The 72,089-nt window shown below is 46.5% G+C and overlaps 1 protein-coding gene and 1 long non-coding RNA gene across 7 annotated transcripts in view; one reads left to right on the top strand and one right to left on the bottom strand.

Moving 5' to 3' along the window:
• The window catches only part of ATP2B3 (ATPase plasma membrane Ca2+ transporting 3), a 241,887-nt gene extending 213,503 nt beyond the window's left edge, over positions 1-28,384 (bottom strand). The window contains exons 1-2 of one of the 6 annotated variants that reach the window (XM_083158701.1): positions 28,119-28,379; positions 13,846-14,038 (exon numbers count right to left, since the gene is read on the bottom strand). The gene's annotated coding sequence lies outside the window, so the exon portion shown is untranslated. Of the gene's footprint in view, positions 1-13,845; positions 14,039-28,118 lie in introns of all 6 variants that reach the window. The other 5 variants (XM_083158705.1, XM_083158700.1, XM_083158703.1 and 2 more) reach the window with 5 other exon arrangements.
• A 3,620-nt stretch (positions 28,385-32,004) lies between these two features.
• LOC146035331 (uncharacterized) lies at positions 32,005-71,307 on the top strand. Its single transcript, XR_014460620.1, has 3 exons — positions 32,005-32,126; positions 54,330-54,422; positions 71,182-71,307. It is a non-coding gene; the product is annotated as an uncharacterized LOC146035331 (long non-coding RNA).
• Positions 71,308-72,089: the final 782 nt, after the last annotated feature.

Raw genomic sequence — 72,089 nt, 5'->3', positions numbered from 1 at the left:
ACGGCTCCTACGACTTTAAAAGGTCTGCAGAGATTCCTCGGATTCTCTAATTATTATCGCCGATTCATTCATAACTTTTCTACCATCGCAGCACCCCTTACTGCTCTTACCACCAAGGAAGCTGATCCAGCCAAGTGGTCCCCTGAAGCCTTTGCTGCCTTTCAACAATTAAAGTTAGCCTTCATGACTGCTCCTATCCTCCTTCAGCCGGATGCAGACAAGCCATTCTTTCTAGAGGTTGACGCCTCATCCGAGGGAGTAGGGGCTATCCTCCTTCAGCGAGACGAGGATAATAAACTTCTGCCCTGCGCTTATTTCTCCAAAAAATTCCTTCCACCAGAGAGAAACTATCCTATTGGCGAACAAGAACTTTTAGCCATAAAGCTAGCATTCGAAGAATGGAGGTATCTGTTAGAAGGAGCACGACACAGAATCACGGTCTATTCTGATCATAAAAACCTTTCATTCCTGCGCAATGTTCATTGTCTCACTGCCCGCCAAGCACGATGGTCCACCTTCTTTGAACGTTTCCATTTCCAAATTCTCTTCCGTCCCGGCTCAGAGAATAGTAAGGCGGATGCCCTGTCCCGGTCCTTTGACTCTTCCGCTGAGGAAAACATCCAACCTCAACCCATACTGAACCCGCTTGTTTTCGCACTTACGTCAACTACTCCTGTGCCACCTCCAGGGAAGACATACGTTCCTAAGGAACTCCGCACCAAGATATTAAGATGGGCCCATGCTTCACGTTTCGCTGGTCATCCAGGGGTGCAAAAGACTCTAATATTCTTACAACGCTCCTATTGGTGGCCGTCTATGTCCACAGACGTCAAAAGTTTTATATCCTCCTGCGTTCCTTGCGCGCAACACAAGACATCCCGTATGTCGCCAGCTGGTCCTCTCCATCCTCTCCCCATTCCGAGTCGTCCCTGGACACATCTCTCGATGGACTTCATCACCGACCTCCCAGTCTCTAACGGAAACATGGTGGTCTGGGTCGTCGTAGACAGATTTTCGAAAATGGCACACTTCTTCCCTCTCAAAGGGCTTCCCAGTGCACCTGTGTTGGCCAAACTCTTTGTTTCTTCCATCTTCAAATTACACGGACTTCCATCTGAAATCGTCTCCGACCGAGGGGTACAATTCACAGCTCGTTTCTGGAAATCCTTGTGTTCAGCCATGCAAATCAAGCTTCAGTTTTCTTCAGCATACCACCCACAGTCCAATGGTCAAACCGAACGCATCAATCAGGATTTGGAGACCTTTCTACGATTCTTTATTTCCTCTTCTCAAGATGACTGGTCAGATCTTCTTCCATGGGCCGAATTCGCTCACAACAATTCCTACCACTCTTCTTCTGGTCATACCCCATTTTTTACTGTTTATGGAAAACATCCTCGTTCCCCTGAATTTGCCAATCTTCCGGCATCGGAGGTTCCTGCAGTCGATTCTTCCTTACAGCACTTCTCACATATCTGGTCCAAAGTTCAAGAGGCTTTGTCAAATTCTGCACTTCGATATAAAAGATTCGCAGATCGCCGACGAAGAGCTGCACCTAACTTCAAGATCGGAGATCGCGTATGGCTGTCCACCCGTCATCTTCGTTTACGCCTACCCTCGATGAAATTTGCACCTCGCTTCATAGGCCCATATCAGATTTCCCAAATCATCAACCCAGTTGCTGTTAAGTTAAAACTTCCGGCTTCTATGAAAATTGCAAATTCGTTCCATGTCTCATTGCTCAAGCCTTTAAAGCTAAGTCCTTTCCGACAAAAGCCCCCCAGAGCTCCTGTTGTCTGTACAGATGCCGAATTTGAAGTCAAGAGAGTCTTGGACTGCCGTCGACATCACTCGCACCTCCAATACTTGGTGGAATGGTCGGGCTACGGTCCCGAGGAGAACTCTTGGGTGAATGCCTCTGACCTTCATGCTCCAGTCCTTGTTAAACAATTCTTCCGCAGGAATCCCCACAAAATACCCAGAAAACAGAGGGTCACTCCGAAAGGAGGGGGTACTGTCAGGAGAGCCGCCGGCGGCACGCAGCGTGTCTCCTACTCACCGCTCCGTGCGCGTCGGCGACTCTCCTGTCTGGCGCTGGGTCCTGGGCGGCAGAGGGGGAACGCAGCGGGGAGCCTGTAGCTGGGACTCTCTCAGTGCGGGCGGCGCCGGTCTGATGGACGTCAGCAGCGTCCAGAGGCTGGCGGCGCCATCTTGGTTGAGGGCTATGCAGGATTGTGCCAGGGAATGGTGTTCAGCCCACTGCACCGCTGTGGCCAATGGCAGCATCTCCCTGGGGATTTAGGGAGGCTGTCAGGAGCTATCTGGTGTCAGTGCAAAAGAGTCTTCAGCCTGTCTGTTACTCTCCTGCCTTCTCTCGGTCCTAACCATCGGTTAACCCTGTGAAACCTGTGCTCTGGCTCAGCTACCCCGTCGGCAGTTTCTTCATCCAGCCTGCTCATTCTCCGTCTACCTGTGCCCAGTTACCTTCATCGTCTTCTGGCTACCGTCCCAAACCTCCATTCCATACCAGCGGTATTGTACAGCACCGTATTGCCGTTATTCCCCAGTCTTTCACCGGACTTTTCCAAGTTATAGCAAGTTGCTTATTTTGTTCCCGAATTGCCTCAAAGAAGTATTTGAGTGCCCGTTGTACAAGAGAAGTATCTATGTACATACATGAAACCATCTTTTATTAAACCGGCTCGATTTAACCCTACGCCTGCTGCCTCCAGTGTGGTACCTGACACTCACACGAACCCATCCAATCCCATTCCCGTGACATCATTGATGTCTTCGTGTGGTGGAGTTCATTTATCTTGCAGCAGCAGCAGCAGCAGCAACGTTCAGATCAACCTACTGTAATCCATAGTTCATCTATGACTGACTGACAGTGACTGACTGGCAGAGCAGCACATGCAGAGCGTGGGTGATGGCAGGTGGTTTCTTGCTACTGGGATGCACTGAGAAATGTTCTACTGCAGACTGATGAGTGTCAGGCGAACTGAAGCGCTTCCTTGTTTAATCCATATTCGGATTGTCTGCAAAACTTCTAAAAAGGGAACTGGTGTGTGGAGAGGCACGAGGGTGCTGGCTGTGACTCCAGTGCATTATCTCGCTCTTCGTGGTTACCTATATAATGCCTCTGTGTCTGCGGTTGCAAATGATATTGTTGAAATCGATTGCAATGGATATAAATGTTAAAGCTGTATATACTACTCTCAGGTTGCCTAGAACACTGAGGGGTAGATTTATTAAGCTCGGTGAAGTGATAAACTGTCTGGTTTTTATCACCGGCCAATCAGCTCCTAACTGCGAAGTCACAGGCTTGGTTTGAAAAATGACCGATAGGAGCTGATTGGCCGGTGATAAAAACCAGACACTTATCACTTCACGAGCTTAATAAATCTACCCCTCAATGACTGACTTTGGATGGGATTCAGAGTTGGCTGCAATGGCGATGCCAATTTTGACATAAGTAGACATTTACGTGTATCAGTGTACTGCGTCCCCTCGCATGGCTCGCTGCGCTCTGCACACAACTATATTCTCCCTCCACGCTGGAGTGGATGGTAGGATATGAAAGACCGCCTGTCCGCACATGTCGGCTAAAAAAAACAACATGAAAAACTCATGTCGACCTTTTGCCTGTCGACCTTCCCATTGTTGACCTAATGCTTGTGTCAACCTTAGCCATGTCGACCTATTTCATGTAGCGACCTTTAGTAGTCGACCTAATGTATGTCGACTTTCATAGTGTCGACCTAGTGACCGTATCCACTTGATGCATCCATCAGTTTGTAAAAATGGTCTGATTGGCAGACCTGAATGCAACCTACTGATAAATCAGTGGCGTAACTATAATTTTTCCGCCCCCCCCCCCCCCAGTAAATTTAGCAACCCTCCCCCCGCCCGCCCATGCCCCCCCTCGTGCCGCCTTACCCCTCCGCTCAGCAGGAACCCGCAGATCTACTCTGCGGTGCGGTCCCGGCTCCCCTCATGCTTCTGCTATGAAAATGGTCCATCACAAAATGTCCGCCCCCATACAGCAGACCGTTTCACAGAACTGTCTGCTGTATGGGAGGCGGACATTTTATGATGCTCCATTTCGCTCCCCCCCCGCCATCGCTGGGGCTGCGGAGCGATACTTACGCCACTGTGATAAATAGAACATTCTTTAATTAAGAAATAAAGATGAATCTCATCCATGCCAGAGACTGACAAAGATAAAATACTTCCTCTGTCATATCATCAGCTATGTACAGTATGATCAATACTTCGTACTACTCTACTACATTCACATTTCCGCTATTGATCACCTTAGTCCCACAAGCCTCTGCACAAACTATCACCCCTGTGCTGAACCTATCACAGACTCCCGGTCATTGAGTAAATACGAGGTCATTGATAGGCTTAATATACTGTCCCTTTAAACCAGGGATGGGGAACCTTCGGCCCTCCAACTGTTGTTGAACTTCACATCCCAGCATGCTCTGCAACAGTTTTTCTATTTGGCCATACTAAAGGCATGCTGGGATGTGTAGTTTAACAACATCTGGAGGGCCGAAGGTTCCCCATCCCTGCTTTAAACCAAAACACACATGGATATGTGGAACCCCAAACTCATTTTCTTCACACTGTTTTGTACCACGTTGGTACGAGATAAGATTTAGGAGTATAAGGGCACTAAAGGGTGCCCTGTACCTAGAGAGGGGGTATCCCAAGCCTAAATGTTCTTTGCATTGGTAAGGATAGTGTTAGGTGGTAGTGAAACCTTTAACTTGTCTATGACATGGAAATGTAACTAAACAATCCCTTATACCCCTTTCACACCAGCCTAAATTCCCGGGTTGAGTCCTGGAACAACCCGGGACTAGCTCTGGTGTGAAAGGTCCCAGGGACAAATTCCCTAGCAGGGCAACTTCCTGTTGTGGTGGACACTCACAGACATGCCCAGAGACAGCATATAGCGTGCAGGGAGACACTGTGCATGTTCTGTGGCACCACAGACCCCAGAAGTGCATTTTAACCCCTTAAAGCCTGCAATGTGTGCCATGTCTTGGACAAATGAGGAGGTAAGAGAGCTATTAATCATTAGAGGGGAAGATGCTTTCATATGCCTTTTAATTTGTTTTATACAAGTAAACAAAGGCTGAAACACTACAAATGTTTTGTGTCTTAATTATTAATAATCAATAATCTAATGTGAGCCTAAAAAAGGCCATTTTCAGTGCTATTCTCATAGAAATGCAGGGTCATCCCGGGTTCAGTGTCAAAGGTGCCGACCCGGGTTGTCCCTGCTTCAAAAGCATGTGTGAATGAGTCCCAACCTGGGAATGTCCCTGCTTGTCCCAGGAATGTAATTCCCGGGTTTGTCTCTGCATTTCTGGTGTGAAAGGGGTATAACTCTCCCCTGCAGGGAAAGCAAATGAGTATCTGGATTGTTCAGTAGGTTGGCAATAGTAAAAGGGGAGGGGGGGGGGGGGGGTATTAATTGAACTGACATTTCTGCAACTGGTCAAAAAAGTAAATTTTTTACCGTTTTTAGGTCAAATATTAGAGTCAACCTATTGGGGAAAATTTACTAAGATGTGTATTCTACTTCACATGTGATTTTGCTATGGGCAACCAATCAGATCTTGTTTACTATCTTGAGGGCGCTAAATAAATAAGTAGTAGATTCTAATTGCCCATAGCAACATCACATGTGAGGTAGAATACACATCTTTGTAAATTTCCCCCATTAAATCAAAGTGCCGATTTTCCAACTCTAGTGGAAAAAATGGTACAGTCAATTCGCACACATTTTTATCTGATTTTTTTAGTCAGTTTTTGCCAATTTGGGCCCATAAATATTTTGAATAGACAAAAGAAGACTAGAAGAGTGGGCAAAAATGTCAGCATTTGAAAAGTAAAGTCTTAAGGTGCTTACACACGGGGGCAATTTTGTATAATATCGCGGGAAATATGGTCGCTAAGCGACCATATTGCCCACGATGGGAGTGTGCACCGGCAATATATATCGCCGGGTGCGCGCTCCCGTTTTTACCCCTGTAGTGATTGCTGGTCCCCCCGGCAGATTCTTTTTCATCAGCGACCATCTCTGGTTGCTGATGAAAAGAAGAAACTGAGCCATATATTGCTCAGCCATATATTGCTCAGCCATATATGGCTGAGCAATATATCTCCCCCGTGCGTACGGGGCTTTAGACTTAACTGACCCCCCCAGTCAATGCTGTAAACTTAGATATACTTACTAAATGTGGGCTCAATGTAAAAGATGTGAGATGATGGATTTTTTTTATGTTTTTTTTTTTTATAACTTAAGTGGTATTAAAATAACAAAAAAGTTACTGCCAAGGATAAAAAAAAAATGTAAAACAGGAAGAAATTTTACAGATAGAAAAAGGAAAGTAATAAAATACTTACAAACATCAACTACTAACACGCAGCCATAAAATCAAGTAAACCAGTAAAATATATATTTTTAAAGTATTTAAAATACAGAAAAAAAATAGATTTAAAATGAAAGATAATAGAAATAGAGTTGTAGGCTGGTCCGCATTTCGCCTCACCTGGCCGCTTCTTCCCTATTGCCCATGGAAGCGGCCAGTACATGTGACACTTTCATTCGGGACAAATCAAAGCTCGATCTGCCCAAACAGTGCCACTACTGTACCCACAAATGGCCAATTATATTCTTGAGACGTTAGCAGCCCGCCCCCCCGGCAGGCATCGGCACACCTCCGTTTCCATAAAATGCTCGGCATTCCCATTAGCGACCCCGTTTTCTCAGAAGCCATTCGTTGCTGGGTCTTGCCCATGTGCCTCAACCATTGGAACAGGGCTGAATGTTAATGAATCAGGCCCACAGTCTCAATCAATTACCTTTTGTACTGATGTGTATATATATGTGTGTGTGTGTGTGTGTGTGTGTGTGTGTGTGTGTATGTAGGGTAGTAGCCGTGTTCTTAAGTTGACACTATTTTTTTTTTTTTTAGATTTGGTTTTCCTATAAGTTAATGACTACCGCGGATGTGTTAAGAAGCTACATAATAGCATAAGCCATGGATTAATTGGACGTTTGATGGACTTTGTTAGTAGAGGACAAGTTTACAGTAATACTAAACTCATCATGACACTGGAGGATTATCCCCAAACATTGGCAGCCAGTCAGAGCACACAGGGATCCAGCCGCATTCACAACAAGCTTTAGAATGCAGAAAAATAAAAATGAATAATGGGCCTGATGCAGCAAACTTAAAAAAAACAACAATAAAGAGCAAGCAAAACAGCTCCTAACTGTCATATTACAGTCTGGGTTAGAAAAATGACAGGTAGGAGCTGATTGTTTATCACTCTCCATGTGATCACTTTTTGATACATCTGGCCCAATATTCCTAAAAGGCTCTAAACCTTACATGCAAGTTATTTAAGATAAAAAGGCAACCAACAATTGTAAATGTGCCAGCACAAATGGAATACAATGCCCCTTTCATGTCATAAAACCAGGGTCCAATCTGAGTTATTGAACATCGGGGCAGATGTAGTAAGCCTAGTAAAGTGATAAAGTGGAAGGTGAAAGGGGGGGGGAGACGCCTGCCGGGTCCAGTGATGCGGCGCACGCAGGGCCGGTGTAAGGCTTCTCAGCACCTTAGGCAAAACTTTAACCTTCTGCCCCCCCCCCCTCCCAAAAATGGTTTGGTCCTCCCAGTCCTTCCCGGGAAGATGGACAAGTCTTGGCACCTAAATCCACCTTATTCTAAATGAAGTCATAATGTGAATATGAAATTTGAAGGTGACTTTGTGCGCCGATACCTATATTTATATGGTGTATATCACACTTCACCTTCCCAAATCTTGTGTAAGTGGAGATAGCTGTAGGATCGAGATTAGAGAAAAGGAATAACACTTCTCTTATCTTTTCACTTCTTTGCCCAGGATGGCCCTTCGTTTTAAAATATAAGTTCAGGAGGTACTTGTTTCCTAGCACGGCCACACCGATTTGCATCGGGGTGGTCGTGTTGGAAAAATCGCGCCCATCGCATGCAACCAAATCGCATGCGATGCGACCGACCCAATTTTTTAATTGAATCAAATGTGAATAGGGTCCCTGGGACCCGATTTTACATTGGATTCAATGTAAAATATTCCCTAGACCCCCAATTTTACACCCTCAACCCCACCCCACGATTGACGCGAACCCGAAGCGTGGCGAGCGCAGCGAGCCCGCGAGGGGTGGCGGTGCGCGTCCTCCGACCTTTTCATACCCCTACTATCCACGTCGGCGTGGAGTTGAGAATAAAAAGTGTGGCGAGCGCAGCGAGCCCCGCGAGGGGACGCGTATAACTTCACAGGTATACGCGTACGCTCGCCACGCTTCGGGCTCGGTGGCTCGCTCCGCTCGCCACACTTTATATTCTCAACTCCACGCCGACGTGGATAGTAGGGGTATGAAAAGGTCGGAGGACGCGCACCGCCGCCCCTCGCGGGCTCGCTGCGCTTGCCACGCTTCGGGTTCGCGTCAATCGTGGGGTGACGACGGGGCCATATACAATGTGAAATGGGTCATATTGGCCCATTTCACATTGTTTCCTATGTGAGATGGACTTAATCAAGTCCATCTCATCTTGTGCCATTATAATGGCACAAGACCGACGCGATGCTCCCGATTTCAATGTTAAAAAATATTTTAACATTGAAGAATATGGCAAAATCGCGGGCATCGCGGCGGTCGCGTCGGGGGCAATGTCAATGGCCGCGACCGACGCGATGCCCGCTATTTTGCCTTTGCCGGCAAAATGGACCATATTTCAAAGGAAATCGGGTCCATCGCGGGCATCGTGTACCTTAACTTTAAGGTACACAATGCCCGCGATTGTGGCCGTGGTAGGAAACAAGTACCGTTCAGGACATACTTGCCTACTTTTGAAAACTAGTTTCAGGGAGATTATAGTTGGTAGTAGAATTTTGCACAGCGCCCCATTGAGGGCGCCTGTCATGCTCCACCCAAAGGGCGTGTCTAGCTCTATATATGGAGAAATTGTGAATGTGGCATCTAGAAGCGTGAGTGTAGATGATCCCCAAAGCAGTCAGTAAGAGCTACTATACTTGGTAAAGTGCTGGGAAATGCTGCTGATGATTCAATGTAAATGTATCTGTCTCTCATTCCTTTTTTTCCTCAAAAATGTAACAGTGTAATGTGGGCTAGGTGACATGAGGGAGATTGCTAGACTAATGAGGGAGAGAGGGAGATTGCTGCTATTTCAGGGAATCTCCTGCAGCAGAATGCAGGAGGGGAGGTAACTATGATGTAACATTGTAATGTGGGCTAGGTGAAATGAGGGAGATTTCTAGACTAATGAGGGAGAGAGGGAGATTGCTGCTATTTCAGGGAGTCTCCTGCAGAATGCAGGAGGGTAGGCAGCTATGGTTCAGGAACCATATGAAAGATCTAAGATCAAATATGGTATAGTACGTCTAAGCAAGTACATGATAAAATGTATAAAAACAACAATATATATATAAATAAATAAAGCTAAAAATATTTAAAATATGCTCGAATGCAGATGGCAGTTTACCAGATGTTGGTTGATTCAAACGCCTGTAAGTTGGTCTTTATGGTATGGCCTGGGTTTCTCCGGAAATAAAACGCCACGCCTCCAGGTCTCCCCGAAATCTACCAGCACTGGAAAAATTCCTTTGCAATAATGCTTAATCCAGACCTTTGCTGCAATGCGTATCGGGTCATCATGTAGTTACAGAAAGAAATAGGACAGTATGGAAGATTAACAGGCAAAAAGTGGTTTCAGTAGTCACGCCAAACAGCCCTTCTCAGTGCAACTGGTCTCGTGAGATTCTGCTAATGCTGGGCATCTCTTCTCGCAAAAATGTGTCTAAGACACAATGAAATGCATTTAGGACAGACCTAATTAATTAAATATGGGACACTCATGCCCATGTGTCCCATATTTTATTTTTTTTGCACACCAGGGTTATTCAAACCATGATCGCACGGCTGCAAATTGGCAGGTCGGGCGATAATCAAACAAATGCTCATGCGTCTGGCTTGTAGGATACATGCGCTAGGCCTTCCTGCGTTAAACCCCCGCTACTTTTTTTTTTTTTAATCGCTGGCAGTACGCAAGTTGACTGACAGGTAGTAGACGTTTGGAGGCGGAAAAAGGCAGTTTTCTGCGAGTGTCAGGGAAAAAGCAGGCGTGGCCAGGTGTTTGAAGGGAAGTCATGTGACGCCAGCTCTGGCCCCGCAGCCGCCGAGTAGGTCCTGGGCTACACACAGACTGCACAAAACGAGGGAATAAGTCATTCGATAGTGAGTGAGTTGCAAAGTTAAGACGCCGCCCCACTAGATTTAAAGCCCGCCTTGCAAATGAATGTGCCCGCTGTGTGATTGGATGGGTACGGCTACACATCCGTTCACCGCCGTGCGAATATGTCCAAAATAAATCATAACAGACTCACCATACAATGATTGTTAAACTGGGCACCAGTCATTGCAGGATCGAGTAACCAGAGACTTACAATGGAACCTCCTCCCGTAAGATGCTTGGTCACGTCTAGCGATTTCCCCTTAACACCCAGCATGTTGAAAATGTCCAGTTTCCACCGCGAGGCGCCCACTTCCTGTCAATTACCTGGCAAACAGCACGCGCATAGAAAAAGCTGCAGGATTTCATCACAGGACAGCCTTGAGCATGCATACTGCGAACGGTATGCATGCGCAGTGTATTGATAAATCGGCGCATTCGCAGCTGTGCAATGAAGTCTGTATCGGGCCCATAGGACATAGCACGTCCATAAATGAAAGTTACCTAAAGGTGAAGCATCCACTTAATCTGTGTGTGAGAGGTCTATGGCTGATCCCGGACTGCGGAGATCACAGCCTCACACATATTAGTCTCTACACTAATATGTTGAGTAACTGCTCTGATCCTGATAAAGGATTTGTGGTTACGGTGTATTCAGTTGCCAAGATATTCCGTGTCAGGGACAAATCACCAAGAGGTTTAATAATTAAAACATCTTAAAACACAGTCACATAGACATTGATTTAATACCATCCCAATAGACTGCCGCTGAGAGGAAATGAGTCTTCAGACAAAGTATAAAGCACGGAGCGTTCCGGTATGTCTGCATTAAACCCTGGTACTGTACATGGGAGGCTTCGCTTCTTTCAAGACTTATCCTACTGGGATGTGATCTAATATGTTCTCTTTGGGTTCAAAGCGGTCTCTGCGGAGCCTTCCCATGTATGGATCTGGCCTTGTTACAGAGTCAGAGATGTCATGTATTGATTACGCTCAATGCCATTCTCAAATATCTATCATTGTTAAAACCTTTGCTTCTAATTTGTCCCCCATTTTAACTGAGTGTTAAAGAATCAATTCAGATGTATCTGTATGTGTAGTCAGGGAGGAACAGCAAGAAGGCTATGCAAGGCGAGTCACATGACCGAGGCGGCTAGGATACGGTACCACAGCTGGAAATGTGAATGTGAATGTGGTCGGAATTAGATATTTCTATTATATTACTCGTATAACATTTATATGGTGGGATAGCTTCAAAAAGTCTGGACACTAAGGCCAGGTATCCAATAGAGAAGCCTTTTTTTTATTTTTAAAACACATATATACCTTATACTTATTATTTATTACCAGGTTTTTATATAGCGCACACATATTCTGCAGCACTTTACATTGAACATTCACATCAGGCCCCGCCCCGGTGGAGCTTACAATCTATATTCAATACCACATGTACATGCAAAAGGTATAGTAAGGTCAACACACCAAAGGTCGAAATGCATTGGGGATGACATGGATTAGGATGACACCTGAATTAGGTCGACATGCCTAAAGTTGACATGGATGGAAATTTTGGATTGTGGGAGGATACCGGAGTACCTGGAGGAAACCCATCCAAGCACCGGGAGAATACACAAACTCTGAACGGATAGGGCCATAGTGGGAATGGAACCCATGACCTCAGTGCTGTGAGGCAGTAATGCTAACTATTACATCGCCCGTGCTGCCCTTAATGTGATTATCTGTTTATTATACAGCAAATTCCATTGCCCTTTACAATTGTAAACAGTGATTAAACAAACTTGATAGTTACAGACAATCCCAGAGGTAGGAGGGCCCTGTCTGCAGGCTTTCACTGTATGGAGTACTTCTGAGTATCCCTACGGTCATGCAGCATGACAGCAGAAAGGAGGGTGCCGGGGCAGTTCCAGCTCAGCACAGATATTGACATGGACAATAAGTCGACACAAGCAATCGATTAACACATTAACGGTCGGCACATGAAAAGGGCGATATGAGTTTTTCCATGATCTTTTTTAAAAAAAATTTGCATATGTTACTATTCTTGGGATGGATTCAGTAGGCCCCGCAGAAGTGCGAAAATTCCATACAGGAGGAGTGCGTTATCCGGACTGTTTATTGGAGTGGTGCATGACTTTAAATGTCTATTTAAGAGGACAATGCTTTTCAATGGAGCCTCGTCATCATCATCAACAATGTTTAAGGATGAATGCTTTTCTGTGGTTGTAGTTTGGAAACACATACAGGATTTCTGACCATCACAACTTCAAGCTTAGACAATGAGCAGATATGAAAATTGCAGCTTTAGAATGTAAAATATATTGCATGTCCTTCAGGAATGAGGAACTACTTTGCGGTGGCTTCACATTTGTCTCAGGTGGATGTATATCCCACTGTCTTGGGCTGCACTGTAGCGCAGGTTTGTCTCTCCGCTGTAGTAACACTTTTATCCCCTTATGCCTTCCTTGTAACAAATGTGCCTGTAACTAACGTCCTGCCCACCTCCATAGTAAACATTTCTTACGCGCCGGTTCCCTGCGGAGATTCCGGTCCAGAAATGATTTACAAATGCCGGCATTTGGGAACTACAGGGTTACAGACTCATCATCTACTAGTTAAAAGCCCATCAAAAGGATGGGTTCTGCAATGCACCTTCACTTTGAGCTGTGACAGTTTTTACTTTCACTTTGTGCCATGACCGTTTTTAGCCCACAACTCATAGTAGCCTACTTGGGAAAATTAGTTTCAGGGAGATTATAGTTGGTAGTAGAATTTTACACAGCGACCAACTGAGGGGGCGTGTCATGCCCCACCCGAGAGATTGTGAAAAGAGATTGTGAACGTGGCACCTAGAAGCGTGAGTGTGTACTGCTACATCTGAGAGGAATCATGTAAAATGAGTTATATCCAAATGTAGATGAGCCCCAAAGCGGTTAGTAAGAGCGACTATACTTAAAGTGCTGGGAAATGGTGCTGATGATTCAATTTAAATGTGTCTCTCTCTTATTCCTTTTTCCCCCAAAAATGTAACAATGTAATGTGGGCTAGGTGACATGAGGGAGATTGCTAGACTAATGAGGGAAAGAGGGAGATTGCTGCTATGTCAGGGAGTTTCCTGCAGAATGCAGGAGGGTAGGCCACTCTGCCACAACTCCACACAACCCCCTATATGTTCCTACCTCCAATCTCTGTCTTCTCAACTCCCTTTCTCCATATCCAGCTAATTTAAAACAGATGAGTGTCCCTACAAAAATTGCTTTCACTTTCTGTTATGAACATTTTTAGTACACAAAGGAGTAATTTGGTCTGTCGCGTGGCCTAAAGTGGTCACCGTGGGTGCCTGCTGAAAGAAGTAGATAGTTGTCGGCAAATAAGCACACAGTGGCACTCCCCGGTTCTGTTTCAAAAGTGTATAAAAAGTGGTAACAGTAACCGACGTTTCGGGGCCATAAAACCCCTTTGTCAAGTTGTACAAACAACTGTGCAAGTGAATAAAACATACCTTAAATACATGCAGGAGTAGGGTGCAAACGTGTCTGTTCACAGAGCGGGCGGGCGGCGTTCGGCAAGAGTTCCGGAGTCTGAAGTCACTTCCGGGGTTGGATGGCGGATAGAATCAGCGTTGCGGTTGCTAAGCAACCTTGTGTATATTGGTCTGCCTCGAGCGCCGGTCCGGTCCGTGAAGTAGGCTTACACTGTGCGTTGAAAATAAGATGTCAGCAGTTTTATGCAACAATACATAAAATAGCGTGCAGTGGCTTATATATAAAATAACATATTATAAAGTGACTTTTATAAAGTGGTACTATAAATGAAGTGACATACATATAGTGACATAGAGGAGGTGTGCAAGAGGGCTAAACTTTTGGCTCTGGACTGGCTGTATTGTAGTTGGTGACCAATAGTCACAATACAGCCAGTCTTGTTTTAACAAGAGCAACCGGAGGCCTCTGGCCAATAGTCACAACAGACAAAAGTTTAGCCAGCCTCAAGGGAAAAAGACCTATGGCGTGTTTTATGAGTGGCAAGAACATCAAAAATGATATATTACATACGATATCTCAGACTTTGATCTTGCGCACACATGCTGATAGGCAACACCTTTCAAAACTAATCTGGAGACCAGTCATACTCGATTAAACATACTCTGAGCTGCACGTCATCCTACATAATTTATCTAATCTCCTGCCCCTGCCACCTACTATACGTGGGAAAAACTATCAGGACCATGCGTGAAAGCATGGCTCTGCGCAGATCCGCCATCAAAAATGCACTCAAGCATATGGCCATCGATTCCTCCCTCTATTCGAGGTGGAGATCGAGCAGGAGCACCATTAAGAAGAGAAGCCAAGTGGATATTCCATCTGAATACCTGCAAACCTCATGGACTGAATGAAAGACTTACAATGGGAGTTTTCGGTTAAACACCCATATACAAAGTGTTGATCGTTAATATAAAAGCGAGCCTGTAACCGGTTGGGACTTCTATGTGAATACAGAGGTGAAAACCTAATACTTGGTTCCACACTACACCTTCCCTATTATAGTAAGCATTTATAGTCCCCAAAAGCACATTGGCAATGTATTGCTGAGGTCCCCCAGATATTAGATCTAAGTCCTTTTCTTTGTAGTGCCAAGTGCGTTCTCACGGGGGGCGATGTCTTTAATTTGTGCATGCGGCCACAGCGAACAGAATGTTCGCTGTGTGCACGCACCCAACCTTGCGGCGGCCCATTGGCATATGGGAATGCCCAACGTTTCATGGTGGGCGTTCTCAAGCTAAGGGGTCGATGACGTGGGTGCAAGGGGCGGGCAGCTGACATCACCGGATGTCAGCTGCCCACTCACTTCCCTCAGAAAGTGCACGCAGATCTAAGGTTGCTCTGAGCTCTGAGTGGCGGCCAAGCCACCATTCGCAAGCTGGGGTTTGGTGGACTCGCAAGGCTGCCAATCAACCGGAATAACTATCAATGTGTAAATAAGCGAGCTTGCACAACTCCTATATGTCACTATATGTATACCACTTTATTTATAGTACCACTTTATAAAAGTCACTTAATAATATATTATTTTATATATAAGCCACTATATGCACACTATTTTAGGTACTTGTGTAGTTTCACGGCGGCAGGAAATCGCATCGGTACTTTTGTAGTCTCAGGTTTCCCCAGGTTTCCCCTGCCACGCAGATTAACTCTGCGACGTCGGCACAGAGGTAATCTTTTTATAAAGTGTAGCGAGCCACCGAGCCCGAAGCGTGTTGCGCGCAGCGAGCCCCGCGAGGGGACGCGGTACGCATCCTCCCAAATTGTTCATACCCCACTATCCAGGTCGGCGCAGAGTTGATTTTATAAAGTGTGGCGACTCCAGTGAGCCACCGAGCCCGAAGCGTGGCGAGCGCAGCCTTTCCCGCGAGGGGCTGTGGAATACACGTCAAGTAATCGGCATCCCCTTGTGGGCCTCGCTGCGCTCTCCACACTTTATAAAATCAACTCTGTGCCGACGTGGATAGTGGGGGTATGAAATAGTCGGGAGGATGCGTAACGCAATCCCTTGCCACGCTTCGGGGTGGCGTGGATAGTGGGGGTGTGCTAAATGTGCTTAATCACATCACATGCGACCCGATCGCATGCGATGCGGTCCGTGGTCAGGGGAAACTTGAAACTACAAAAGTACCAACGCAAGCGATCGCATGCGATGCGATGCAATTTCCTGCCGCCATGAAACTACACAAGTACCCTATTTTATATATTGTCACATAAACCTACAGACATCTTATTTTAAACACAAAGTGTACGCCTACTTCACGGACCGGACCGGCACTCGAGGCAGAAAAAGATACACAAGGTTGCTAAGCAACTGGAACGCTGGATGTTGATTATATCCGCCATCCAACCCCGGAAGTGACTTCAGACTCCGTAAGTCTTGCAGGAGTAAGGTGCAAACGTGCCTTCTGGCATGTATTTAAGGTATGTTTTTTTCACTTGCACAGTTTTTTTGTACACCTTGAGAAAGGGGTTTTATGGCCCCCGAAACATCGGCCATTGGTACCACCGGCCATTAAAACACTTCTGAAACAGAACCGGGGAGTGCAACTGTGTGCTTATTTGCAGACAACTAGAATATATATATATATATATATATATATATTATATATATATATACACACACACACACACACACACACACAAGGAGGATGGATCAGCCATTGTTATGGATAAAGAGGGCTTTGTATATTGTGTTTGTTCAGAATGTCTGAATGGTCTGGCTGGGCTGCAGATGATTCTACCCTCTGTCCTAAATTGATTTGATATTGTCATAGGTAACCAGCATTCTACATACTTGGTCTGGCTGGGCTGCAGATGATTCTACCCTCTGTCCTAGATTGAATTGATATTGTCATAGGTAACCAGCATTCTACATACTTGGTCTGGCTGGGCTGCAGATGATTCTACCCTCTGTCCTAGATTGAATTGATATTGTCATAGGTAACCAGCATTCTACATACTTGGTCTGGCTGGGCTGCAGATGATTCTACCCTCTGTCCTAGATTGATTTGATATTGTCATAGGCAACCAGCATTCTACATACTTGGTCTGGCTGGGCTGCAGATGATTCTACCCTCTGTCCTAGATTGATTTGATATTGTCATAGGTAACCAGCTTTCTACATACTTGGTCTGGCTGGGCTGCAGATTATTGCACCTGAGGTGCTGGCTATATTTAAATGCTTTGGTAATTGATCATTCTGCACACTGCTTTAGATATCAGAAATGTGTTTTTGACAAACTTAATTTTGCAAGTTAAAAAGCAAATCTCTGTTGCCTATGTGAAGGGAGGAATATCTTATAACTCTTAATGACACATGCTATCTTGGAATGCATGGATGTTTATGCAAGCCCCTTTTATTACCATTCATTGTAGTAGGGGGGTTGGGATTGGGTGGGAAAAGTCCAATTAATGAGTGCAGATGCATTTAATGGTCATTACATAGGCTGTGTGCATGGTTTAGCTTTGTACATAATAGTTTTAAAGTGCATCATTTTTAAAGTGCGGCATAATTTAAATATAACTGTGGCGTTATACTGGCGTTACACTGAAGTGAAACAGAAGGACAGAAGCAACAACTGAGAAAACCAAAGACTGCTTTGAGTGAGTTCAATTTATTCTAACAACATACTACAGGTTGAGTATCCCTTATCCGAAATGCTCGGGACCACGAGCATTCCGGATAAGGGAATATTCCGGTTTTTGGAATAATTTTTTTTTTGTCATACTTACCTGCCCCTGGTGGGTCCCCGATGGTCCCACGGCGTCCATGGAGTCCTCCGGCGTCCACAGCAGGCCACCAGTCCGTCTCCGGCGTCTCCAGGCGCGCCGGTGACGTCACCGGCGCGCGCGCGCACTCGCGCAAAGCACTCCTGGGACCGCTGGAGACGCCGGAGAGGATGCTGAAGGCCTGCCGTGGACGCCAGAGGACTTGGTAAGTATTAAAAGAGGGTTAGGGGAGAAAAAAATAAATAAATTTGAATTATTCCAAAAAACCACGGTTTTTGGAATAATTCGGATACGGGATGCCCGGATACGGGATACCCGACCTGTACCTGTGGCTGCTTAATCTGGCTATTCAAGCATAATATAATTTTTACATCTGCAAACAACTTTTACTATCACTGTTAATGCTTGTATTTGCACTGTCCGTTGTGAAAATGCCCTGCTGTACCTCTAATGACTTCACCTGTCCTGCTCTTCCATTGATTTTAGGTGTCCCCCAAAATTTTATAATTGGCCCTCTTCTTCTCTATCTTTATACGTCCTCTCTGGGTGAGCTTATTTGCTCACTCGACTTCCACTATCACATCTATGCTGATAACACTGAAATCTACCGCTCCTTTCCTGATCTCTCTCCCTCCATCCTCACTCATATCTCCAACTGTATCTCTGCTGTCTACTCTTGGATGACCCAGCTCTTTTTTAGACTTAAAATATCAAGGACTAAGCTGACCTCTTCCCACCCTCCTGCATAAAACCCGACCATCTCTCATCCTAACCTACTGTTTATGCTCACCTCTTTCCCTTCTGTGTCACCCCTGTCTGTCTAACCCTCCCTTTTTAGAATGTAAGCTCCCACGAGCAGGGCCCTCACTCCTCATGTGCCTTTCTTAGAATATATAAACCTCTGCCACTCTGATGCTTGCTTCAGTGTCCTGTCCACTGATGCCACTATCCATATTAACCATGTACTTGTCCTAAACTGTCTTGTGCTGTAATTCGTTATGTGTTTTTGCTAATAACTATGCTCTGTAAAGCGCTGCGGAATATGTATGCGCTATATAAAACTGTTAATAAATAAATAAATAATGTCTGGGAACCGAATCCATGATCTAATTGCTGTACGGCAGTAATACTAACCATTACGCCATGCGTGCTGCCCCATGTACAACAGCTACATATTTTTCAACAAGTATCATGAAGACCGGACCATCTCTGACTATTGCAAAAAGCATCAGTGCAAGGTAAATCAGCATACCCATCAACTATCTCTAGTAACACATTGCCCATCACCTCTGTAGCATAACATTCCCTCCTTTACCTATGCAGCAACAAACTACCCATCCCCTCATTAATACTAATACATTAGCCATCACCTCTGTAGAAGTAATACCATACACATCAGTAGTAGTAATACATTACCCATCACGTCAGTAGTACTAGTAGTAATACATTACCCATCCCCTCAGTAGTAGTAATGCATTACCCATCCCCTCAGTAGTAGTAATGCATTACCCATCCCCTCAGTAGTAGTAATGCATTACCCATCCCCTCAGTAGTACTACATTACCCATCCTCTCAGTAGTAGTAATGCATTACCCATCCCCTCAGTAGTAGTAATGCATTACCCATCCCCTCAGTAGTAGTAATGCATTACCCATCCCCTCAGTAGTAGTAATGCATTACCCATCCCCTCAGTAGTAGTAATGCATTACCCATCCCCTCAGTAGTAGTAGTACATGACACATCCCCTCAGTAGTAGTAATACATCGCCCGTCACCTCAGTAGTAGTAATACATCACCCATCCCCTCAGTAGTAGTAGTAGTAACACACTAACCATCCTTTCAGTAGTAGTAACACATTACCCATCACCTCAGTAGTAGTAATACATGACCTATCCCCTCAGTAGTAGAGATACATTAACCATTCCCTCAGTAGTAGTAATACATGACCTATCCCCTCAGTAATAGAGATACATTAAACATTCTCTCAGTAGTAGTACTACTGTACATTACCCATCCCCTCAGTAGTAATCACCCATCACCTCTGTAGTAGTAACACATTAACTATCACCTCTGTGGTAACACAATAACCATCACCCAAGTAGTAGCAATACATTACCCATCACTTTGGAAGTTACACCCCTCCTATCTCTGTAGGAACACTTTCCCCCCACCAACACTGTAGTGACACATTTCATCCCTCCTTTGTAGTAACACATCCCCATCACCTCTTTAGTGATAATACATTACCCATAACATCAGTAGTAGTAGTAATACATTACCCATCTCCTCAGTAGTAGTAATACATCACCCGTCACCTCAGTAGTAGTAATACATTACCCATCACCTCAGTAGTAGTAATACATTACCCATCCCCTCAGTAGTTGTAGTACCACACTAACCATCCCCTCAGTAGTAGTAATACATTACCCATCACCTCAGTAGTTGTAGTAACACACTAACCATCCCCTCAGTAGTAGTAATACATTACCCATCACCTCAGTAGGAGTAATACATTACCCATTCCCTCAGTAGGAGTAATACATCGCCCGTCACCTCAGTAGTAGTAACACATTACCCAGCACCTCTGGAGTAGTGATATATTACCCATCACCTTAGTTGTAGTAATATATTACCCATCCCCTCAGTAGTAGTAATACAATAGCCATCACCTAAGTAGTAGTAATACATTACCCATCACTTCAGTAGTTACACACCTCCTATCTCTGTAGGACCCCCCCCCCCCCCCTCCATCCCTCCTTTGTAGTAGCACATCCCCATCACCTCTGTAATAGTAGAAAATTACCCATCACCTCAGTGGAAGTAACACATTACCCAGCACATCTGTAGTAGTAACACATCCCCATCACCTCAGTAGTAGTAATACATTATCCATCTCCTCCGTAGTAGTAACACATTACCCATCACCTCAGTAGTAGTAACTCATTACCCATCTCCTCAGTGGTAGTAACACATTACCCATCCTCTCAGTGGTAGTAACACATTACCCATCCCCTCAGTGGTAGTAACACATTACCCATCCCCTCAGTGGTAGTAACACATTACCCATCTCCTCAGTGGTAGTAACACATTACCCATCTCCTCAGTGGTAGTAACACATTACCCATCACCTCTGTAGTAGCAACACATTACCCATCACCTCAGTAGTAGTAATACAATAGCCATCACCTCAGTAGTAGTAACACATTACCCATATCCTCAGTAGTAGTAACACATTACCCATCCCCTCAGTAGTAGTAACGCATTACCCATCACCTCAGTAGTAGTAACACATTACCCATCCCCTCAGTAGTAGCAACACATTACCCATCCCCTCAGTAGTAGTAATACAATAGCCATCACCTAAGTAGTAGTAATACATTACCCATCACTTCAGTAGTTACACACCTCCTATCTCTGTAGGACCCCCCCCCCTCCATCCCTCCTTTGTAGTAGCACATCCCCATCACCTCTGTAATAGTAAAAAATTACCCATCACCTCAGTAGTAGTAACACATTACCCATCTCCACAGTGGTAGTAACACATTACCCATCCCCTCAGTAGTAGTAACACATTACCCATCTCCTCAGTGGTAGTAACACATTACCCATCCCCTCAGTGGTAGTAACACATTACCCATCCCCTCAGTAGTAGTAACACATTACCCATCCCCTCAGTAGTAGTAGTAATACATTACTCATCACCTCTGTGCTAACACAATACCCAACACCCAAGTAGTAGTAATACATTACCCATCACTTCAGTAGTTACACACCTCCTATCTCTGTAGGAACACATCCCCCCCCCCATCCCTCCTTTGTAGTAGCACATCCCCATCACCTCTGTAATAGTAGCAGATTACCCATCACCTCAGTAGTAGTAACACATTACTCATCCCCTCAGTAGTAGTAGTAACACATTACCCATCTCCTCAGTAGTAGTAGTAACACATTACCCATCACCTCAGTAGTAGTAATACATTACCCATCCCCTCAGTAGTAGTAGTAGTAGTACAGGTTGAGTATCCTGTATCCGAATATCCGTTATCCGAATTATTCCAAAAACCGTGTTTTTTTTGGAATAGTTCAAATTTTTTTTCTCCCCCCTGACCATTTTTTTTATACTAACCTAGTCCTCCGGCATCCATGGCAGGCCTTCAGCTTCATCTCCGGCGTCTCCAGCGGTCCCAGGAGTGCATTGCGCGAGTACCCAGCGCATGTCACCGGCGTGCCTGGGAACTCACGCAATGCACTCCTGGGACCGCTGGAGACGCCGGAGATGAAGCTGAAGGTCTGCCATGGACGTCGGAGGACTCCATGGACGCCGAGGGACCATCGGGGAACCCCCAGGGGACAGGTAAGTATGTAAAAAAATATAGTCCAAAAAAAATCCCTTATCCGGAATGCTCGTGGTCCCGAGCATTTCGGATAAGGGATACTCAACATGTAGTAACACATTACCCATCCCCTCAGTAGTAGTAACACATTACCCATCCCCTCAGTAGTAGTAACTCATTACCCATCTCCTCTGTAGTAGTAACACATTACCCATCACCTCTGTAGTAGTAACACATCCCCATCACCACTGTAGTAGTAACACATTACCCATCACCTCTGTAGTAGTAACACATTACCCATCACCTCTGTAGTAGTAACATATTACCCATCACCTCTGTAGTAGTAACACATTACCCATCCCCTCAGTAGTAGTAACTCATTACCCATCACCTCTGTAGTAGTAACACATCCCCATCACCTCTGTAGTAGTAACACATTACCCATCACCTCTGTAGTAGTAACATATTACCCATCACCTCAGTAGTAGTAACACATTACCCATCCCCTCAGTAGTAGTAACTCATTACCCATCTCCTCTGTAGTAGTAACACATTACCCATCACCTCTGTAGTAGTAACACATCCCCATCACCTCTGTAGTAGTAACACATTACCCATCACCTCTGTAGTAGTAACACATTACCCATCACCTCTGTAGTAGTAACATATTACCCATCACCTCTGTAGTAGTAACACATTACCCATCACCTCTGTAGTTGTAACACTTGCCATATATCTTGTAACACTTGCCCTATATATGTAGTAACGACTTACCCATCACCTCTGTAGTACACACCCCCTATCTCTGTAGTAGCACATCTCCAGTGTATTGGGGGGCACTCCAATGATCTCATCGCACTTGACCTGTACTGATGTCAAGGAATGGAGCAGGCAGCACCCAAGTAAGTGTATACAGTGACGGAAGTACCTCTAGTTGCTAAATCCGATTGGGGAGGAAGCAAGGAGGGAGGAGCAAGGATGGTGGGGTGCACTGTCACTATCCATGCCACTACCTCTTACCTTTAATAACGTAAAGTGTCCATTTGGGCTAGCAAGTTTTACTAGTTATGTGAAGGTCCTCTCTCCTAGTAGGAAATGGAACTAGGACCATCACGTGACAGGGGGGGGGGGGGGGGGGGAGTTGTGTGTGTGTGTGTGTTTTTGTTTGGGGGATCTGAGTGAGGGGGAGAGCTGTTTGTGAGGTCTGTGTGTGTGGGGAGATCGGAGTGTTGTTTATTTTTTTGCAATTTTATGGTATTAATATTTGAATACCATACAGTATATCTCTGCTACAGCAAACATTACACAAATGCTACTATTTTTGATAAATGATCTAGGTGACCAATTTCAATACACACAGGGCACTCAATTAAGCCGATCGCAAACAGAAAAAGATATGGGGTCAATAAAGTCATCAACTGTGACTGCTCCAGAGAATACTAATGTGTTATGTCAGGGAAACCATTTCATTACATTGGAATACACTGCTCCTTCCAATTGAGTACAGCTTCCTTACTACTCTCTGCTCCCATACAGTACGCCTCCAGAGGACTGAGGTAGATGAGGTCCTGGAGGCCAAAGCTGGAGTCACCTACATCAGCTATGGGTCAGTAGGCCAACATGCATTCTGTCGACCACTGAAGGTCGACACCTGAAACAGGTTGACATGGCTAAGGTCGACATGGTTGGAAGGTCAATACAAGCATTAGGTCGACAATGGCTCATTATTTTATTCCCTCACCATAACATAGTGGACGGTAGAGCATGAAATACCATCTGTCGGCACATGCCAGCTAAACTGAAAAAAAAAAAATGGTGAAAAACTCGATCTTTGGACTGTCGACCTAATGCTTGTGTCTACCTTCCAACCCTGACAACCTACTTCAGGTGTCAACCGAAGCCCTGTCAACCAGATGCATGTTGACCTAATCAGGGTCCACCTAGTGACCCTACATCAAAAAGTGCCCCTTAAGGCCTTTACTGTGGTGCCTCATACCTCCTTTGCTTTGAAAAAGTGCCTCCTTGACCTTAACACCATGCTGACAGGGGCCCCAGAAAATGTTGCCTCACATCTGCTAGGTGGCTAAGGGCGAGATGTACTAAGCCATGAAAAGTGATAAAATTGAGAGTGATAAACCACCAACCAATCAGCTCCTACCTGTCATTTTCCAAATACAGCCTGTGACATGACAAGTAGTTGCTGATTGGCTGGTGGTTTATCACTCTCCATTTTATCACTTTTCAAGCTTAGTACATCTGGCCATCTGAGGATATAGCTGCATGTACGGATGACTATGGGGGGGGGGGGGGGGGCATTAAAAACCCGCAGAAATGCGCATCATTAAAGATATTGAGTGTACACACTAAGAGCCTGATTCAAACCTGATCGCTGGGCTGTTCATTTTCGAAGCCCAGCGATCAGGGGGAAATCCCGCCCAGTGCAAGCCTGCAAATTGCTTAGAACGACTTGCCAAAATATCGATATCGCAGACCTGCGAACAGCTACAATCCATTCGCAAGCCGCTCACCATCCTACTACGGGCCATACGCATGCGTAGTCTACCCAATAATTGACTGTCCTGTAAATTCACAGCCGTGCAGTCAGATCTGAATCAGTGCCCATGTGGGCGGCCCTTGGTGGACTCTCTAGGCTGCAAAACCCGCCAACCACTCTCTCTCTCTCTCTCTCTCTCTCTCTCTCTCTCTCTGCCTCCCTCTCTCCGAGAGAGAGAGTTAGAGGGAAGAAGAAGATGAAGACAGATAAATACATTATTAAAGAAAGCACCACTGAGGGACACTGAATAATAGAGCAGTTGCATTTCCAGTGCGTAGTGTCATTACTCGTCGCACATTACAAAATAGTCACACTGCCCTTCAAAATGCAGCCTGCCACTGCACATCATTATTAGTAACTTCATAGTCCCAAACCCACTGAAATTAGCAAACGACTCCACTCCTAAGCAGATAATTGTTTATTGGCCGAGGCATGTACCTGGTAATCTTTGTGTGTATGAAAGCAAACTGGCAAAGCATGCTGGGATTGTAGTTCCACCCCCCTGGAGAATTGAAAGTTGCCTCCTCTTCCAGAGCTCAGCAAAATCACTGCAGGCAATACACAATGGGGTTATTCAGACCTGCTCGCTAGGCTGCATTTATTCAGAGCCTAACGAGCAGGTTAATGCTGCTGGGCGAATGCACAGCCCCCGCTACACTGCGAGCGGATGTGTAGGATTACACATTCGCTCGCAAGCTCCAGCACAGAGGATAAATCATTTGCAGCAGTAAAGTAGCCCAGGACTTACTTCTCTGCTGCATGGATTTCTCCGAAATGGGGGTAGGCGCTGATGTCATGTGATGTCATCAGCCTGTCCCAAGCAGGCCAGGGAACGCCTGTGTTCCCTGGGGTCTGCCCAGTACTTCTATGGGCACACCCACCGTTTTTGTGGGCACGCCCATAAAACGCTGGGTGTCCACTCTGGAACACCCCCTGGCTACCAATCGCTATGCAAACCTGGCAAGTGAAAATCTCACTTAAGGCTCTCACTGTGGGGGTCTGCACATGTGCATTACTGCCTATGCGCAGTCCCCCACCATCGGAGACAGGCCGAATTCGGACCTGAATGAGCAGGTCTCAATCAGCCTCAATGTCCACCCACTCAATCCACATTCCAGTCCATTTACAGTAGTCATACCCAAGAGCACAACTGATCTGCCTGTTCTGTAGGGAAGCCCTTTACAATGTATTAGCATCCAGAGGAGGGGCTGCAGCACAGTTCGTAATTCAAATGAAGGGAGCCACACCCACTGTCAGTGAGTCAGTTTCGAATGACTGTTAGTGGCAGTGGGTGTGGCTCCCCTATTTGAATTCTGAACTGTGCTGAAGCCCCCCCCTCCCGGAGATGCCCCTGCTCCCGGCCAATAAAAAAATTCTTGAGCCAGCAGCACTCCCCCCCCCCCCCATCACCCTCTCTCCCCTTCCCCCATCAACCGTATCTTTCCACCCCCCCCCCAACTCCCAATACATAACTCCTCCCCTCCTCAATCCTGCCCGTATATCCCCTTAACCTCCCCCCTCCACAACCCACACCCCTTCCCGCAGGTGGAGCGCAGTGCAAACTTTCTTTAAAAATAAAAAAATTCTTATAAATAAAAAAAACAAATTTAAAAAAAGATAACTATGATTCCGCAATGTATTTTTATGTATCGCCAATCAGTTTTTGAGTTTTATCTGCACTTTGTTTTCACAACTATGGGAGCGCTGGCTGGCTGCTACTTTATCTCTCGCCATGGCCCGATCCATCTCCCCTTTATCTCTCTCCGCCTTATTCCCTGTACATTTCTGTTCCTGGATGCATCAGTGTTGTCCAATAGTGACCAGCGGACGTACAGTTAAATCCCTCTCTCTGCATGGTAGATATAACACCGACCACCCTTATCTAGGCTTAATATGGTAATATTTAATAAAAAGGGCTATAGAAAAGGCAGAAGCAATGCCGTTATGCAGCCCTGCTGACAGAATGGGGGTTGTAGTGCTGCAGGCCAGCCGGGACATTATTACGCGCGCTGTCCCAGCCGCAAAGTGATCCGAGAAATGCTGGCATCGATGCTATGCACTGCATAGATGCCTATACATCACTGCAAAGGACAAGCTAATGACAGGAGTAGGGACTAAGGCTTGCACCAGTTCATCGTTTCCTGCATACAGTATATACCGATTCCACTCGCAAACACCTCGCTCCTGGTTATGATGCCTTTGGGTAACCTTTACCTATCAATATAAGAATGCTTAGGATTGTATGCAGTGCCTATTTATAGCAATTACCTACAGAAGGAAGGTCATTTTGGGGTAACTCCTCAGGGAAATATTCTGGCGGCTTTCTGCTGCATTTCTGTCTATTTATCAGTGTACAGAACGCAGCAGAGCAGCTGATCGTGTCCTCCAGGTTTAGAGGCAGATGTTAACTGAATATGAGGAGATTGTAAATAGGCCTAATGAAGAAGATGGGTGTGGAGGAGAATTTAAAGTCAAAGGAATCAGACAGATCGGCATCTCCTCGGTGTTCCCAAATTCCGACGCGTCACCGGGGGGGAGGGGGTGGGAAGCGTTGCAACTTGCCCAATAACCGGGCCCAGTGCAGTGCAACAAGACCTCTGTCCCCTTCTATTCCACCCCTCTACTGCTGAGATACCCCCTGTCACTCTAGGCAAAGCGTCCAATCAGGATAAGGGACAGGCTGCTTTCAGTGTTACAGGAGGTTCCCTCCCACTACCCTGCAGTTGAATAAAAAGGAGAAAAAAAAAACCCCACGACATTACAATGCAGCAATAGATCAACTGTGATATATAAAAGCAGGTATAGGACTAACTTACAGTCAGTGCTAGTCCCCTGCAGCTGAGGATTTTGTATACTAAGCTGTACATGTTCTGTACCCTGTACACATGATTTACAGTATGCATCTTACTTCATTCTGTGTGTATGGATGGGGGGGGGGGGGGTGTATATACCCCCCTTATTGCCTGTTTTATCTGCAGAGTCAGCCGGCAGTGTGGCATTAACCAGACACCCTGCATTGGGATGACCTCCTCTCCATCCTTAATCGAGTAAGGAGAGGGGACTGCTGCAGGTACCACTCTGCATAGCACACTCCATGCAGAATCACTAAGGAGAAATGTCCCAGCCTACCTCCCACTTCACTACACAGTAACTGCACTGGAAAAATGACATGCACACAACACACTCTCATTATCATCCCTCTTTGATGCAAGACTGCAAGTTCACCTCACTGCAGATGAAGTGTTACATGTTCTCCCTGCCCTCCCCCTCTCTGTTCCATTACAGAACCTAAAAATACAACCTTCTGATCATCAACGCAGACAGGTAGGACATACTCCAAATCCAGAGGCAACACTCCCTAATTCTTCTTACCACTAAGGTGTGTGCTCGACAAGCTGCAACTACATCATGTAGCCTTGCTACAAATCGCCGGTACCCCTAAACCTAATGATTCTTCATAATGCATTAAATAAACAGTATACTGCAACCTGGAATATGATACATGTATTATAATAACACTGCATTATATGAGATCACGTATGCATAAATACTATGCAAGAACAACCGTGCAATAGGATGCAATATTAATGGGAAAAATATAAAGTCTTACCAGGCCATGATAGGAGGAGGGAGGGAAGACAGGAATCCAGGGTAGGCTATTCTTATTTTTCTTTTGTCTAAATCAAAGGAAGAAAATGAAAAAGCTGGAAAATGATGTAAAATTGGTTCCAGCAGCTGATTCTGGAGAACTACATTGCTTCATGGATGGAGCCAGAACTCTGCTGTGGTCCATCTGCAGATTTCAGCATCCCAGGAGTGGAGAAAGCTGGAGGGAACAGGGGGGGAGGTTCAAGGACGACGATGAGCACAAAACACAAACCATTCAGCCCACATGCCCTCCCCGTTTAGCCGGGGCAAATGTGCGATTAATATTTAGCAGGATGCAAAGCAAACAAGCAATGGTTTATTTGTCGCCAGGAAAATAGGGGCTGCCGTCTCCCTGGTTCCCCCTGTACCTGCAAGTGGTACAGTCCAAGCCCACTTCAACAGTGATGGCACACAGTATTATCTCTGATTCTACCTGCAATAGCTGCTCTGTGTTCTGAATCCCCCAGACTACTTTCCTCTATGCCTCCCTTTCATCCCCCCCTCTCTTAAACTATTATTAAAATAAGTAAGATGGGTAATAATGAGGGCATTCTCGCAAAAGGTTGAGTGTTTAATGTATGGAGTGATGGGGGGGCAAGAGGGGGGTTTCTTGCTTATGTGAAAAAGAAATGTTTTACAGGAAGGTGAACTGGAAGGACACGTTAACCCCTTCCGCTGCAGAGACGTAGTGAAAACCAGTCAAGGCTGTCATAACACCACGGTGATGCCCCGTAAGGGCATCAACGGTGGTGAAGGCGGCACGAACGATACAAAGCTGTCCTGTTTGCGTTACTTAGGATTGACAAGGCTCGGATCTGTGTAACCTTGGGCAGGTCATAGCCACTGTTCCAGCACCTGGGAGCTATCGTGGATAATGTACATCTCCGTTGGTCTGTAGTCTAATAAAAGATACAACATTTCTCATTTTCAATCAAATCTGATAAATCTGCTTACCGCTTATGTATTATATGTTACTTTCCCAGTTGTGTGCCTTGACAAGGTAGGTTGTGGTGATTGCCCAAGTGTATTGACGGGACCTGCAGCAATGTCCTTGAGAGTTGACCTTCAAAAAAAAAAAAATCATCTGTACTTCAGTTTACATGCACGCTGGATTCATTCATAAAGGCAACAGCAGGAATACAGGACACAAGTACTATGGACTTATTGGAGCAGCTCTATATATAACACAGGCTGTGTCCAGGACACAAGGACTTCATTATCGTACATATGTGATGGGGTGTCAGTGTGCACTCGTTTGCCTAACGATTGATGTGCCTAAATGCCTGTTACGTGTAACAGATGGCAGTGTAACGTAGAACGCTACTGCTGCTGCAAAGTCAGGGCATGTACTGCAGCAATTGTTATACACAGCTACAGTACTATCCCCACCATGCATTCACACAGCCAATTAATACATGCTATATACTATGTTCTATACATATGAATTTATTAACACAGCGGGATAGCAACAGCTTCCTGAATATTGACAAATGACTAGTAGCTTGTTTCCACGGTAACAGACTAACAAGATATAAGCTATAGGTACAGATCCAGGTCCCACTAACATTAGTAGGCCCGTCAGTTAATAACAAAATGCAGCTTAAAAAAAGATGTAGACCCTCTCTCAGGTTAAAATCTAGTGTGAGAAATAAACTTTAATATCTTTCCTATTTATATAGGCAAGCGATTGACATTATATGATCAAATGATGTAATAGTTTGTGGAGTAATAACACATATTCTGATTGGGCACTAGGGAGAGATGCAGAGCTTTTTAGAGCTGTGGGGTACTGGGGGTGTGGCCAAATCCAGGAAGGGGTGACCATTTTTTTTTTTAAAGAACGGGACGATGACAATGCTCAGCACAGGGGAGGGGCTGCACCCCAGTCGCATATTATTCAGCAAGAGGGGACTGCTGTGCTCTATCATTGGCCAATGTGCTGCTGCTCTGCAGGTGGAGACAGCGGTAGTGGGCAGAGCAAGGCGGATGATTGCAGACTGGGGCCCAGCCTGTGTTTTTCTTAGCACTCCCACTAAACGCCAGTTTACCACCCCCAGAAGCCTACTTCCTGCCACTCACCTTGCCAACGGGCAGCAATCAGAAAAAGTTGCAGGAGTTCATCGCAGCCGGGTGACGCGCACGCGCATTGCGACCTATACACATCCGTAGTTCATCAATAATCGACCGCCGTGCAAACTCACAGCCGTGCGATAAGCTGTATCGGGCCCCTTGTTCAACAAAAACGAAATAAAAAACTGCCCCACGACTGTTGCTCAGCACAACAACAGGGAACAGACCCCCACCAATTCGAACTAGAGCAAAAAAGGCAAGAGAGTGCTGAAGGACAATACAGGAGGGTGTCAGCGCTGGTTCCCGATGAGCCTGCATCTGTCGCAGAGTTGTATAAGGGTCAGAGTTACTTTTGCAAGTGGAAAAGTCAGTCAGTGCTTTGTGACTTACGTATGGATGTGCGACAGGATAGTGGCTTGCGATATTTTCGCGAATCATTCGCAGATTTGCACAAGCGTTTTTTTATTCTGTCTGGGCAGTGGCTAAGCACTCATCATCCGCAGATTTGCAGATGAGCGATCAGGTAGTACCAAGGGCCTCAATCAGCATCCCCCACTATTGTGTAAAAAATCGCCAATCTGCTATATTAGCACAACTAAGTACGCATGCACATCGGCCACAACTAACTGCGCATGCGCATCGGCCACAACTAACTGCGCATGCGCATCGGCCACAGCACGTATGCACAAAGGCTCGAACTGCTGTTGCACCCCTGAGTGATACAACCTCAGTCTGTGTGATGGCAGGGAGCATTGACACGGTGTTGGGACGGATTCAGGGCTGTATGCGGTGGCTGCATGACATCACATGCAGCCGCTGCTAGACTCCCAATGGCGGCACAGTGCCTGCTTCCACATACTTGCCTACCTTCCCGGAATGGGATACAGTCGCTAAGATGACCACTTAAAGTCGACAGGGCTTAGGTCGGCTGACGTGTGCCGACAGGTGGTATTTCATACCCTTCCACAGGGCTGCCATCAGAAATGATGGGGCCCGGGACTGTCAAAAAGGCAGGGCCCGTGTGTGTGTGTGTGTGTGTGGATATGGAAGAGGGAGGGTGAGAGAGAATGAATAGGGGAAATTGGAGCGTGTGTGACAAAGGGCCTTATTCTAGTTCACTCTTTCTGACAAAATCCTTCTTAGATGGACAAAACCATGTGCACTGCAGGGGGGAGATGTTAAATGTGCAGAGAGAATTAGATTTGGGGGAGTTATTTTGTTTCTGTGCAGGGTAAATACTGGCTGCTTTATTTTTACACTGCAATATAGATCTCACTTTGAAGTAAAACCCCACCCAAATATAATTCTCTCTGCACAAGTAACATCTGCCCCACCTGCAGTGCACATACTGTAGTTTTGTCCATCTAAGAAGGAATTTGTCAGAAAGAGTGAACTAGAATAACCCCCAAAGAGTGAGAAACAGAATAGAGAGAGAGGGAAATGAGAAATTGGGAGCGAGAGAGGGGAGCAACAGAGAGATCAGCCTGAACAAGAATACATAATACGTACTCACTGTGGTTGGGGCTGAGAGGGAGATCCTAGCTGCAGTGTTTTCTTTGGATCCCTGTGACTTGCTGGGTCCTCCTCCCCTCATCCGCACAGGCAGTGAGCTCACCATCTCCATGCACCAATGACGCCTCCTGACTCCTGAGCAGCAGCTCTCACTAGTGGGAACTGCTTCAGCCATCCATTAGTCTGGGCTGCTCTGGCCCGGACAGCAGGGGCTACTGGGACATGTAGTTTTTTAATGTGTCTGGCTGGCTGCCAGATACTAATTTAAAAAAAACGACATGTCCCAGCCAGCAGCCCCTGCTGTCCGGGACCAGAGCAGAGTTTGCCTGCATCTGATTCTGAGCCGATACACACACCAGGGGGACAGAAAGCAGATGGATAGCAGCTGGTAAGGAGATATTCAATGTTAATAGTTGTAGGACCAGGTCAGGGCCCCTTCTCTCTCAGGGCCCTGGACTCCAGACCCCACCTGTTGGCGGGCCTGCCCTTCCATCCACTAGGGCAGGGGTGCTCAAACTATTTTGCACTGGGACCCCGTCCGACAATAAAAATTATTACAGGACCCCAGCAAGTTACTACTGAATGGCCGCCACATGTGTGGTCAGTGAAATGAAGTGACTGCTATTGTGACAAGGAGCCAGTGGTTAATAGGGGGAGTGGGGTGGAAAAGGATGACAGGGGGATGGAAGAGGGAAGCAGTGGTTGTTTACTTAATGAGTTATACCCTGTACCCCATCCACAGACACATTAGCCTGATGATCAGCAACATAGAGTCGTGACCCAGGGCCGGTGCAAGGCACCGGAGCGCCCCAGGCGAGTCGGGGTGGGGGCGCCTCGGTGCCGGGGGAGGGGGGTACCTGTCCTGCGGCGCTGTGTATTTAAAGCTGGCGGCGGGGGCAGAGAGGGGTCCCTGCAGTCAACGAGCGCTATCCGCCGGGCTATGCGGAAGCGCTTCTGTTGTGAAAACACTGGCCGCACGGCGCACGCTGATTGGCTGAATCTCAGCCAATTAGCGTGCGGACAGTGTTTTCACAACAGAAGCGCTTCCGCATAGCCCGGCTTTAAATACACAGCGCCGCAGGACAGGTACCCCCGCGGCACGGGGGGGCAAAATGCCGCCCTCCAGTGGCCAGCGCCCTAGGCAAATGCCTAGATTTGCCTAGTGGTGGCGCCGGCCCTGTCGTGACCCCATGCTGAGGTGGTCTGGACCCACTTTGGGGTCAGGACCCACAGTTTGAGAACCGCTGCACTAGGGCATGGAGGGAGAATATAATAGTTTGCCGAGCGCAGCAAGCCACCGTGCCCAAAGCATGGCGAGTGTAGCAATATGGTGTCCATGTCGATCTTTTGACTGTCTACCTTCCCATTGCCAATCTAATGCTTGTGTTGACTTTCCGACCTGGTTGACCTACTCCGTGTGTCGACCCTATTTATTTATTTACAGTCTCTTATATAGCGCAGCACATTCCATTGCGCTTTACAATTGGAAACAGTGATAAAACAAACTGGGTAGTAATAAACCGACATAGAGGTAGGAGGGCCCTGCTCGCAATTTTACACTCTATATGACCCATACGCCCTGGAATGGCCGGCAGGCTGCCAAAAATCAGAAGCGCTCCAGGTCCTCTGGAAAGGTGGGCCAATACTTTGCTCCCCCAATACAAAATCTAGCAATCATTTTGGGGGGACGGAATTTAAATGTCAAAAAAATCGCGTAATTTCGCAAAATTGTATCCATGCTCTCTTCTCATAGAATAGGGGGTAAGGCTTGATGACATTACAGTCCATTCCCATCCCCCAAAAGTGCTTGTCAGAATCCCCTCTCCAGGATTCTCCCGGAGAAGAACAATGGCTGGGGTGTACCATAGATGGCCCCAATTCAAACCTGATTGCAGGGCAAATTCTCAAATTGGGCAAAACCATGCTGCATTGCAGATGGGGCAGATGTAACATGTGCAGAGAGAGTTGGGTGAAGTGTGTTCAAACTGAATTTTAACTTGTAGGGTAATAATAAAGCAGCCAGTATTTACCCAGCACAGAAACAATGTAACCCACCCAGGGACCGAGCGATTTCGAGCAGTTCACTTCAGAGGGGGCAGGGGCGGACACCGGATCAGAGCAAGGGAACGTATTTCCGAAGGGGAGAGAAATCATTCGATGGTCAGCAACCATCGGATGATTTCTTTCTCTTTCGGACGCACGTGAGGGAACACATTCCCCTCACATGTTACCAAGGGGATGCAGGTGGCGCTGTTGGCACAGAGGGTGGATGGGCGTTCGTCTGGGTGGCGGCTGGCGCTTAGCGGGTCTGAATTAGTCCCAAAGTCAGAATCAACTAGTCTGGTCTGCGAATGTCTAGGAATGTGTATAGAAAGTTGCTAATGTATAGCTATAATTTATTAATTAGTAAGTTATGGTATGTATTGATCTGACTGTCCCAATGTCTGTAAAAATAGTACAGTGCTCTCTGTAGACAGGTATTTATCCTTAACCACTAAAGGAAACAATTAGAAGACGACTTCTGAAAAAAAAAAAAAAAAAATTTAGATCCGGAATGCCTGACAGCAGAGGAGACCGGTATCAAACCTTCCTTGTCTAGGAAAGGGTACTGAGAAAACTCAACTGGAAGGCCTCCTGTCAACCCATGATATTTATTATCCATAGCATACAGGGGTGCCGACAGGTTGTACGGGCCCCGGTAAAATGGAGGAGGCGGGGCCTCTGGAGGGGGCGTGGCCATGCTCCAATGAAAATTTTTTAATAAATGAGAGGGAGAGAGAGAACAGGAGGCCGCTGCTCAGCACATGGTACTGAGCAGCGTGTGCTGAGATGGAGAGAGGCTGTGCTCCAGGAGCAGCTTGTCATCTTGCTCTCCACTGCCCACCTCCTTGCAACGGGGGAGGGGGGGCGTGCCCCGGGCCCCTACAGTAGACCTGGAGCTGGGTAAAAAGTACCCGCTCGCCCCACTCTACGCCACTGATAGTATAGCACTAAACAGTCCTGATATTTGTGCATAGTGATCCCCTGTGGCAGGAGACAGAGGTGACTGTTCAATCTTAATCTCTCTGTGCAGCAAATTCTGCCTTGGTCCATGCGACTATATTTAACCGCACGTGGCCGGAAATAGGGGTGTGGATTGCCGGCAAGGGGGTGTGGCCTAAACGGGTGGCCTAAAAGAGGCCACGCCCCATTTTCACCACTCTGGGGACATTCCCGCGCTATGTGGGACAGTTGGGGGGTATGCTACTTCTTATTATGTAAAGTTATAGTGCCCTCCTCATTACAATGAGCAGATCAGATTGTGGGCCAGATGCCCTACGCTTCAAAAAGTGTTAAAATGGAGAGTGATAAACAACCAGCCAATCAGCTCCTGCCTGACATTTTTCAAACCCAGTCTGTAACCTGGCAGTTAGGAGCAGGGGCCTGACTAGAACTTTGTGGGCCCCATAGCAAAATCTTGAAAGGGCCCCCTCCCACCATTGTCAGTACAATGACACTTAGGGAAAAGCAAGAAAAAGGGAGAGGAGTGAGAAAAGGAGAGGGGTAGTCAGGGAGAGAGAATGCTTCTGGGAAAAAGAGGGAATTAAAGAAAGAGTAGCCAGGGAGGGAGAGAGAGACAAAGGGTAGCGATAGGGTATTATGACAATTTCATGTGATAATGTGCACTTGGCATAATGTGAATTGGTGGCACTTTGTGGCATAAAATGTACTGGCACACTATAATGTGTCATATTGTTAAATAATGCAATAAAAGAGAAGACAGTAAACTATGGAACTAGTTTGTAGGGGTGCACCAGTGGCCTCAGCAATTGCTGCAACCTGCACCCACTGGTCTGCGAGGAGGAGGAGAAATAAGGTAGGGAGAAGGTAGGGAGATGTCTCTCCCCATAGGTGCAGGCTGCTGTGGGAACAGCTATGTAATCTGCCTCCAGCAGCCACAAACACAGAAGCCAGCACCTATGGGGAAAGACTTCTTCCTGTGTGCACATTGTTGCTTGGTAGATGATAAATTGTAGTGGGCTAAAGGACCTTCTATGCCCAGGGGGAGGAGCAAGGCCAGGGGGCTTGCTCCTTCACTATCCACGCCACCACTGGTTGCCTGTAGTAACCAGGTGGCGAGCGAAGCGAGCCACCGTGCCCGAAGCGTCGCGAGGGTCCGTTTGGGACCCTTCTTTCGACCCCTGTACCGTCAGGAGGTCCTTTAGCCCACTACAATTTAGACCTAACCATTGTTGCTTGCCCTCATGTCCACTCCTCCTCACAAGAATTACAAGTGGCCATGAAGGGGAACAAAGTTAGCAGCTGACCTGGGTCCTGTCTTGTGCCTCCATCAGCTGTGTATGGGTAATTAGTACCTGTTCAGCTCACTGGCGCTGGCAGCTCAGCCTGAATCAGTGGTGGCAGGTCTTTAGCGAAGAGCTGTGTCTTCTGCTCGCAAGCGCCAGCTGAGGGAGCAGTGACATGGGATTGTGGTAGCACCACTGGGCGGAGAGCATAGGACGTGAGCGGCGCCGCTGGGCAGGAAACCATGTAAGATATCGTCGCGCTGACAGGTAGCATAGGACGCCAGCAGCGCCGCTGGCTAGAAGAGTTTGTGACATCAGCACAGCTGAAGGGGGACCATAGGGCAGCGGTGCCACTGCCCAGGGCAATAGATTAAAAAAATGGGGAAAAAACTTTAGAAGGGTGCAGGGGTTTGCCAGCTGGGACTTGGGCCCCCCCCCAGCGGCCCAGGCCCCATAGCAATTGCACCCCCCATAGTTATGGCACTGGTTAGGAGCTGATTGGCTGTCTGTTTATCACTCTCCACTTTATCACTTTTTGAAGCTTGATACATCTTGCCCTGTAATGTCACATAAATCAGGCTGGGCAAGGGATCAGACCCCATTGCTTCACAGGGAAATCTGGGAAATGGGTATGCAACTTTACAACCTTAGTCCAGGCCCCCTAAGCCTCTGGGCCCCATAGCAATCGTACCCTCTGCACCCTCTATAGTTACTCCCATGGTTTCTGGCCTATGGGGGTTATTCAGGTTGATTCGCAAGGCTGCGAATTCGCAGCCTTGCGAGTCCACCAAACCCCGCCCGGCGAAAGACCGCCCCAACGCCGCCCGAATGCACGCAGTACGATGAGATCTGAATAAGGCCCAAAGTCTCACCTCATTACTCTATGAAATACAAGGCAAACAGCCTTCTGCATTGGACAAGAGATAACACAGTATACGGCTCAGTGTGAACAGAAATGACAGTATTATCACCGCTACTCAATACACTAGCACACGTTTCTAAATGAGGTACAATAGGTATTCTGCCTAGTTGCTCGGCGCTGCATAATTAAGGATGCTGTTTATATAAACTGCTTTGCATAACATGAGGATACTCAAAAGCAGACTGCAGATTCCTAGGGGAACCCGTGCCAACGATCCTGCGAGCGGGCAAACAAAAAACATTAAACAAAAACGTTGCATCCTATTCGTTCAGGGACCTATCCAGTGATGTTTAGACAAACAGGAGAGCCGGAAGGCTTGGCCACTGGGTTAGTCTGCTGCTGTGTCACCCAGCTTGAAACTTTTGCCTCCAGATGTTACGCAGTTGTGCACTCAAGCAAACCCGGCCAGAGGCCTTGCTTACATTGTGAACTTTAGGCGCAGGACATGATGCATACATCCCAACTTATGCAAATTTCAAATCGGGATGTGCCTGGCCTGAGAAGGGGACCGAGCTACGTGAAGGTGGGCATGGCACTGGGTAGAGGGGCGTGGCCTAGCACCACAATCTAAGTTTTTGTCATTTTCAGAGGTGTGTCCAGCACTCCATTAGTAGTTCGGCAGCCGCCGACTCCCAAACTGCACTCCCTCTCTGCAGCGATCACCGCTGCTTTGCCTGCTTCCCTCCTGCTCTCAGGACACTGCCACCTGCAGGAGGGACAGCAGGACAGCGGGACAGTCTCTGATTAGTGGGACTGTCCAGCTGTAATCGGGATACCTTCACATCCTTCCCCCTGAATTTCATCACCTGTCTGCCACCCTGTATACATCATGAACGCTCAAGGCCCGTTTAAGGCTTCTCTGCACCCTAGGCAAAATTTCAACTTACTGCCCCCCCCCCCCCCCCCCATACTGTCACCAATAACCACTTTCCAACCCCTTACTTGCTTAACATTCCAGAATGGTAGGGAGGCTCCCATAAATCTGGTGGTCCCCTGCTTTCCTTGGAGGCCTCCCTTTGCCACCCACAACGGAGTACAGGGAGGAGGGGGCAGCAAAGTATGGAAGTATGCCTCAAGGGAAAGTATGGGGGTGAGGTCAGAGGTTCCACTTCAGCCGCCTGCATTAAGTACAACAAGGATCCGCATGGACATTCTTGATTTTTTGATAGGCAGACTTGGTGCCACCCCCCTTTTCCCCCCACACCTCAGATCTTGCAGCTGCCTAATGGTAGAGCCGGCCCTGTGAACGCTGCCGTGGTGACAGGGCATGATGACATTGGTAACCCAGGGGCACAAGGAATAACGAATAAAGAGAAAGGGATAATGTAAAAGCAAAGATAAGTGAGAATAAGGATACTTTCTGTACTGTAAGCAGGTTCAGGGGTCAGGTCATGTTGGAGGTGTGGTGCTATCGATATATATAAAAGGCTAAATACTTCTCACCTCTATGAGGTGAAGTAGCACGAATGTCCACTAGAGGAAAGTCGACTAACCAAATGACTCATTTGGGAGCTAAAAATAATAATAATTAATAACAGAAAGTGAAAGCAATTTTTGCAGGGACACTGGTCTGTTTAAAACTTGCGGGATATGGAGAGAGAGGGAGATGTGAGACAGAGATTGGAGGTAAGAGCAGCCGTGCAAATGCATCCCTGCTGCAAAGGTCCATAGGCTGTTAGTCCACTTCCACCAACCTATATCTGCTAAATGCTAAAAACAGGTATTGCTAAAATACAAGATCAATCCAATCGTCATTTCCAATTTATTTGGAAATACTGTATAGGGCTAGGGGCGTACTTTTCCTCTAGACCCTCGCTAGACTCACACAGCTTCCGGTATTATTAATACTCTTCAGTATATAAAGCCTCATACATTTTGTACATAACTGCGTACACCAAAATGCGCTACTGCCTCTTGTCAGATCGCATTGGTTTAAAAAGCGCCAATCTGGTTGAATCATACAACTAGAGAGATGCTTAATGACCACAGCCTTCAGTTTTATCCCTGCAGCGGATAAACCATGGTCTGTGCTTCTGCAAAGATGGCTTCATTAGTGGTCTCCTTACAGCACTGCAGGGACTGGGCTGCATGACTGACACTGAAATGTCCTGATCGGTTCTGGATGGACACAGTACAAGTCATGCTAGAGCCAGGAAGGGAGATGGGGCCTGATTCAAGTCTGATCGGAAGGGACCGAATTTGGCAACCGAGAATCTGCGCTATAGAACTTTGTTAAGTCCTGCTCTTAGAATTTCCCCTGGGCTAATAAAGGTGACTGTGAAGGATGCTAGACATTCTAGACTTTTTAATGGAGCTTTTAAATGTAAAGCTAATGGCCTATATATGTACAAACATTGATTTATGGTACAAGGAGGAGAGCATTAGCCAGAAGTATAATGGTTGGCTCTTTATAAATGCAAATAGCCAAGATGTGTCCTGCAATAGGAAGTCCTGGGTAACAGTTCTGAGATAACACAACATATTACAGTTTACACAACAGTCATTTCTTATTGTATTTTGCTAATGTGGTATATTCTTAAGCGGGGTGATACATCTAAATATCTGTAATGTGTATGCTGGACTTCTCATGACCAGATCAAAAGTCAAACATAAATAGAATTGTTTAATATATTGGTTCATCCGCAATTCATCAATGAAGATCAAGCACAATGGATTTTTAACAAATAGATTTACAATCGCTGTGGTTAACCTGTAAGAAAAGACATCAGCGTTAAGGACCTCTATACCACGGAAAACAAACTCAATAATCATATTGTATCTTAAGTAAAAAAGATCAGTAGAGCTAACCCTCCCCCATGACACCCTAACCTTACCCAACCAGCAGCCTAGCCCTAAGCCTCCCCTACAACCTTGCCCTCCCCCTTAGCACCTAACTCGTTTTAGAAATAGAGGGAACAAATAACATAGGGGATCTCCAGGATTCTTAAATCTAGCACCAGGCTTAAGGGCCAGTCCTGGTTCCCAAAATATGGGGGACAAAATGAGTAGGGGTCCCCGTATTTTGACAACCAGCACCGGGCCCAAACATCCAACTGGGTAATGCTACAGCCGGGGGAACTTTTTATGCAAGTTCCCCAGGCCAAAGCATTCATCCCTGTGGCTGATCAGCATGGACAGGGACCCCAGAGGAGTGGAGACCCCCCAATAAAGGACCCCTTCCAGGGTTACACCTGCCCAGGCTGAAGCCCGGGGCTGTCCCCGGTGCCCCTGGGGCAGTGGGCACCAGGCTGATAAATGGTTAATAATAGAAACTATTGTGTAATGTTGTGGAACTACAAGCCATAGCAAGCCTACACTGCATGCAGGGACTTGGAGAACCACAAGTCCCAGCATGCGGGGCATTAAAGGGCCTGCTGGGTCTTGTAGTTAAATCTATCATTAGCATTGGTACTTGTATACTATCATGGCTCCCATCGCATGCCATATGCGATGGCATGCGATGCGATGCGATTTTACCGGGTTTTTAATGAATTTTTGAAAAAAATCGCATGCCATCGCAAATTTGTTCACAAATGCATCCAAATGCCTTTAAATTAGTAGTAAACATGTTCAATGCACCCCAAATGTCATTTTTCACACTGTACCACCCCCACTATCAACGCCAACCCGAAGCGTGGCGAGCGCAGCGGTACGCGTCCTACGACCTTTTCATACCCCCACTATCCACGTCGGCATGGAGTTGAGAATAGAAAGTGTGGCGAGCGCAGCGAGCCACCGAGCCTGAAGCGTGGCGAGCGGACGCGGATACCTGTGAAGCCCGCGAGGGGACACGGATACCTGTGAAGGTATCAACGTACCCTCGCGGGGCTCGCCGCGCTTCGGGCTCAGTGGCTCGCTGCGCTCGCCACACTTTCTATTCTCAACTCCACGCCGACGTGGATAGGGGGGTATGAAAAGGTCGTAGGACGCGTACCGCCGCCCCTCGCGGGCTCGCTGCACTCGCCACGCTTCGGGTTGCCGTTGATAGTGGGGGTGCTACAGTGTGTAAAATGACATTTGGGGTGCTTTTAACATGATTTTAACACATGTCCATGATTTTTGAGGAAAATGGAATCGCGATGCGATGCGATTTTTCCCTGTGCACATCGTGGGAGCCGTGATAGTATACAAGTACCTTAGCATTTATCAGCCCGTCCCCACCGTCCCTGGAGCACTGGGGACAGCCTGGACAGGGGTAACTCCCAGGGGCGGATTGGCCCACCGGGAAACCGATGGGCCGGACCATAAAACATTAGAATTGGGCTGGCTGGGCCTCTCTCCTCCCCTGGCTGGGCCGCGGACAGCGTGACCGCAGTCTCAGCGGTTAGCTGCCGCGGCTCCAGCATTTTGCCCTTCTCCAAAATGTCGGCGGTCGGGCTGCTGCAGAAGCCCGGCCGCGCGAAGCTCCCCCCGTGCTTTGCGGAGCTCGTGAGTGTCGGCTCATGGCTCCGCCCCCTGACCCCCGGCCCGTACACAGCTCTTACCGCTGCGGCGCTGCCAGTGTCTGTCACACTGTGTGATGGCTGCGCTGCGCTGGCAGCAGCAGCGTCGCATCTCCTCCATCCCCTGTGCAACTTCCCTATCTCCACACTGCTACCCACCTTTCCTCCCCAATAGCAGCAGCCCGGCAGCCAGTCCTCCGATGCTCTGTTGCTGAGCATGGTGCACATGTGCACTCACTGGAGGAGCTACAATGCATAGAGAGAGGAGCCAGCCCTACAGCCAGTTAGGTATGTGATTATAGTGGTGTCAATGTCTTTCGGGGGGGGGATGCATATTAATGTGTGCTGGGGAGGTTCATTTGCACTAGGGGAGTGACACATGTTAATGTGTCCTGGAGGGTCGAAATGTCATGTTTATGTGTCTTGGGATGCAGAGGTGGATTGGCCCACCGGGAAACCGGGCTGTTTCCCGGTGGGCCGGGCCATATTTGTTTTGGGCTATGCTGCCGTCGGCGGGAGAAGATCATGGCGCTGCCGCAAAACAAACAGCCAGCTAGAGACCGGCAGCCCCATGAGGATGAGGCTCCTGATTGGCTGCCGGACTGCGAGCAGGGCAGGTGCGATATTTAAATAGCCGCAGATGGCATGTTTGCAGCGCTCTGGCTGCAACTACCTATCCCCCCGTACCTCCATCTCCCCCCTCACCCCCCGTCACTCCCGTGGACATCAGGTGGGAGATGCAGAGTCGTGAGGCAGGCTCTGGTGCTCCCGTGGGTGGCGGCCTGCCTGGTCCTTTCAGGCCGGGACCTGAGTTTCCGGAGGTGTCCGTCTGGGTCGCCCACCTCCTCCGCCTTACGGCGCGCTGCCTCCTGCACACTTCAGTGTCCCGCTGCTGCTTGTGATCTGCACAGCGGGACCCCCACGACCTCCGCTAAGCTCTCCTCCTCCTGCCTGGGGGTCCGGGGGGACACACTGCCGGGGACACGGACGGAGATCTCCTCCACACTACCTGCATTGCCGGCGTCGGCCTCCTGCACCCTGCCATCCTGCATGTCTGCTCTCAGGAGTGGGTGAGTGCCTTCAGCCCTGCTTATTGTCTCCCCCTCCCCAGCAGGCTGCATGTCAGTAAACCTGCAGGGCCTATACCCACCTATAGAAATTAGCAGTCTGCTGCATGACCCTTCCTGCAAACCAGCTTTAATGTAAAGCTACTGGAGGTGGGTTTGCTTTATAAATACAAGAGATTACCTCCTTGTGTATTGAAATTATTCTCCCTATACTACCTGCCTGTATTTGTGTATATAACGGAAGAAACAGCCGCAGGCGGAACTGCTCCAGCCTCCTGCTCGCCTCATGCTCATGGTGCTGCTGGTCTCTAGCTGGCTGTTTGTTTCGCGGCAGCACAATGATCTCCCGCCGATGGTCACCTCCGGTGTCCTCTGCCCTGCTCCAGCCTGTGCCTGCCTGCATTTGCCCTCCCCCTTGGCAACGAGCATTTGCCCTCCCCCTTGGCAACGAGCATTTGCCCTCCCCCTTGGCAACGAGCATTTGCCCTCCCCCTTGGCAACGAGCATTTGCCCTCCCCATTGGCAACGAACATTTGCCCTCCACCTTGGCAACAGGCCCTGGCACTGAGCATGAAGGCCCTGGCACCGAGCATGAAGGCCCTGGCACCGAGCATGAAGGCCCTGGCACCGAGCATGAAGGCCTTGGCACCGAGCATGAAGGCCCTGGCACTGAGCATGAAGGCCCTGGCAATTAACATGTACAGTAGGTAGGCAGCACTTATATAGCATAATATGTAATAGCCATTACAGTGTGTGGGCATTATGGTGTTTGGTATAATGTGTAATGGGCATTAGAGTGTGTGGCACTGTCCATATTGTCCCTATTTCTTATTTTAGTGTCCAGTCATGGGCTATTGTGTAATGGGCTGGGCATGTAGTATACTATGTAATGGGTGTGGGGTATAATAGGCATTATGGTGTAAGTTATTGGCGTGCGCCTTCGACATGCACTGTCCCTCTTGTTTTTATTTTTATTGTTGCACCTGGCATAACGTGTAATGGGAATTATGGCATGTGGTATAATATAGGTGTGTTACGTGTAATAGGCATTATGGTGTAATGTTTGGGCACGACTTCGGCGTGCACTGTCCAGATTATCCCTCGTTGTGACCTTGTTAAAATAGGCCACGCCCCCATACCACTAGGTCACGCCCCCCTCTGGGCTGCTTCTAATTATTTCCCAGTCTGCTTTTAATTCCCAATCCACCTCTGGTAACTCCTCAAGGGTTCCTGCCCTGGCTGACCAGCAATGGGGAAGAATGCTTTGGCTTTACCCTTTTGGCTGCTTCTAATTATTTCCCAGTCTGCTTTTAACCCCTTCCCGACATTTGACGTACATTTACGTCATGGTCGGGAAGCACTTCCCGACACATGGCGTAAATGTACGTCATGGATTTAAACTGTCACCGCGTCTATAGACGCGGTGACAGTTTCAACATGTCTGCTGTCCCTGACAGCAGACATGTCCGTGCATGCCCCGGGGGGGCTGCGATGCCGCCCCCCCGTCGGCGATCGCTGTGATTGGCTGTTCAGTGTGAACAGCCATTCACAGCGTTTTCCTGTGTCACCGGCGAATAACGTTCGCCGGTGACACGGGATCAGAGGTGATTGGTGCTGTAAAGTACAGCACCAATCACCGCGGGGTGTTTGGGTGACACTGGTGTCACCCCACCTCACCCCGCCCGCCCCCAAAGGCCGTGATTGGTCCGTCGGACCGACGGACCAATCACAGCCAAGGAGGGAGATTTAAACTAACGGTGACTGCACTGCAGACGCCATTCCGGTCTGGAAAGCGTGCAGTGCGGTCACCGTACCCCCCTGCCGCCATACTGACCAGAAATACTTGCTGCAATACTTACCTGATCGCTGCTGATTGCTTCCTGGATCCTGTGCAATAATTGTGCCATACTGTGATATTGTGCTGCTGCACTGTATTAGTATTAGCTAGATAGATAGAGAGATAGATAGAGATAGATAGAGAGAGATAGATAGAGATAGATAGAGAGAGATAGAGAGAGATAGAGAGAGAGAGATAGAGAGAGATAGATAGAGAGAGATAGAGAGAGAGATAGTGTCAGAGAGTGCTATATTTTGTGCTGCTGCAGTGTGATATAGTTATAGATAGAGAGAGAGAGATAGAGAGAGAGAGATAGAGAGAGAGGCCTACTGACAGAGTGCTATATTTTGTGCTGCTGCAGTGTGATAGTTATAGAGAGATAGAGAGAGATAGAGAGAGAGAGATAGAGAGAGATAGTGACAGATTGTGCTATATATTTTTTATATAACTGACTGCTGCCCCCTCCTTTTGTGCTGATCAGTATAAATTAACTGATCAGTAACTTTTTGGGGGCGCAGGTTTTTTTTTATATATAGATATACCTGTGAGTGCTGCTGCTGCAGTGTCATAGAGTGTTAGATAGTGTTAGATAGTGAGAGATAGAGAGATAGAGAGAGATAGTGATAGAGAGTGCTAAATTTTGTGTCTGCTGTCCCCGCCTTTTGTGCTGATCACTATATCTGAGGTGATCAGCAACTTTTTTGGGGGTACAGAGGTTTTTTTTTTTTTATATATACCTGTCAGTTGCACCAAAGGTTGTGCACCTGCTGCACCTCACTGGTAATCAGTGTCGCATCACTGATCACCTTTTTTTTTTGTGTGTGTGCTGTGGGGTATTTTTTTAATTTTTTTTTTTACACACACTGTGATTTTGTGGGTGTCCTGTGGCCGCTGTGCGCTGATCAGTGACGTACATCACTGATCATCTCTTTCGGCACAGGGTTGATCTATTTTTTTTTTTTTTTTGATCAAATTCCTGTTGCCTTTGAGCGCTGTTCAGTGACAGACGTTACTGACCAACATCTGTGCTCAATTTTTGGCGCAGGACCTTTTTTTTTTTTAACCCCATCCTTTATTTTTTTTTTAACCCCTTCATTTTTTTTTTTTTTTAACCCCTTCATTTTTTTTTTTTTTATTGGTATAAAGCATTTTTTTTTTTTTCTGCACCACATACACACTACACACTACATACCCCCCGGATTGAAATAAAGTTTGTGCCCCCCCCTACACTATACACGTGTTGAAACATTTCACTACCGGTAACACAAAAATAAAAATGGCATCCCAAATGTCCTCCCAAATGTCCTCCCAAATGTCCTCCCAATCATCCAGGAGAATGTATTCAGTGGAGGAGGCATATGCCATGCTTGCTTCTGACTCTGACACAGGCAGTGATGCAAGCGGGGAATTTGAAGGATTTGCCTTAAGCTCCTCTTCCTCCTCTGCTGATGAGGGACCCCCTCAAAGACGCCCCCGTAGATCAGCTGAGATTCCCCCCCCAATAATTGATCTAGTATGGACCCCACCACCAGACAATTTTGAGCCCCAGGTTCCTGAGTTTTTGGGCATGCCAGGAATCCAATTTGATTCCACAGGTCTCAGAGAAATTGACTTTTTCAAATTATTTTTCTCTGATGATTTTATAAATTTAATGGTGGACCAAACTAATTTATATGCCCAGCAGTTTATTGCTCAAAACCCCACGTCATCATTTGCTAGGTGGACCCCTGTAGATGCAGTAGAGATGATGACGTTTTGGGGTCTGGTGTTTCATATGGGCATAGTAAAAAAGCCAGAAATTAGGCAATATTGGAGTACAGATGTTCTGTACAGTACTCCATTTTACCGTATGGCCATGCCCCGGACTCGATTTGAGACAATTCTTAAATTCATACATTACACCGATAATGCACAGTGCCCACCCAGAGATGATCCCACCTTTGACCGGCTATTCAAAGTCAGGCCGGTCATTGATCATTTCAGTGCCAAATTTGAAGAGGTGTACATCCCTGAAAAATTTATTTGTATCGACGAGTCCCTTATACATTTTAAAGGAAGGGTTAAATTCCGCCAGTACCTTCCCAGTAAGAGGGCAAGGTATGGCATAAAAATGTATAAGCTGTGTGAAAGCACCTCAGGGTACACCCACAGGTTTAGGGTTTATGAAGGGAAGGATTCAAGAATTCAACCGCCAGAATGCCCCCCCTCCCTCGTAGGTGTTAGTGGGAAAATTGTCTGGGATTTAGTGCACCCCTTCCTGGATAAAGGTTATCACCTCTATGTGGATAACTTTTACACTAGCATCCCCCTGTTTAAGGCCCTTGGTTCAAGAGGTACAGCAGCTTGCGGTACTGTGCGCAAGAACCAAAGAGGCCTCCCAAAAACGCACATTGCCCAAGTAATGAGAAGGGGTGAAAGCAGGGGAATATGCACCGAAAATATGTTGTTGGTCAAATATAAGGACAAGAGGGATGTCCTTATACTGACAACAATTCACGGAGACAGTACCACCTCCGTCCCTGTACGAGGTACCAGTACCCACACCTCAAAACCTAATTGTATCCTGGATTACAATAGGTACATGGGCGGAGTGGATCTTTCAGATCAGGTACTGAAGCCGTACAGTGCCCTGCGGAAAACAAAAATCTGGTACAAGAAGGTGGCCGTGTATATCATCCAGATGGCACTGTATAACGCTTACGTGCTATTCCGTTCTACCGGCCAGAGGGGGACATTTATGCACTTTCAAGAGGAAGTCATAAAGGGCCTAATATTTGGGAACCAGCAGGCAGAGGGCCCCAGTACTTCTAGTACTGGCCCCCGTATTGTACCAGGGCAGCATTTTCCTGATGAAATCCCCTCCACTGGAAAAAAGGGCAGGACACAAAAAAGGTGCAAAGTTTGCTATAAAAAGGGAATAAGAAAGCAAACTATTTTCCAGTGTGACACTTGCCCCGACAAACCCGGCCTATGTATAAAGGAGTGTTTTAAATTATACCACACATCTATGGAATATTAGGTTCATAATTTCACCGTGCTTCGGGGGTCTTGCTAATGCCACATAGCACCCACCATTCATTCCACCAGAATCTGAGCCGCAAAATCCAAAAATCACTCCTTCCCTTCTGAGTCCTGCCATGCACCCAACTGGTATTTTTTGGTCACATGTGAGGCATTGCCGTACTCGGGAGATATTGGGGCACAGATTTTGGGGTGCTTTTTCTCCTTCATACCTTCTGAAAATGAAAAATTTTGAGCCAGAACTGCATTTTTGTGTAAAAAATGTAATTTTTCTTTTTCACTGCCCACTTGTATCAAAATTGGTGAAACCCCTGGGGGTTTTAAATGTACACTATACCCCTAGATGAATTCCCTGAGGGGTGTAGTTTTCAAAATGGGGTGACTTGTGGGGGGGTTCCACTGTATTGGTGCTTGGGGGGTCTTGCTAATGCGACATAGCACCCACCAAAATTCCACCAGAATTTGTGCTGCAAACTCCAAATATCACTCCTTCCCTTCTGAGTCCTGCCACTTTTTGGTCACACATGAGGCATTGCCGTACTCGGGAGAAATTGGGGCACAGATTTTGGGGTGCTTTGTCTCCTTCATTCCTTGTGAAAATGAAATATTTTGAGCCAGAACTGCATTTTTGTGTAAAAAAATGTAATTTTTCATTTTCACTGCCCACTTGTATCAAAATTGGTGAAACCCCTGGGGGTTTGAAATGTACACTATACCCCTAGATGAATTCCCTGAGGGGTGTAGTTTGCAAAATGGGGTGACTTGTGGGGGGGTTCCACTGTATTGGTGCAACATAGCACCCACCATTCATTCCACCAGAATCTGTGCTGCAAAATCCAAAAATCACTCCTTCCCTTCTGAGTCCTGCCATGCACCCAACTGGTATTTTTTGGTCACATGTGAGGCATTGCCGTACTCGGGAGAAATTGGGGCACAGATTTTGGGGTGCTTTTTCTCCTTCATACCTTCTGAAAATGAAAAATTTTGAGCCAGAACTGCATTTTTGTGTAAAAAATGTAATTTTTCTTTTTCACTGCCCACTTGTATCAAAATTGGTGAAACCCCTGGGGGTTTTAAATGTACACTATACCCCTAGATGAATTCCCTGAGGGGTGTAGTTTGCAAAATGGGGTCACTTGTGGGGGGGTTCTACTGTATTGGTGCTTGGGGGGTCTTGCTAATGCGACATAGCACCCACCAAAATTCCACCAGAATCTGAGCTGCAAAATCCAAAAATCACTCCTTCCCTTTTGAGTCCTGCCATGCACCCAACTGGTATTTTTTGGTCACATGTGAGGCATTGCCGTACTCGGGAGAAATTGGGGCACAGATTTTGGGGTGCTTTTTCTCCTTCATATCTTCTGAAAATGAAAAATTTTGAGCCAGAACTGCATTTTTGTGTAAAAAATGTAATTTTTCATGTTCACTGCCCACTTGTATCAAAATTGGTGAAACCCCTGGGGGTTTGAAATGTACACTATACCCCTAGATGAATTCCCTGAGGGGTGTAGTTTGCAAAATGGGGTGACTTGTGGGGGGGTTCCACTGTATTGGTGCTTGGGGGGTCTTGCTAATGCGACATAGCACCCACCAAAATTCCACCAGAATCTGAGCCACAAAATCCAAAAATCACTCCTTCCGTTCTGAGTCCTGCCATGCACCCAACTGGTATTTTTTGGTCACATGTGAGGCATTGCCGTACTCGGAAGAAATTGGGGCACATATTTTGGGGTGCTTTTTCTCCTTCATACCTTCTGAAAATGAAAAATTGTGAGCCAGAACTGCATTTTTGTGTAAAAAAATGTAATTTTTCATTTTCACTGCCCACTTGTATCAAAATTGGTGAAACCCCTGGGGGTTTGAAATGTACACTATACCCCTAGATGAATTCCCTGAGGGGTGTACTTTGCAAAATGGGGTGACTTGTGGGGGGGTTCCACTGTATTGGTGCAACATAGCACCCACCATTCATTCCACCAGAATGTGTGCTGCAAAATCCAAAAATCACTCCTTCCGTTCTGAGTCCTGCCATGCACCCAACTGGTATTTTTTGGTCACATGTGAGGCATTGCCGTACTCGGGAGATATTGGGGCACAGATTTTGGGGTGCTTTTTCTCCTTCATACCTTCTGAAAATGAAAAATTTTGAGCCAGAACTGCATTTTTGTGTAAAAAAATGTAATTTTTCATTTTCACTGCCCACTTGTATCAAAATTGGTGAAACCCCTGGGGGTTTGAAATGTACACTATACCCCTAGATGAATTCCCTGAGGGGTGTAGTTTTCAAAATGGGGTGACTTGTGGGGGGGTTCCACTGTATTGGTGCTTGGGGGGTCTTGCTAATGCGACATAGCACCCACCAAAATTCCACCAGAATCTGAGCTGCAAAATCCAAAAATCACTCCTTCCCTTCTGAGTCCTGCCATGCACCCAACTGGTATTTTTTGGTCACATGTGAGGCATTGCCGTACTCGGGAGAAATTGGGGCACAGATTTTGGGGTGATTTTTCTCCTTCATACCTTCTGAAAATGAAAAATTTTGAGCCAGAACTGCATTTTTGTGTAAAAAAATGTAATTTTTCATTTTCACTGCCCACTTGTATCAAAATTGGTGAAACCCCTGGGGGTTTGAAATGTACACTATACCCCTAGATGAATTCCCTGAGGGGTGTACTTTGCAAAATGGGGTGACTTGTGGGGGGGTTCCACTGTATTGGTGCAACATAGCACCCACCATTCATTCCACCAGAATCTGAGCTGCAAAATCCAAAAATCACTCCTTCCCTTCTGAGTCCTGCCATGCACCCAACTGGTATTTTTTGGTCACATGTGAGGCATTGCCGTACTCGGGAGAAATTGGGGCACAGATTTTGGGGTGATTTTTCTCCTTCATACCTTCTGAAAATGAAAAATTTTGAGCCAGAACTGCATTTTTGTGTAAAAAAATGTAATTTTTCATTTTCACTGCCCACTTGTATCAAAATTGGTGAAACCCCTGGGGGTTTGAAATGTACACTATACCCCTAGATGAATTCCCTGAGGGGTGTAGTTTGCAAAATGGGGTGACTTGTGGGGGGGTTCCACTGTATTGGTGCTTGGGGGGTCTTGCTAATGCGACATAGCACCCACCAAAATTCCACCAGAATCTGAGCTGCAAAATCCAAAAATCACTCCTTCCCTTTTGAGTCCTGCCATGCACCCAACTGGTATTTTTTGGTCACATGTGAGGCATTGCTGTACTCGGGAGAAATTGGGGCACAGATTTTGGGGTGCTTTTTCTCCTTCATACCTTCTGAAAATGACAAATTTGGAGCCAGAACTGCATTTTTGTGTAAAAAAAATAATTTTTCATTTTCACTGCCCAGTTGTACCACAATTGGTGAAACCCCTGCGGGTTTGAAATGTACACTATACCCCTAGCTGAATTCCCTGAGGGGTGTAGTTTGCAAAATGGGGTCACTTGTGGGGGGGTTCCTAACTTTTAGCATGTTATGGTGCCTAGAAACCTACATGGTGCCTAAAAAATAATCTCATAAAAAGGAGGCTCCAAAATCAAGTAGGTGCTCCTTCTATTATGAAGCCTGTGGTTTGGTCACCGTGCACACTAGGGCCACATATAGGATATTTATGAAAACAAAAGAATTGGGGGAATCAATTTTTAGTCACATTTCTCTAGTAAAATGTACTGTGTTCCTTATAAAAATGTATTAAAATTGCAAATCTGCAAAAAAAAAGAAATTTTGAAATTTCACCTACACTTTGTTTTAATTCCTGTGAAACACCTAAAGGGTTAACAAACTTCCAAAATGCTGTTTTGAATACTGTGAGGGGTGCAGTTTTTGAAATGGCATCATTTATGGGGGTGTCTCACATACAAGTCCCTCAAAGTCACATCAGAACTGAACTGGTCCCTAAAAAAATCAGTGTTTGAAATTTTCTTGAAAATTTGAGAATTTGCTATTCATATTGTAAGCCTCCTAGTGTCCCAAAAAATTAAAAGGAAGTTGAAATAATGATGTCAACATAAAGTAGACATATGGTCTATGTTAGTTATTCACTATTTTGAGTGGTAAGATTATTTGTCTCACAAGCAGAAAATTTAACATTTTGCAAATCGCTAAATTTTCCATTTTTTCACGATATTTTGGTATTTTTCACAAAAAAACACAGACTGTATCGACGAAAATTTACCACTAACTTGAAGTACAATGTGTCACGAAAAAACAATCTCAAAATCACTGGGATAAGTAAAAGCAAAAAAAAGTTATCCCCACTTAAGTGAGACATGTCAGAATTGAAAAAAAGGGCTCTGTCAGGAAGGCAAAAACAGGCTCTGTCAGGAAGGGGTTAATTCCCAATCCACCTCTGGTAACTCCTCAAGGGTTCCTGCCCTGGCTGACCAGCAATGGGGAAGAATGCTTTGGCTTTACCCTTTTGGCTATTTGGGCCCTGTACTGATTGTTAAAATATCCTACTTATTTTGAGAACCAGGACTGGCCCTTGAACCTGGCGCTGGATTTAGAAATCCTGGGGATCCCTTATGTTTTTTGTCCCCTGAATTTCTAAAACCAGGACCGATTCTTTGAGCCTGGGGCTGGTTATGCTCAGGAGGGGGGACCCTATGCCATGCTTTTTTCCCCTTAAATCGCACATGTGCATTATTTCGCTCATTTTCACGACTAAAATTTGCACATTTTATGACTAAAATTTGCATTTTATCGCATCACATTTATCATGCCTTAATTCGCATACCATTAGTCTATTTTTTTTTTTTAAATCACCATTTAAAAAGAAAATGCGATTTTGTGCGATTTCAGAACCTTACTAAAAATCTCATCCTATTAAATTTTACCCTTGATGTCAAACAGGTATAAATGACTGTAATTTCTGATTAACTCCAAGAATAACCACATTGCAATAAGCATTGATAGCAGTGGATGGAGAATCACACGTATGCTCATTAGCAATTTGATAACAGAATTCCGTATTAATGGTGACTCACAACGCATAGTTTCAGTAGCATCAGACTCTAGTTAATCTGTTGCGTTGGCATACAACACAATCCAATGAGTGTCTTCATCACCACCTGTAGTGAGAAAATTACAAATCTGTTTCATGATCTACCATATCTACTCTAGCATTTCACATAGAATATAATTTAACCGCAAACATGATGTCATTAGACTGATAGCTATAGTACTTTTCACCAGTCAATGCACAGGAGTGATCCGTATTGTACAACATCCCTGTGGACTGACGCATTTCTCTCCCTACAGAAATGCGTCAGTGAATATGGTGGTTAAGATTATTTTTTATTACCCCTGTTGGATGGAATGGTGACGTGAGGTATGGATAACACTATAATGCCAACATGTTTGCAGCAATAAGATATTCTGTGTGCTGCATTAATAAGACATTGCTAAAGTTTACCATTCACTGCAAACTAGTTGTATTATAAAGAGTATATTCATATAAATAAGGGATAAGGTCACAAGATCGACCCTATGAAGGTCAACATACATTAGGTTGACCACTGAAGACAGACAGGGCTTAGATCGACACCTGAAATAGGTTGACAATGGCAAGGTCAACAGTCAAAAGGTCAAATATTGAATTGAAACCTACAGTAGTTTACGAATCCTCATAGATATTGAACCAGCTGGCCTCATTATTAGACTTCAGTGTAGTTTACACTTGTGGGTAATCTACTGTGAGTTGGGTATGATTAGCCAACAGTTAACATGTCGACATTCATCGACATGGTAATTGCAGGGTAACACTAATTGTCCTGGCAATGCTTGTCCCGGTCCGTTGGTATCCTCAGTCTGCCAACATTTCACATGGCAACAGTTTAAACTCAAAGGTTCACATTATGAACATGTCAAAATGATTAGCACACCGATCCCCACCGGACCCCTCCTGGTGGTTCAAGACACTTTTAAAATGTAAAAGTAGTGGTACAATATGTCAGGAAGGATGAGGTGGGACATCCGACTTTGTGGTCTGTATGGGAAAATGAGGTGGATGAGACTGTGAAGGACCAGTGGGAGGAGGGTAAGGTGTTGGGCAGGAAGTATGGGAAAGAGAGGCAGGAAAGGTGTAGCAGGATCGGCAGGAAGGATGGCAGGGTAAGCTGTGAGGCCTTTTAGAATATATGCTAACAACTTTATAGAGGATACAAGGAGACAGAAGTGGAACTGGCCAGTGCATTGGAGTGTGTGGAGTTCATGACATTTATTTGACAAAATTATAATAATTTGCTGTCTACTATCTAGTATAACAAGCTGTCTAGTATCATCTACCAACAGTGTGGCCCAGCATATGCTATCTTCACTGCCAACACCCTCATCATCAACCTCCTCATTAATAATCAGATGCAGTCCTTCCAAAAAACCAAGCACTTCAGCCACTGAAGTGTTTAGTTTGTTAAATTAATCATGTCCCTTATAATACAGAACATAAAGGTTGGAGAACAATTCCATCTTGCATCGCATTTCATGATGAGTTGTTTTTATGGGGGGCATTGAGGACGGTCTATTTATTTTTATTGGATGTTGCTCTAAAACACTTCTAGTTTGCAACACATTTTTCAAAATAAATAACTGCCATGTGTTTGTGAATGGGCGTGGCCAAATAAGTTTCCATGTCATGCTACAGAGCTGGCCCTTAGAATTAACCACACCAAATTAGAGGCTCATTTATCAATGTGTGATAAAACCAGTTTTTTTTAGATAAAACTAGTTGCATATGATAAATGGTACTTCAGCCAATCAGCTCCCATCTGTCATTTTTCAAACACGTGACAGTTAGAAGCTGATTGGCTAAAGCACTGTTTATCATTCACAACAAGTTTTTTCATTCGTTTATAAACGGGACCCTTATTTCCTGGTCTTAAAACATATTTTTGTTTATTAATCAATTATATATTGTTTTAGTTATAACATACAATAAATTGTGGTCCCTCCTGAAAAGCAGTTTAAAAATAGTGCTCTTCTATTCGTCCATATTTTTCCCAGGCTGAATATCTACAGTATTGATCTCATTGATCCCATACAACACTGCAACCTTGAAATAGACTGTGTTAGCATTTTGCCTGTAAAGCCTAGCAAGTAAGTGCACCATAAATAGCTTCATTGTCTGCCTGTGTTTATGTAGTATTGCACAATGAATGTATTGGCACAGTTCCGTTATATTCGATTACAGCAGACAGATGAGTTGCTTTATTCCAATAAGTGGGTGTATTTGGTTGAAGAGCGCATCATCTGATTGGACAGCACGGACATCGGTGTAACGGTTAGCATTGCTGCCGCAGAGCGCTATGGTCATGGGTTTGATTCTCTCCATGTCCCTAAGGGCCTGAATCTTGTTGGGTCGGTAAGCTGCGATGCTCGCAGCTTACAGAGTGCCAGAGAGGCTGCCCCAATGATTCAAACCCCCCCCCCCCCCTGCTATTTCCTCTGCATGTGTATTGAAATCACATCCCCTCGCATGCTGCCATTGCAGGAAAATTCATTCGATGGTCACTGACCAATTCATTGATTTCTGCATCTGCGTGTGCCAGCCCGAAGGGGGGAGGGGGGAGTGGGGGGACAGCTGATGCCCCAAGCAGGCATCGGCTCGCCCGCATATCAATGGGAACACCCAATGTTATCATGGAAACACCCATGAAACGATGGGTGTTCGCATGGGTGATCACCGGCCATCCCGGCACTCCATGGTGAGTGTATAACTCGCTACGGCCGTTCGCTGTCAGAGTTTGCACATGCGCAGAAATGTGAATGGGCAAACTCTAACCACCAGGCAGGGTCCGAATTCGGATCACTGCGTGTGATCCAGAATTGGCTCCTAACTGTGTAGAGTCTGTATATTCTATGTGTGCTTGGGTGGGTTTCCTCTGGGTGCTTTCATACCCTCCAACATGACCCATTCCATTAGGTACAAAATGCTCTGTTCCTGGACTTCCGTGGCAGTTACAGAGGTTGGACTCCAGCACAGTCCAAAATTCAAAGAGGGGAGTCCAGGACAGTGATGTTTCGGGTGGCATTAGGTGTAGCTCCCCTTTTTAAATATTGGACTGTGCTGCAGCCTCACCTCTGCAACTGCCACTGGCAGGGAAGTCCAGGAACAGAGCATTTTGTACCTAATGGAATGGGTCATGTTGGAGGGTATGGTGCTTTTGTTTGCTCCCTCACTCCTATACTCTTTTTTTCCAAGTAAAGAACAATATAATAAGTGGCAACAACTGTTTCAGTGACACCCAGTGCAGCCAATATACCCCCTCCCCCCAGACACACACACAAACACACACACACAAACATACCAAAGATGTTCACGTACCAAAAATGGAGGTGTAGCCTCCCTGGAAGGTGCATGATTTCTCTGGACGATTACCCATATTTACATAACTTTGCGCAGTGCCCAGCATTTCCGGAGATGTTGGGCTGCCCCCAGAGACTGTGTGGGAAATTTACTGAGATGGGAGTTTTGTTTCAGATGGGATGTTGCTGTGGCTAACCAATCCGATCATATCTATTATCTTCTAGAAGGTGCTAAACAACAACAACAACAAAGAATCTGATTAGTTGCTAAGGGCGACATCCCATCTTCAATAGAACTCCCATCTTAGTACATAAACCCCTTTCTGTCACCGCCCAGGAACACTCATCACTTTTCTTTCACATTTTTTATACCATCTGACCCACATCAGCACCTTTGTGCGCAAGGTCTGTGTAAGGCATGCACCGCAGGTGTCTTCAGAAACATTCAGGCATGTGACATCATGTGAACATCGGCAATGCATGGGAATTGCGTGCGAGACAGGCCCAGAGCCTTGCAGCCAGCTAAGACGACTGACCACATTACAAATTGAAATTACTTTTTTTTTGCTGATGCAGCCAACTATTCTTCAAGTGACCCAAACAGATTTTTTTTTTTTCAGATTAATTGAGTTTGGAATGGATTTTAATGGATTTATCTATGTTAACAAAATATTCTAGGGTGGTTTGGATTTGTTAGAAAGGGGTGTGGCCATGCAAGAGCCATTCTTAATCAACAAAGTGGGTGTGGCTTCACAGGTTTACCTCACTCCAGGCTGTGAGTGGCCTGCCTACGGAGACTCTTCCAGCACTGCCGACTCCTTCTCACTGAGAGGAGCAGAGTGCCGCATTGTATTGTCACACTGTAGTAAGAGAGTCTGCATTTTTGTGTCACCTCTTGGAAGGGTGACATCTGGGTGCATCACATGCCACCCATGTGATGCCACTGCCCTATCCCTCCCCCCCAGTTGGAAGTGTCAGGGATCTTTTTAACCTTTTACCCCAAAATATATTTAGATACACCTGTGTTACCCCCTTGAATTGAAAGGAAGGAAATCATATAATTGCAATACACATTGTACCCTGAGAAAATTTACGCTATATCCTGTTAGTATGGTACACAGCCTGGCAGCAATGATGATGATGATTACCATGCATGGCTGATTGTGGTACAAAATTTGTGCCACACACACACAGCCATACATGGAAATCATCATCAATGGCTGCCAGGCTGTGTGTGTGCTATAGCAATTGATAATGTGACATCCAGGCAACTAAGTATTTCAAGATGATATAGTGACAGTCTGTGCAAATGTATTTCCCTAGACTAGAGATGGGTATACATTGACAGGAGTCTATAACCAGGCAAAGTTAACTCTATCGAAGAAGCGGGCGGACATGGAGGCGGGGCCCGGGCATCGCGTAGGCAAGTGCATTATACACAAGGACCTGATGCACTGCACTGCATCAGTTCCTTGTACACTACAGCACTGTAACGCCCACAGCCGGGCATGCATATAGAATCTATATATATAGTTCTATATGCAATGAAATAAAATTCCTTGGTGTAATGGATGCATTGCCGTGACACAGTCGGGTATGTATATAGATTCATATGCCTGCCTGGCTGTGTCTCGGCAGCGTGACAGTCCATTACCACCAGAAATTTCATTTTTACCCCATTTGGGGTAATTTACCCCTATTTCCTGACAACTGCCCTAGTGCCTAACCCTGTGCTTACCTCCGGGATCCCAACCGCCATGATTTTGACTTAATTTCTTGATAACAGTCTTTAACAGCTGCAGCACAGTTCAAAATTCAAATGGGGGAGGAGCCACACCCACCACCAGTGAGTCAGTTTGGAATGGCAGTTTGAATGGCCTATTAGAAATTTGAACTGTGCTGCAGTCCCGCCTCTGGAGCCTCCCCCTGGTCTTTACACTTCCACATGTAACCACTCCAGGTTGGATGGTTGGGCTGAGTATAATGGTTCAAGTTTTAGAAGTCTTTGCTCCTAAGTTAACCATCCTTTAAGTATTGTTCAAGGACTCATTATTTTATTTATTAATATTGATTTCAATGTTATCTCCAGTATAGGCTCTAAGCTAAGAACATTTTAGCCCTGCTTTTAAAGCAAGCGATTGATGACCTTGTGGAGCCAGACCACACGGGATTCCTGCTTTTAGAGCTGCAGATGATACTTCTGCAGTACACTCACTAATCTTAATGTCATCCATGACCATAATGAGTGAAGGGATTTGCGTAATGAGGTATGGTTGCATTTGTCTAATTGGAAATTGCGACCAATGGGTACTTGAGCTATGGCTTAGAACGTGCAAGTCACATAGGTAAGACTCTTCCATTATATACTACGGCACACTTTCAGGGCCGCATTCAGACCGATTAGCAAGGCTGCAATTTTTGCATATGGACAAAACCCTGGGCAGATGTAGCATGTGCAGAGAGAGTCAGGCTTGGCCAATGTGGGTTCAAACTGAAATCTCAATTGCAGTGTAAGAATAAAGCCAGAGCCGGCCCTATACAATTTGATGCCATAGGCAAGATTTTGGCTGGTGCCCTCTAGCACCGCCGCTAAAGTGGTAGCCCGACATATAAATGTAGGGAGATGATGCATGTTGGTATGGAGGTTACTGTAAATGCAACGCATGGCTGTAGGGAGGGGGATAGAGAGGCGCCGGACAGTAGGGAGAGGATAGAGAGATGGGTGTGGTATGGGGTTCTGACAGTCGGGATCCCGACAGTCATTAGCCTGACGTCGGGATCCCGACTGCCCGGACTCGTCAGCATGGCGAGCGCAAAAAAGCCTTTTGCGGGCTCGCTGCGCTACGCGAGCCACCTATTCTATTCTCCCTCTATGGGGGTCATGGACCCCCACAAGGTAAAATAGCGGGTGGCCGTCGGGCACCCGGCTGTCGACGTTTTGACAATTGGGATCCCGACGTCGGGTAAATGACTGTCGGGATCCCGACTGTCGGAAATGGAGGGCATGCAGAGACACAGGACAGTAATGAGGGCATAGAGAGATGCAGGGTGGGAGGGAGGGAATAGAGAGAAACTGGGGGGGGGGGGTAGAAAGGGCAAGTAGAGACACAGGACAGTAAGGAGGGGATAGAGAGATGCAGGGTGAAAGGGAGGGCATAGAGAGTTGCAGGGCCATAGGAAGGGCAAGTATAGACACAGAACAGTAAGTAGGGGATAGAGAGATTCAGGGTGGTAGGGAGGGCATAGAGAGATGCAGGGTAATAGGGAGGATATAGTGAGACACAGGGCGGTAGGGAATAGAGAGAAGGGCAGTAAGGAGGGGATAGAGAGATGCAGGGCACTGGGGGGGGGGGAATCGAGAGACACAGAGCGGTAGGGGGGAGATAGAGAGATGCAGAGCGGTAGGGAGGAGATAGAGAGATGCAGGGCGGTAAATAGGGGATAGAGAGATGCAGGGTGAAAGGGAGGGCATAGAGAGTTGCAGGGCCATAGGAAGGGCAAGTATAGACACAGAACAGTAAGGAGGGGATAGAGAGATTCAGGGTGGTAGGGAGGGCATAGAGAGATGCAGGGTAATAGGGAGGATATAGTGAGACACAGGGCGGTAGGGAATAGAGAGAAGGGTAGTAAGGAGGGAATAGTGAGATGCATAGTGGTAGGGAGGAGATAGAGAGATGCTGGTCTGTAGGGAGGAGATAGAGAGACGCAGAGTGGTAGAGAGGAGATAGAGAGATGCAGAGCGGTAGGAAGGAGATAGAGAGACGCAGAGCGGTAGGGAGGAGATAGAGAGACGCAGAGCGGTAGGGAGGAGATAGAGAGATGCTGGTCTGTAGGGAGGAGATAGCGAGACGCAGAGCGGTAGGGAGGAGATAGAGAGATGCTGGGCTGTAGGGAGGAGATAGCGAGATGCAGGGTGGTAGGGAGGAGATAGAGAGATGCAGGGCGGCAAGGCCAGGAAGTCTGCGTGGCGACACTCAGACCCTTGGCTCTCCCCTCCCAGAAAATGGAATGACATACCTTGTTTTCAGGAACACAACTCTCCCTTTGCCCGTTCCCCACACCTTCAACGCTGTGGCCTGTCAATCAAGCAATGGCAGAGGGAAACTAAGGGCATCGTCACAAGACCCGGTCTGTACATGTTCAGAACAGCCCTTGCGCAGCCGCAGATTCCCGTTGGGTTCCCATACCAGCGTAGAACTCAGTGTCAGGCGGACATTGTAGAACCATTCCAGCTGCGTGCACAGATGCAGTCACAGACTAAGGCATGCACATGAAACAGTACCAACCCTTTCACGTTTTGGACTCCCCACACCCCGTTTCAACACACAAATGCTCCTTACCTATCAATCACACTGCATCCAAGTCCACACCGTGACTGCTGTCTCTTATCTTTTACCAATTGCTCAGATTGGTGAATCGGTACTGCGTCCATCTCTGATCGATGCTGTGCGAATTGGCCTAGGTCTGCGATCAGACAGCCTCATCTCGGAGAGAAATCTGCAAATGTCTTGTGAATGGATCGCTGATCTGCAAATCCCTATGCAACTCATTCACTATCTAATGATTTCCCCAGTCTATGTAAGTGTACGTAACTCTGACCCTTCCACAACTCTGCAACAGACAGGCTGATCGAGGCTGGCGCTGATGTCACATTCTGGCCCTGAGAACACCTGGGCATGCCTGCGTTTTCCTGATACTCCCAGAAAATGGCCACGTACCTCCAAACGCCAGCTTCCTGTCAGTCAAATTTTCGCTGATTATTGGCACTGTTTGGCCTCATGCATCAGTGCTATGATTCATACACATGCGCAGTATTATGATAACCAATTGCCTTGCAAATTCGTACAGCATTGATCAGCTATGGATGACCCCCTACACACCCCCACACACGTACAGATTTTCTGTCTGATCTATCTGATGGGAACAAAAACCTGGAAATGTATGGGAGCATATGACAATCAAACGTTTCCACCCAAATGCAGGAAAACAGAAAAAAATATCTGCTTTGATAAATTTGTTATATCAGAATGATTTAAGGCCCCCATACATTAGTCCGACTTGTCCTAAGGACAAGTCGGACCTGATTTCACCCTGCAGCTCCCCGGGAGGGGGACACACGATTAGGCATTTGATGTGCCAAGGTTTGCATATGATAAATCGCATGGAATTATCATATGCAGTCCCCGGGGAGCTGCAGGAGGAGGGAGCCATGTGGGGGGGTCATCAGCGGGCGGGGGATGCCGGCTAATAGAGAGCCGAGCAGGGGGAGGCTGCATAGGGAGCCGGGCAGGAGGAGGGTGACAGCGGGAGGAGCGCGCTGGGCAGGGAGTGTGTTCCTCCCTGCCCAGCGCGCTCCTCCCGCTGTCACCCTCCTCCTGCCCGGCTCCCTATGCAGCCTCCACCTGCTCGGCTCTCTATAGCCGGCATCCCCCGCACGGCTCCGGGGCTGGGCTGCACATAAGATTTAGCAAATCTTATGTGCAGCCCGTCCGACCTCCCTACCCCGATCCGATGCGCACGGGACCGCGCATCGGATCGGAGGGGATGTCTGCAAGTTCATCCGAATCAGGTGAAATCGTACCCAAATCGCATAGTGTATGGGGGCCTTTAAACAATTTGTCTGACTGATCACTGTCTGTTTTCCAGCGTTTGGGAACAATTTTTTGATTGTCATTTGCTCCCATACATTTCCAGGTTTAAGTTCCCACCAGATAGATCAGACAGAAAAATCTGTACATGTGTACGCACCTTTAGTCCTACGTATAATTGAAGCCCAATCAGCTCCTTCTATTTGGGGGAATAAATGTTCCCCCAAATAGAGGGAGTAAAGCATTACTGTTCCCCAGCACTAAGGCCATGTGGATTCCTACTGTCTATAAATATATCTGGAGACAGTTATTAGTGCCTTGCGGTTTACTTTATCCATAGATGTAGGGTCTATTTATCAAGCTTATCGGTCATTAAAAAGCAGTTTCCGCATGATTTATGAAAGGCTGGATACAGAGATATCTGCTAAGTAGCACAGGGTACCGCGGTCCTCATTATTCACAATTGGAACTATGGTCTGCAGTCATTTACCAACATCTGACAATTCAGCTCTCCGGAACATTGGCACTGATAGCTTTGGGTGGTATAGTTCTCTTTCCGGTCATACGTGTAGGGCTGAAAGGATGGTGTAATGGTTAGCATTACTGCTTCACAGCACTGAGGTCATGGGTTTGATTCCCACCATGGCCCTAATTGTGTGGAGTTTGTATATTCTCCCCATCCTTGTGTGAGTTTCCTCCGGGTACTCCGGTTTCCTCTCACACTCCAAAAATATACTGGAAGGTTAATTGGCTCTAAATAAAAATAACCCTAGAATGTCTGTGTGTGCATGTGGAAGGGAAGAGGGCAGTCAGCTTAGTGAAGCAGGGGGGCGGGGCCATCTCCGGGAGGGAAAAAGAGGCGGTTTGGGGGAGGAGCCACAAACCGGCTGCCCTATTGGGGCATGACTATAGTGATCACATCATTTTAGCAATGCCGGCATTTCAGGCATTGCACTGCAGGGGGCGGGGCTTAAATGCATCGATCGGGTCATTTGACCAGCAGACCCCCCCACCGGGGTCAGGAGGGGGACCTGATTTCCGGGACCCTCCCGGCCATTCTGGGAGGGTAGGCAACCCTGATATAGATTGTAAGCTTCACTGGCACAGGGACTGATGTGAATGTTCAAATATTCTCTGTACAGCGCTGTGGAATATGTGTGCGCTATATAAATAACTGGTAATAAATAAATATATAAAAATCCCTGCTACTGTAGGCAGTTCTGTTTCTAAGTAACATTGTTGTGCAAGGCTAAACAAATGTTGCTCTCCTACTGTTAGTTTAATGGAAGCGTTTGTGTAAAATGTGATTTCCGTCTTCAGGAGCTGCCTTCACTTAGGTCTCTGGGAAAAAAATGGGTTTCAAAGTCATCGCCTTCAATTTTAATTTGTTTGGAGGCTTTTGTATTCTTCCTAAAGCCAGGAACGCTTCACAAGTACCTATCTGTCTTACTTGCACAAATATGCTTTTGCAGCTCAGACACTTACAGCGATACATGTCTTGGGATACGCTGAAGAGAGGAAAACATTTCCACTAAAGTGTTATGGATGAACTGAATGCTGCCGAGCTCAATCCCGCTGTATAATGAATGCTTTCTGTGCACCGGTAAATAATCGCTGAGTACACTTTTGGGATTTTGTTTTGTAAAGTTCCCTGGAAAGAATGAAATAGTTTAGCTATGATGGATTAACAGCAAACAATGCAGTAAGTTGGATATTAATTTTATGTGCATTCATTCCCAGATTGAAAAACGGGCTGGGATTCCAATCCGGGCGTGGCATATGTGCATGCACTCCGGAAGCACATACGCCGCCATTACGGTTGCCGTTGTCAATGATCAGGGCATGTTACGAGTTGGGATACCTGGCCTCGCGCCTGGCCTGGACACATGAATCCAGTGGTGGGGTTTGAGGTGGGTTTGACAAACAGAGATCCCGGAAGCTATCCTGAGTGTAGCCCACTGAATTCCACCATCAGACTGCGATACCGTTCACACGTACAATGGCTCCGGTGTCGTACTTCTGATGTGTCGTGACTTTACAGTTACTCAGTAGGCAGATCGTCCCATGTGCGTGCGATGTCTTTATACACGAACGACGAATCCGAGACCCCTCCAGTGGATGTCTCAGTTCAATCCCAAATCCCAGCAGCTGTGAGGAGAAGGCCCAATGTCCAAGGCTCCTCCCAGGGGCGTATTTATAATGGGTGCAGTGCGCGCGGTGGGGGACCCACACCGCACATGCTGCACCCATTTTTCTAATACTTACCCTCCAGAGTCTATCGATGGCGGCAGGAGTGTGGCGGAAATCGTTGGTAAAATGCTGTGGCGGACATTTTTTCCAGCAATATGCGCATTGGAGTCCCTTTTAGAGCACTGTCCCTGGTAGTACTCCCTGTTACATGCAGCCAATAGGATTGCATATTGCAATGATCACACCCAGATTGCATTGAATATACGATCTATAGTAAATGTAAGTAAGTTTTATTTATAGAGCGCACTTTCTCCAACAGGACTCAAGGCGCTCTACAGACATGAAAACAATGCACATAATACATAGGATTTGGGTAGTACAACAATAGACAAGTCACACTGGGCCAGATTCTCTAAGCTTCAAAAGTGATAAAATGGAGAGTGAGAAACAGCCAGCCAATCAGCTTCTGTGTGACATTTCTCAAACACAGTCTGTGACATGGTAGGTAGGAGCTGATTGGCTGGCTGTTTATCACTCTCCATTTTATCACTTTTGAAGCTTAGAGAATCTAGCCCACAGACATAAAGGAAAGCCTTGAGAGCACAGTAGGCACAAAGCAGTGTTGGTACAGGCCATAATAAAAAAAGGACAAAAGTAAGCAGCGCTGATTTTTACCAATCCACATGTAATTAATTTAATAACAATTTGACATGTTAAAAAACACAACAATAAAAAACAAAAAATGAAACTATATAAAATCAATTGAATGGACCCAATTTTATAGTCACCAAATTTGGAGAGTAGTTTGTCCTGCTCTGATCTCAGTGGAGAAATATGATGGAGTCCGTATTGCCCACTTTATGGTATCCTGAAGGTGTTAAAATGGACTCAACCGATGGCACAGTTGGAATTAGCCGGATCGGGAGTCCTCACTGCTGCGAGTGACAGGTGTCCATATTGTGAATGGCAAGAGACTTCCGGGGATAAATGTGATCCGATCAGATGTATCAGCAGGTGGGACAAGTCCTTAGGTGTAGAAAGGTGTCTCCTTGAAAAAGATTTGGGTCCAGAGGGCAAGCACCAGCGTGTTTCGCAGTGCACTGACTGCTTTGTCATTTTGTTTATTTTTACCTATTTGGGAGCTGACTACTCCCTAAAGCAGCAGCTTATTGACAAAACAAACTCTGGATAAGCGCTCTACACTAACTTAGGTTAGTCTTTTCTCTTTGGTGCAGGCCATACCTGCCGACTTCTGACAACTCCTCTCTGGGAGAAGCCCGGAGAGGAGTGAAAGAGGGGCTGGACGAGGCTTCATTTTGGGGGCGGGGTGAGGCTGATGTCACTAAGCCCTGCCCCCACGATCGGCAGCCGCATTAATTCACGGGTCCGAGGATGGGGGAGGGGCTAAAATTACACGATTTGCGTCATTTAGCCCCGCCACCTCCCAGTGGACCCGCAAAATTTGGACATTTCTACCGTGGGGAAGAGGGGAGCTGGGGCTGTGGCTACAATGCGAGAGACTTGCCCACCTTCCCGGGGGGCCGGGAGGGGGACCCGATTTGCCGGACCCTCCCGGCCATTCCGGGAGGGTAGGCAAGTATGGTGCAGCCATTTTGGAAAATAACTTTCAAGAGTTGTGTATTCCACCCTAACAAGGTACCAGGGGCCAGATGCACTAAGCTTCAAAAGTTATCAAATGGAGAGTGATAAACAGCCAGCCAATAAGCTCCTACCTGCCATGTCACAGACTGTCAGACAGGAGCTGATTGGTTGGTTGTTTATCACTCTCCATTTTATCACTTTTGAAGCTTAGTACATCTGATCCCAGGTGAGGCAGCCATCTTAGGCACACTGCGCAGGATTAGCCTGGGTCAAGGTAGAATAGCTTACCCCAAGAAGAAATTGCACAAAATGGTCCCATAATAAGTTATATACCATATATACTCGAGTATAAGCCTACTTTTTCAGAACATTGGAGAAATAACTAACCCGCCGGTGCAGCTGCTGTTTTAAACAGTACTCATCCCTTGCGCCCCTTGGTGAACACCCCCACACGGTGCCCAACAAACCCCTTGTTTCTTTTTCAGAAAATTTTGTATGCTGAAAAAGCCCCCCTCGCATACCCTCCAACATGACCCATTCCATTCGGTACACAATGCTCTGTTCCTGGACGTCCCTGGTAATGTATGATTGTCATCACCTGTGTTGAAACACCCTTCTCTTCAATTACCTAGTTCCACACAGGTGCTGGCAATCATACATTACCAGGGACGTCCAGGAGCAGAGCATTGTGTACCGAATGGAATGGGTCATGTTGGAGGGTATGCCCTCGGCTTATATTCGAGTGAGGGTCTCACTTGAGTCAATAAGTTTTTCCCAGTTTTTTGTTGTAAAATTAGGTGCCTCGACTTATACTCGAGTATATACGGTAAGTTAATCTTAGTATGGAACTCCATACTCCAACTCCAGTCCTCGAGAGCTACCAACAGTAAATGTTTTCCAGATCTCCTCACAGAATCTCAAGTGAAGTAATTAGCTCCACCTGTGGATCTTTTAAAATGTGTTCGCGAGTAATGAGTGCACCTGTGCAGCAGCTGGGTTGTCTGGAAAATGTGAACTGTTGGTAGCTTTCGAGGACTGGAGTTGGCTACCACTGGTATAGAACAATTTAAACACGCATGGGATAGACATAAGGATATCAATACAAAGAAATAAGAATTACATAGGGTTTGAGGTACTGTAACTAAGATATATGGTTAAAAAAGGGTCAGACTAGATGGGCAGAATGGTTCTTATCTGCTGTGACATTCTATGTTTCTATTATGAATTACTGTGAACAGGCCCGGCAACAGAAATATTGGTGAACGTTACACTAATATCTCTGGGGTCCCCTTCTTTTAGTTACATTGAATATTGAATGTGTTTCTTATATTATTACAACGACACCCCCCCCCCCCCCCCTTTACGTGTTTTGTCATTGACTTCGTCAGCGGGGTCACCCATGATGAAAGGCATAGGGGCGTGGCCAGTGTGAAGTGGATCCCGTAAGAACTGGTGGTCTGCCCTGGGAGCCTAGGGAGCATGAAGCCCCGTTGTGTCTGACGGCGCCGGCAGTCGGAGGACGCAGATAGAAGGGTCTGTGACTGATATGCTTATCGGTGATAGCGGCATCCATTTGCAGCCTGGCCAGTGGGAATTCTGTTGAATCATATGGTCACCAGCCCACTCCTCCTGATGAGAGTTCTGTTACGAATACCGTACACAGCTGTCTTATTAAAGTTTTAATGATTTAAAAAAAAAATGTCATTGCACTGTTGGGCGCCCCCTTTGTTTATCCATTTTTTCCAGACTCCTTTCGGTGCCTTGAGATAGGGCACCACACATTGGGGAGCAGCGGTCCGGAAAAGTAAAGGACAAGTGCACAAAACGGTACCCTAATACTGACACGCATTATTAGCACTTACCATACCAGGGGATAACGAACTGCAGAAACGTGTAATGATATATTTTAGGAACGTGCTACTAATAAGGTTAAAATACTGTAATGGTTAGATCTTAGATTATTTTTTCATATGCACGTAGAAATTCTGTACCACTATACCTTGATTTCCCCAGGAACATGTATCTGACATTCTGTACAAGTAGGTTATAAAAAAATAATAATTACAAAAAAGTAGGTTGACATAGTTAAAAGTCAAACTTGCTGCGCAGAGAATTTCCCCACCCTCGTTTCCTAATGTTTAAGGTTATAGGTACATATATGCATTCACCATTCTAACCCTTTAAACAGGACCACGCAGGAATTACACAGTGTAATTGATGAGTGTCCTGGTCTTAAGGGACGGTATGGTAACCTATAGGTACTGTATGTATTTGTCAGGATTATCATGAGGCAATTTCTCACAGATGATGGCTGTGCTTGTCTTAGTTTTAAGTAACCCTCCCAAAAGTGGGTAAGCCTGCTCAACATATCACGATTTGTATAGTTATGCGGCATGTGACGGTCCCGCAAAATACACAGACCCCACACAGCCAACAGGACTGACTGATAGAGGTAGGGACAGCCAGCACATTGTTTATTTTAAAATGGGACGCTTAAAAAAATATACGTAGTGGAAAGTGAAAGGGTCAAGGCCATGCCCCTTTACCCATGGCGATGCCCCTCTATCTATGGCCACACCCCTTGTGCCGGTTTTTAAGTCAATGATGTTGGAGGGTATGGGCGGGATGCTCTAACATCCTCTTTTCTGGCCCCTCCGTTGGCTATCGCATCCATGCTAATCGCATATGCCCTAACATATGCGATCAGTAACGCAAAGGACAGGTCTTGGGTTATGAGCTGTCCTTTGCGATGTCTTAGACCCGGAAGTCCCCCTCAGGTTGACGGGATCGGCCACGTGGCATGCTGGGAGGCATCCGTAATGGATCCCAAACACCGCGCTGTGGAGAGAAACCCATAGGCTTCTACAGGGTATCGCCTGCAAATCGGTGTTTCGGGTACCGAAAGGGGAACAGAGTGGAGGAGATGTACTAAACCTTGGAGAGGAATAAAGTACAAGCCTGTTAGCCCCTAATTGTCATGTTACAGCAGGGATGGGAAACCTTTGGCACTCCAGCTGTTGCTGTTACAGTTATATTACTAGCGCTTTCAGTTTCTATTTGGTTTTACGTTAATCCGTGCCCCGTCCGGCGAGCCTTCCCAATGTCTCCGAAGAATGGCGAGAGAGAGAGAGAGAACATAAATGAGGATAAGCAAAATATTGCTATATTTAAAGTCTTCATCATAAATGGAGTCCACTAGAAACAGTTGAGCTGGGTTGTTATGGAAACTAAACTTTTTGAACTGATAGCAGAAAGGCAAGAAATATACTTTCATGTCAAAGTAACGGGTTTGTAATTGTACAGGGTTCGGATAAGCCGCGGAATTCAGGTTCATGGGTGGGGGAGGGGAACAGAGTGGAGGAGATGTTCTAAACCTTGGAGAGGAATAAAGTACAAGCCAAGTAAGCCCCTAATTGTCATGTTACAGCAGGGATGGGGAACCATTGGCCCTCCAGCTGTTGCTGAACTACACACCCCAGCATGCACTGCTACAGTTTTGCTATTTGGCCATGCTAAAACTGTAGCAAAGCATTCTGGGATGGGTAGTTTAACAACAGCTGGAGGGCTGAAGGTTCCCCATCCCCGTGTTACAGGCTGTGTTTGAAGGAACTACGCTTGGCAGGTTGTGAGCGATGGGGGTCAGCAGGGTCCCCAACTGCCCCCCCCGCCCCCCGCAGTGGCACACCGTGGGAGGAACGCGGGAACGTCCCCAAAAAACGTGACGTTCCCGAGTTTAGCGGAACAGTTGGGAGGTATGTAGATGGGCTCAAAATGTCTAGTTATGCCACTGCTCCTTTTTCTGCATATAGGAGGTCATTCTAGTTTGATTGCTCCCCTGCGCGTTCACAATGTTTTGCTACTGCTTATGCGCATAAGCATTTATGCGTACGTGCAGGCTCCATTTGCGAATGGACGCGGTGACTTGTATTGTTACTGGCCCATTCGCACAGAGCAGTGCGGGCAAGGGGTGTGGGGTGGCGGACACGGTTAGCGCTTATGGGAAGACGCTCATTGTGATTGCCACCTGCTGTGACCCCAGTTGCCCTGACAGAACCTTACCCGACAGCAAACCTTGTATAAGGACTTCCCTTTTCTCTCTTATACTACAATGATCACAGACGTTCTGCCATAATGATTAACACGAGGAGCGAATGTTGGGGTATGAGTGATGCATTAGCATACAGTAAGTACAGAGCACTCATCTCTCCTCATCTTGTTACCCTGTCAGAAGAAACCCAGAAGTAATTACCGTGCGTGCTTAATACAGTTTGCGATCTAATTTTAGATACCTGCGTGTTATATTTATCCAACCAAATAAAGTTTGGCATTCATAGCGTTTGTCGGGAAATTCCTGTGTCATTGTGTGAAGAGATAATACTGTACGTTCATTCTCCGAGCGTCTAACCGACAAAGTAGGGTTCTTATTTAATGTAATATGAAAAAAACATACATTACAGAAGAAGACACAGATAAAAGAGAAAAACTGCACATTTATAGAGATAATATAAATGAAATGAGCACTGAGAATTGCAGACGTTATTAATGCCATTTCGCTATACTTTAACTGCGTTCATCAAACTTATGTCCAAAAGGTATTCATAACTAGAAACATAAAATTCGCACAAAAGGGTAAAAGCCTACTGTATGTTAGGTAATGATTGCTTTCTTTATTCTGCATATTGGGGGTGATTCAAAGAAACCCATAGTTTTCTTTTATTCAGTGGTGTAACAATACCTCCGCAGACCCTGCGACGGCTTGGAGGCGCTAGGTAAGTTTGGGCGCCACGGGGTATGTGGAAGCTATTGCTGCTCCGTAAATGGGGCCACCACCACTGAATCTGTGGCTGCCGGCCCGCCGGGACCAGCAGAGCTTCCTGTCTGCAGTCCTGGCGCTCCTCCTGTTAGAATGTCACTTGCAAAATGGCTGCCCCCTCACAGCAGAAATTACTATGACGATTTAAAATCAAGGGCCTGATTCAGTAAGGATCATCCCGCAGTGTATTTGCCCTGGGTACCGATGGTGCTGCTCTACGCATGCGTATAGGCAAATATACCCATGTGCAGTGCCGCTGTACTATCACAGTCGCAGAGGCATTTGTATGGAGGGGAGGCGGACAGGGGGCTGGCACATGGGGACGCCCAGGGTTTCCTGGGCAAGACTGCTAAAAGGAAAACGCTTGGCGTTCCCATGCAAACGAAGGCGGGTCGAAGCCTGCATGGGGCAGGCGGCTGACAATGCATGACGTCAGTGCCTGCCATGTTCTCAGACATATCCGAGCCAAATAAAATTCAGTTTGCACTGACTTTTATTTGCAAACGGGGGGGAAATAATTTGGTAGTCGGTGACCATCGAATGATTCCCCCCCCCCCCCCCCCTATACTTGCATGCAAATTGATGTCAGCTACACATCCATTGACATGCTTCCGATGGGATTCGCAGGGCGGTGGGGGGCAGGCGTAGGTACGATTGCCCGGCGGGCAGTGTTAAGGTGCTCGCTACGCAGCTTACCACTGCTGCTTAGCAAGCGGTACTGAATCATACCCCCATGTTTCTAATCACCAGGTTCAGTGGAGATTTTCTTCCATGCGTTCTCCCAAAATCCCATCTCCAGTAAAAACACTCACTTTGGCCAGAAGGGACTTCTCACCTTTTAATAAAATAGACCTATAAAGTGACAGCTTTGTCTGAATGGAGGTCACGCAGAGTAATAAGATTCCCACTCTCTAAAGTCTACTGAGGACACACATTACCGCTTACAAGTTGGTTGCTTAATTCTTGAATCAAATAAATGACAGAGACAAGATCACAATGCCTCTGGTATTCTAGCAGACCAATTATCTGTGACGGCAGCTGGTGGAAAATATTCTAGTTCACTTTGTTCTATATATCTCCCTATCTGCTTCCCGCTTAGGCAGAAATATTGTGTTAATGTGCTTGTGGTTTACATCATTTATCGTCTTTCGTTTACTCTTTTAATGTGAGACTGTAATATATGTATGGATGTATATATATATATATATATATATATATATATATATATATATATATATATAAATTTTTTTCAGTGGTGTTGCTGATTCCTGTTACATATTTTTCCACCGCGCATTGCACGTGTGTGTAATACATGTTCTGATGACAATTGTAACCAGTTCTTTTTTTTTTTTAATAGTTAACAAGTAGCTCTTGTACCTACATTGCTGGTGTATTCTGTAACCGTATCCGGGCGACAGATCGACAATGATTTGGTGAACCACCACTAATGGTCGACCACGACTGAAGACAATGGGGCCCAAGACACAAGGTGACAATACCACCTGGGGGAAGGGGGGCACATAGCAACCTGCCCCTGGTTCAGACCACCACTGGGTATAACTACCATAGGTGCAGGGAGTGTTATATTCCTTTTTCACCACTGGGTGGTACATAGGGATCCCTACAAATTTTTCTCTGCTAATTGTTATGTGGCGTAAAATAAACTGGAGGGTATTATAATGTTACAGAATATGCACGGGGGGGGGGGGTGCACTGTATTGTGGCATAAGATGAACTGGGGCTGCTGTATGCCATAATGTGAATTGGGGGTACTGTGTTGCATAATTAACTAGGACAGGGCCATAATTAGGGGGAATTGAGGGAGGGGCATGACCCTCTCTCACGTAACCCCCCTCTCTGCCTGACCTCCCCTCTCACCCTCTCTTTGCCTGACCCCCCCTCTCTCTCTACCTAACCCCCCTCCTACCCAATCCCTCTCTGCCTGACCCCACTGTCACCCCTCTCTCTCTCTGCTTAACCCCCCCTTCTCTCTCTGCCTAACCCCCCTCTCACCCCATCCCTCGCTATGCCTGACCCCTCTCTCACCCTCTCTTGGCCTGACCCCCCCCCCCTCTCTCTCTCTCTGCCTTACCCCTCTCCCATCCAATTCCTCTATGCCAGGCTTCACTGTCACCCCTCTGTCTCTCTCTGCCTTACCCCCTCTCACCCCATCCCTCACCACTTTCACTCTCTCTCACGTAACCCCCCTCTCTGCCTGACCTCTCCTCTCACCCTCTCTCTCTTCGTCTGACCCCCTCTCTCTGC

The sequence above is a fragment of the Crinia signifera genome, chromosome 9 (genome assembly GCF_055691185.1).
Source record: "Crinia signifera chromosome 9, ASM5569118v1, whole genome shotgun sequence".
Lineage (NCBI taxonomy): Eukaryota > Metazoa > Chordata > Amphibia > Anura > Myobatrachidae > Crinia > Crinia signifera.
This window is presented reverse-complemented; position numbering and strand designations above follow the sequence as displayed.